Source organism: Moschus berezovskii, chromosome 17, assembly GCF_049115385.1.
Source record: "Moschus berezovskii isolate FMDL1 chromosome 17, NW_MosBer_1.0, whole genome shotgun sequence".
NCBI lineage: Eukaryota > Metazoa > Chordata > Mammalia > Artiodactyla > Moschidae > Moschus > Moschus berezovskii.
In genome coordinates, this window is record NC_142476.1 from 21180868 (window position 1) to 21241815 (window position 60948).

A 60948-nucleotide genomic window follows, 5' to 3' on the forward strand; every position below is an offset into this window, starting at 1 on the left:
CTTATGCTTCCTAAACCCATTTACACAGAAGTTCTTTCATGACTTCCCAGGATCTTACTTTGCTTCTCTTCCTGCCTCCGACTATTAGTTCCTCAAAAGCCAGGGCTGTATTTTCCAATTCTATGTCCCCTCCACTCCAACGCCAAGGGCCCCACCTGAGGCGCTTCATAAGTTGGACCGGAGTGAGACGCTGAAGCTTCGTGGCTCTGAGCGCAAGAGCCGCTGGCACGGCTGGAGGAAACTCCCACATGAGGAAACAGCCCCAAATCTGGTTCCCTGATCCTGCCGTCACTCCAAAGAACTCTTCACTTGCATAGGTATGCAGAGAACATGTATCTGCCTAAATCTTTCAGAAAAAGACCTACCCGCTACTGTCTAAGACCCAGCCATGTAAATCATGATGCAAATGAGGCAGTAGCCACAGGGGTGGGGGGTGGGTACTGGTTGCCAGGCTGCAGAGCCAATTGCATCTGCTCACACCCAGAGAGATCGAACCTGGCAGGAAAAAGCTCACCCCTGCCCTGATGACTCAGAGGGAAGCCATGCAGCAGTGGCAGCTCGAGGCAGCTCTTAGCTTCCCTGCCCATCCTCCTGCACCTCCACCCCCACACTGCACAGACCTGGGAGGTGAGGATAACAGAGAGAGCTGCTTCAGGCTGTCCTTGCAAGGCAGCAACAGTGACCATTCAGCCCTGCTCAGGAAACACATCCATGTAATCCTGAGGAATCCCTGAGCGTGCAGGGGCAATAGAAGGCTCCTGATGGGAACCCGGCTGAGGTTTGGGGTTCAGTTCAGTTCAGTCACTCAGTCGTGTCCGACTCTTTGCAACCCCATGAACCACAGCACGCCAGGCCTCCCTGTCCATCACCAACTCCCAGAGTTCACTCAAACTCATGTCCATCGAGTCGGTGATGCCATCCAACCATCTCATCCTCTGTCGTCCCCCTCTCCTCCTGCCCTCAATGTTTCCCAGCATCAGGGTCTTTTCCAATGAGTCAGCTCTTCGCATCAGGTGGCCAAAGTATTGGAGATTCAGCTTCAACATCAGGCCTTCCAATGAACACCCAGGACTGATCTCCTTTAGGATGCTTTGGGGAAAGCATCATTAACGGGGACCATGCATAGACTTTGTGACAACACCATGATAGGACCAGAGTTTACGTTTGTACAATGAGTAAACTAATTTCTAAGCAAACGAATCCAATTATTTGTTCATTTGTTCAATGCATATATAAGAACACACTCAAGGAGTGCTAGAAAATCCCCTAAAAATGGCCCTTGTTATCAACAGCAACAACAAAAAAAAATGGATAAGATAGTCAATCATAGGACCCTGGCCTGTGGGTGAGAATCAAGGATTTTCAAGCTATTTCGAAGTCCTCACACCCCTGTGCATCCCAGTGCTTCCCTCTTTATTGCAGCAGATTCACTGGACTCTTTTAAAACTCCTGTCACTCCACTCTGTGATAATACATATCCTTGGAAGGAATAAAAGCCCTGGTACTTTACAATATCTAAATAATTTATCTTTAATTCCCTTGTGGCTCAGATGGTAAAGAGTCTGCCTGCTATGAGGGAGACCTGGGTTCGATCCCTGGGTCAGGAAGATCCCCTGGAGGAGGAAATGGCAACCCACTCCAGTATTCTTGCCTGGAAAATCCCATGGATGGAAGAACCTGGTGGGCTACAGCCCATGGGGTCGCAAAGAGTCAGACACGCCTGAGCAATTTCACTTTCATCTTTAGTTCTGACTGCTCTCCCTACCTCATGAGACGACCCCAAAGAATGACTTCCTAAATAATTCACTTTGGCTTTGGAACGTACTAAGTCTTTGCCACTCAAAGTTCGGTCCACAGAGCACTGGAGTCACTCAAGAGCTTGTTGGAAATGCAGACTTTCAGCATCCATATCTCCTGGGTCAGGGTGTGCAGTTCAGCAAGATCCTCACGCCCTTCTGAAGCACATTAAAGTTCAAGAAGCACCATGTTGGGCATTGTCTTCATGGGCAGTGTCTCTCCTGGAGGAATGTCGCTTTGCTCCCAAGGATGCTAACAAGGGCTGATCCTCTCTGAGCAAGTGCCTTGTTCTGGGGGCAGCCAGCCCTGGGTTTAGTTGAGGGTGAGAGGAGCAGAGAGAACAACCTGAGGTCTGCAAGAAGGACCACATGGGGGTGTGTGCAGGTCATGACCTTGGCAGTTGGCCTCTAGTTCAGGAGGAGCAATGAGAGGGAAGAAGCCCAGAAAGCAGGCTCCCCCAGGAGAGCAGTAGCGGGGCCAGAGGCAGCCCCTGTCTTGATGCAGGCGGTAGGAAGGGGGAGATTAGCCCTTCAGGCTCAGCACAGTGACCCACTGCTGACAACTGCCCCGTCACGTCCAACTCTGTGCGACCCCGTGGACTGTAGCCCGCCAGGCTCCTCTGTCCGTGGAATTCTCCAGGCAAGACTACTGGAGTGGGTTGCCATTTCCTTCTCCGGGGGACCTTCCTGACCCAGGGATCAGAATTGGGTCTCTTGTGTCTGCTACATTGGCGGGTGGATTCTTTACCACTAGCGCCCCTTCTTCCCAACCTGCAGGGTAAGCGGGCTGGGGGCCAAGAAGGGTCAAAGGCAAGGAGCCAGGCTGCAGACTGGTGCCAGACCTAATCCAGAGGTCCTGGCCCGTCTTGTGCTGAGAATATGGGAGAAACAGGCTGTGATCTGTGGGCAAGGAAATAAAAGCTGGCCTCCTGGACCTCCAGCTGACAGATGGGAGGCAGAGGGGAGGATGGGAGATGGGAGATGGCCCTGGCTTAGCTGCAACTTCTGCACGGGGAAACTCGTGAATGTAGTTTTCTCTGGAAAAGTCCTGAGCCCACAGGAGGAGCGGAGGCAGCAGCCACACCACTTTACACCCTGAAGATAGCGTCTCGCACTTCTCTCCTCCTCAGCATCTCCCAGGCAGAGGTCAGACCCCAGGCTGCAAGATGGGCATCCTGAGCCCTTTGAGTTATCTGTTGAATCGAGTCTTTCTTGACCTTAGGGGTTGGAGGATGCCCTCACAAAGCCTTTCACCATCTCTTCTCTCTCCACCCTTCTATATTCTCAGTGTAGCTCAGAGGTTTCAATGGTCATGTCACCAGCTTTCAGCTAAATTTGTGGTAAATTTCACATACAGGCTAGCTCTTGCTTTGGAACATAGCATCTACTTTTACTTGGCAGCTGAGTCAAAACTTCAACATTATATCTTGTGGTATGCGAAATAGAAAAAAGAAAAAAGACTTGGGAAAACCCTAAGTGTTTATCAATACTGGTTCAGTACCATATAGAATGGACTTCCCAGTTGGCTCAGTGGAAAAATATCCACCTGCCAGCAGGAGGTGTGGGTTTGATCCCTGGGTCAGGAAGATCCCCTGGAGAAGGAAATGGCAACCCACTCCAGTATTCTCGCCTGGGAAATCCCAAGGACAGAGGAGCTACAGTCCATGGGGTCACAAAGAGTAAGACACAACTTAGTGACTAAACAGTAACTGGACAGAACACATGCAGGGGTTAAAAAGAATTTGACCTGTTTTGATGTGTGAACAGGAGATGGTATCCAAGCTGTATTCTGGGGAAAAGGAAGTTTCTCATATTGTCTTATTTATGTCCAAAAGGAGGGGGAAAGATGTTCATATCTATGTCTTTTTGTGCATAGAATATTTCTGAATGTACATGCTAGAAACTGGATGTCCACTGCCTCTAAGTAAGGGGCCTTACAGGCCAGAGTTGGGGGAAGACTTTGTACTTACTGTGTAGGGTGTTTCTCAATTTTTTTTGTAAGCGTATACTACATATTCAATTCCCAAAGGATTATAGAGTCATTTAAAATGGTGATTATGAAAATTAATGGAGCATTTTATGGGAAAATTTTATGATGTAATGTTAAGTGAAAAAAGCAAGATTCAAAGTCATTATGTACATTTTGATTTCAATCATGTTAAGGTAAGCAAATGAATAAAGAGTTGACAGACATGAACAACATTTAAGTTAGTTTTGTTATGGCTTCTGGGATTTTCCATACTTATAAAAATTAACTTTACTGAGGTATAGTTAATATATACAAGCATATCCAATTTAAATATACAGTTGGATGAATTTTGACAAATTTTTACACTCATGTAATCAAGTTACGGAATACTTCCCTCAGTCCCCAAAGTTTCCTTTTACTTCATCCTATTCAATCCTGGCCTGCAATCAAAACTGTCACTAGGAATTAGATTTGACTTTTCCAGAGTTTCATACAAACAGAATCATACAGTGGGTACTCTTTTTGTTTCCTAGCTTTTTTGGCTCAGGGTAATGTTTGTATCCATCTTCTTCTTTCTTAGTAAATCCTAGGGAAGCTAAAAGATTGTACCTCCCACCCTTCCTGGCAACTAGTTGTCAGTTCAGTTCAGTCACTTAGTCGTGTCCGACTCTTTGTGACCCCATGGACTGCAGCACACCAGTCTTCCCTGTCCATCACCAACTCCCTCAGCTTGCTCAAACTCATGTCCATTGAGTCGGTGATGCCATCCAACCATCTCATCCTCTGTTGTCCCCTTCTTTTACTGTCTTCAATCTTTCCCAGCATCAGGGTCTTTTCTAATGAGTCAGTTCTTTGCATCAGGTGGCCAAATCATTGGAGCTTCAGCTTCAGGATCAGTCCTTTCAATAAATATTCAGGACTTATTTCCCTTAGGATGGACTGGTTGGATCTCCTTGCAATCCAAGGGACTCTCAAGAGTTTCTCCAACACCACAGCTCAAAAGCATCAATTCTTCCATGCTCAGCTTTCTTTATGGTCCAACTCTCACATCCATACATGACTACTGGAAAAACCATAGCTTTGACTAGATGGACCTTTGTTGGCAAAGTAATGTCTCTGCTTTTTAATATGGTGTCTAGGTTTGTCATAGATTTTCTTCCAAGGAGCAAGCATCTTTTAATTTCATGGCTACAGTCCAGCTCTGCAGTGATTTTGGAGCTCAGGAAAATAGTCTGCCACTGTTTTGATTGTTTCCCCATTTTTTGCCATGAAGTGATGGGACTGGCTGCCATGATCTTAGTTTTCTGAATGTCGAGTTTTAAGTCAACTTTTTCACTCTTCTCTTTCACTGTCATCAAGAGGCTCTTTAGTTTTTCTTCGCTTTCTGCCATAAGGGTGGTGTCATCTGCATATCTGAGGTTATTGATATTTCTCCTGACAATCTTGATTCCAGCTTGTGCTTCTTCCAGCCCAGCATTTCTCATGATATACTCTGCACATAAGTTAAATAAGCAGTGTGACAATATATAGCCTTGACGTACTCCTTTCCCAATTTTGAACCAGTCTGTTGTTCCGTGTCTGGTTCTAAGTGTTACTTCTTGACCTGCATACAGATTTCTCAGGAGGCAGGTCAGGTGGCCTGGTATTCTCAACTCTTGAAGAATTTTCCACAGTTTGTTGTGATCCACATAGTCAAAGGCTTGGCATAGTCAATAAAGCGCAAGTAGATATTTTTCTGGAATTCTCTTGCTTTTTCTATGATCCAGTGAATGTTGGCAATTCGATCTCTGGTTCCTCTGCCTTTTCTAAATCCAGCTTGAACATAAGGAAGTTCTTGATTCATATACTGTTGAAGCTTAGCTTAGAGAATTTTGAGCATTACCTTGCTAGCATGTGAGATGAGTGCAGTTGTGCAGTAGTTTGAACATTCTTTGGCATTGAATTTCTTTGGGATTGGAATGAAAACTGACCTTTTCCAGTCCTGTGGCCACTGCTGAGGTTTCCAAATTTGCTGGCATATTGAGTGCAGCACTTTCACAGCATCATCTTTTAGGATTTGAAATAGCTCAACTGGAATCCATCACTTCCACTAGCTTTGTTCATAGTGATGCTTCCTAAGGCCCACTTGACTTCACATTCCAGGGTGTCTGGCTCTAGGTGAGTGATCACACCATCACAGTTATCTGGGTCATGAAGACCTTTTTCTACAGTTCTTCTGTGTATTGTTGCCACCTCTTCTTAATATCTTCTGCTTCTGTTAGGTCCATACCATTTCTGTCCTTTATTGTGCCCATCTTTGCATGAAATGTTCCCTTGGTATCTCTAATTTTCTTGAAGAAGTCTCTAGTCTTTCCCATTCTATTGTTTTCCTCTATTTCTTTGCATTGATCACTGAGGAAGGTTTTCTTATCTCTCCTTGCTATTCTTTGGAACTCTGCATTCAGATGGGTATATCTTTCCCTTTTCTCCTTTTCCTTTCACTTCTCTTCTTTTCTTAGCTCTTTGTAAGACCTTCTCAGACAACCGTTTTACCTTTCTGCATTTCTTTTTCTTGGGGATGGCTTTGATCACAACCTCCCATATAATGTCACAAACCTCCGTCCGTGGTTCTTCAGGCACTCTGCCTATCAGATCTAATCCCTTGAATCTATCTGTCACTTCCACTGTATAATTGAGGACTTCCCTCATGGCTTAGACGGTGAAGCATCTGCCTACAACGCGGGAGACCCGGAATGGATCCCTGGGTTGGGAAGATTCCCTGGAGAAGGAAATGGCAACCCATTCCAGTACTCTTGCCTGGAAAATCCCATGGACAGAGGAGCCTGGTAGGCTACAGCCCATAGGGTCACAAAGAGTCGGACATGACTGAGCGACTTCACTCATTTCACTGTACAATCATAAGGGGTTTGATTTAGGTCATACCTGAATGGTCTAGTGGTTTTCCCTACTTTCTTCAATTTAAGTCTGAATTTGGCAATAAGGAGTTCATGATCTGAGCCACAGTCAGCTCCCAGTCTTGTTTTTGCTAACTGTATGGAGCTTCTCCATCTTTGGCTACAAAGAACACAAGAGTCGACTCTACAGACATCAGCAGGTGGTCAATACTGAAATCAGATTGATTACATTCTTTGCAGCCAAAGATGGAGAAGCTCTATAAGTCAGCAACTAGCTGTGGTCATATGATAAAATGATGGCCAAAGAATCATAAGTGGAAGGGTCATGTGGGACTTCTGGAAGGCTTTGTAAAAGTGAGAGACAGACAACCTTTTTCTTTTCTTCCCCTTTCTCTTGATGATGGCCTGAAATATGGATATGATGAATGGTGCCCCAGCAGCTTTCTTGGAATATGAAGTGATGTTAAGAATAATCAAGAAAAGAAAATAAGCCTAGGTCTGATGACACAGTGGAAATGTCATACCATGCCAGCTTGACTCCCTTCCTCTCATGTTGCTTGTAAATGAAACACACGCACACACACACAAATATTTCTTGCCTGAAAGATCCCATGGACAGAGGAGCTTGGAGGGCTACAGTCCATAGGGTCACGAAAGTCAGATACAACTGAAGCAACTTAGCACGCAATCTTATTTAAGCACAAATATTTGGGCATTTTCTGTTTTTGTAGTTGAAACTAATGCTACTTACTCCATAAGCCTTCTAGCACTATCTGATGTTTTAAAATTGTGTGTGTTTGACTAAAAAATAAATTTTAATTTAAAAATAAGCTTTTATACCAAAGTCTGGCAAAAACTGTTCAAGAAAAACATCATAGACCAATATCTCCCATGAACATAGGAATAAAAATTCTTGACAAAACTTTGGCAAATTGAATTTGTAATTTACAAATCAGCAATTTGTAAAAAGAATAATGTACTATGACCAGATGGGGTTTATCCCAGGAATGAAAGGTCAACTTAGCATTCAAAAATCAAAATCAATCAGTGTAATTGACCACAATAACAGAATAAAGGATTAAAAACCAAATCACCAGCTCAATAGATGCAGAAGAAGCATTTGAAAAAAATCCAGTAATCCTTCACAATAAAGTGCCCAGTAATCTAAGAATAGAAGTGAATTTCTTAAACTTGACAAAGGGAAATTCTAAAATGAAACTACAGCTAACAACTTTCATGGTGAAAGACTGAATGATTTCCCCAATGAGAGAGAAAAATGAGAAGATAACTGTTCTTAACCCCCGTATTAAATACTACACTGAAGCACTAGGCATAAAGCAAGAAAGTGAAATTTTCCTTTCCACAGTTTGGAAAGAAAAAGTAAAACTTTCTTTATTTGCAGATAACATAATTATCTACATAGAAAATTCCAAGCAACCTTAAAAATAAGAATACCTACACTATAATTAGAACTAGTAAGTAAATTTAGCAAGATGAAAATATACAAGATCAATACACAAAAACCAATAAGCCAGAACAAACCCCTGGAAAATTATAATCTTACAAATCCCACTGACGTTAACATCAGCAAGCATCAAATATTTAGGGATAAATTTAATGAAAGATGTGTAAGATGTCTACAGTGAATTTTTACAATAGATTATATGAGCTGAGAGACATTTAAAATACTTATTAATAAATAAAAGCCTAGATAGATACATCACCTGCATGGATTGGAAGATTCAAGATTATCAAGATGTCAATTTTTCTTCTTCTTCCCGAATTGATCTATAAATTTAATGCAACCCTATTTTGAAAACAACTGTGGTTTCCACACACTGACAAGGTAATTCTAAATGTATATGAAAATTTAAAAATAATACAGTGAAACTAAATTTGAATAAAAGAAGATCTGTGCTATAACAGAGACACTTACAGGTTCTACAACAGCACAGAGGAGGGAAGAGCAGTTCTGATTATTCCCGCTCTGACAAGGCAACTCAGGGATGCCTTCCAAAGGAGGCACTGTTCGAACTGTGAGTTGAAAGATGGCTGAGGGCTTACCAGGTGGAGACATTCATGAAGGCCATCGACTTACTTAGGCTTTGTTGATCAAAAAGAACGAAAACTGTCCATGTGGAACTGTCTAGGAAAAGTCTCATGAAAATATTTGCTGAGACCCCAGATTCTGGACTTACAGGGCAGTTCTGCATCTGAGGTTCCTTTCCTGACCTTAGCAGGCAGAATCCCTAAATATTTAATGTAGTCTTCTGCCTATATCTTTTCTTGCCTTCTCCTACCATCTACTTCATTCTCTGTACTTTCAGATATGAGACTAGAAGGATAGGTTAGAAGCAGATGTTGAAAGACCCTGTTTGGACCCACAGGTTCATTCATATCTTTGTAGCCTCTGAAGACTTTTAAGCAGGAGAAAGAAATGATCGGAGAGATGTAGGGAGGCTAGAGACAGGCAGACCAGAGGAAAGTAATGTAAAGGTCAAAACCAACGGAACTCGATGAATGTGGGGACTGAGTAGTAGCAAAATATATTCTACCATGGTCAACAATTTTATATCCCTTTAGGGGACAGGGACAAAGAGGGTTAAATCATCTACATTTTGAAAAAACTTTCCAGTTGATCTTGACTGGGAACTACTGGTCCAAAGCGACGCCCATGGTGATACAGAAACATCCATGGTGATAGAAATGGATGGAAGACAGGGAGACCAACTGGACTCGGTGGAAGGAGTCCACTTAACTGTGCAGTCTCCAGCTCAGGAAGCTGAGTGGATGATGGTTTCACTTTCCAGGACTTGGGAAATGAGCAGCAGAGTATGTTTACATATGAGAGTGGAGAATGAGAGAATCTGAGAGAAGAATTACACCCACAGGGAGCTTAGGAACTCAGTCCCACTGTGTCCAGCAGGCAGAGAGCTGGAGATGGACTGACTCCTTTTAATTTTTCCTTCATGGGGCAGACCTTGCTGGCAAGAAACATGTTCTCTGGGCATTAGTTAGTCAGACAGACGCTGAGTCTTAAGGCTCTGAGCAAGTAAGTAACAAAGCAGTTTTCTCCAAGGTTTTGGTGATGGTGATGTTCCTTAGCACGGTGTTGTTTGTTGCTAACCAACTGGTCCTTGGTTTATTTTGTTTTTAAAAATCATGGGCCATTGGTGATTTTTTTTTAATATTTATTTTTTGACTGTGCTGCATCTTCACTGCTTTTCGAGGACTTCCTCTAGTTGCCATAAGCAGGGTGGGGGCCACTCTTCATTTGCAGTGCGTGGGCTTCCCATTTCTTTTTGCAGAGCACAGGCTCTAGGTGTGTGGGCTTCAGTAGTTGCAGTGTGAGGGGCTCAATAGTTGCGGCTCAAGGGCTCTAGAGCTCAGGCTCAGTAATTGCAGCACTTGAGCTTAGTTGCTCTGCGGTATGTGGAATCTTCCACGACCAGGGATTGAACCTGTGTCCCCTGCATTGGCCCACGGATTCTTATCCAGTGTGCCATCAGGAAAGTCCTGGCCCTTGGTCTAGAATGCTGGACCAAGTTTGATCAACATAGCAATCAGGTACCAAGATTCTACTCTATGGAAGAGCAGGATTAAGGGTACCGTAAGATGTTGAGGCACCCGAGGGATACAGACAATGGATACAGACACATCTAGGCCTGAACAGGCAGAAGGAAAGGATGGAACCCAGTGGAGGAGGGGGCTGTTGCTCCAGGGGTAGCTGTTGTCACAGAGGAACATGACACGGTCAGATCTGAGGTTCCAGATCAGGGAGGGACAGGCAAGAAACAGCCCAGCCCGCCCGGTCCGCCTTCCCGGCTCCAGTCTCCTACCGGTGCTTCCCATTGGCTGATGTAAGTTAGAAACCAGCCAGCAGGGCAGAAGGGCTGGAAGACGGAGGGGTCAGCTTCCTGGACACAGAGTGAAGCAGAGAAGGGGGAAAACGGCTCAGGGCGGCAAACGAGACAACAGCAGCACGACCACATCCTCCGACACGGCCTGTGCAGGGCAGTGCAGCTCAGTCGTCGCGTCCGACTCTCCGCGACCCTGTGAACCACAGCACGCCAGGCCTCCCTGTCCACCACCAACTCCCGGAGCTCACTCAGACTCATGTCCACAGAGTCGGTGATGCCATCCAGCCACCTCACTCTCTGTCGTCCCCTTCTCCTCCCGCCCCCAATCCCTCCAGGCATCAGAGTCTTTTCCAGTGAGTCAACTCGTCACATGAGGTGGCCAAAGTATTGGAGTTTCAGCTTTAGCAGCGTGAGTCAATTCTGTGAATGGCAGAAAAATGACACCCGAAATACGGTGATAGGATTCCCGACAGTCCTGGCCCTGCCGCCCACCACGCATCCCTAGCGGCACGTGGCTGGCCTCTGGGGCTTCAACTGCTTCAGCTGTCAAATGAGTAAGCTGGACCACGTGACCCTCAAAGCCCTCCAACACAGGGCCTCTTGATGAGGCTGTGAGTCGCCTGGCTCCGTCACCAGCACAGACTGGACTCTGCCCCACGGTCCCTGCCTCCCCGGCTCCACCCATTGCAGATACAACGCCTGGCCCCCCTGCAAAGGGCAGCCCAGGGGATCCTGGGGCCAGCTGGCCTCTGGGACTGCACTTGGCGCTCCTCTCTTCCAGTGAAACCCTGGGACGTGCAGAGTCGACCGGGGACTTTCTTTCACTGTGAGGAGGCACATTCAAAAAGAAAGCATAGTATTCATCCCCAGAGAGCAGCAGCTCCCCAGGCCTGTGCTGCAGCAGCTCCCGGCCTGGTGCCCCCCGCTCAGTTCCTGATAACTAAAGGTGAAACTTGAACAGCAAAAGGGAAGTCTCCCGTCTCCTGCTGGGTATCAAATCCTGTTTCTAGATAGTTTCAGTTCTTAAAGACACAGGATTCCATATTTTCTCACCAATAAGCTGGAAGGCAAAGAAACTTTGGTGACCACCAACCGCACTGCCTGGCCCTGGGGTGAGATGCAAGTACACCTCAAAGCCTTTCTGAAATCCTGGTTTGAAAGTGTGGTCCAGAGATTTCTGAAATGCATCATCATCTTTCTCCTTATTAATGCAAAGAATTAGACTGGCTAAGGGCACAGATTTGTTCAGTCTGCTCTGGGGCCCCGGAGTGCCTCTTGGGCGGCTTTCTCTCTCCTAGCTTTCTGCAGGCTGAGATGACTCAGACCAGGGCAGGCCATCGTCTCCTTGTGGAGGTGTGAAGGTGGTGCACTCCGGCTTCAGGGTCACGCCAAGAGTGGCCACAGGGAGAAGCCTGCTCCTTTGTTGTGCCCTCGAAGGTCTAGACAGCTGGAGAACAGCTTGCGGTGAAACGTGTTGGCTTGTACTCACCTTCAAAGCATTTGTTTGCAATGACAGGTTCAACCCTGTGTTCTTAGTTTCCTGGACTCTGTAGCTCACTAAAGAGGATAGAGGAGGAAAAAAAAGAACACAAAGAGGAAAATATGAATAGGAAAAATTGAAACAGGTGTAAGGGTTTGTTTTTTTGTATTTGGGTATAGCCGATTAACAAACAATGCTGTGATAGTTTCAGGTGAATGGCGAAGGCACTCAGCCATACATACACAGGTGTAAGGGTTTTTAAGCACAAAGGTATTTCAATACAAAATAAAATTTAAAAGGCAATGTGTCTGCTGAAAATGAAGGAAGGGAAGTATTTCCACAGAGATTCCGTTCATACACGAGAAGATTTCTCACGGAAGTCGGGCACCAAAATGGGTGGTTAGAAGGTGCTGCGGAATCTCTCACATCAGGATCCATTCATTTGCATATTCGACTATTTAAATGAGCTGTGACAAAGCACAGGGTGTATGCTGTGACTCAGTGTACCGTCAAGGGAAGCGCAGAATAAGAGCATTCAATCCAGTGCACTGGGGATCCAGAAGGCTTCCAGGAAAAATGGCCTTTATCCTGTCATGGAAAGGATGCTTTGGAACTGGAAGAATCAAAATGAGGAGGAGGAACAGCAAAATATGAGGACCTGATTCAGGGTAATGCAGCCCAAGACAGCAGAACCGGAGAAAGGGCCCCAGAGACTCTGCTCCTTGGAGGTGACACTAGCGGCAATATACTGTCTCTGGCCACACGGTGGTCACCTCCACACCAACAATACTAGGATCATTTGAACCTGCTTAAAAATAATTAAAAATATCATAGCTCTTTCTCGAATATAAAAGGAACATGTATTAAAATTTTTAGGCACATTTAATATAAATAATTAAAGATTAAATTAGATCATAAAGAATAATGATTATTAATCAACAGGGGAGCTGAGCAGTTATAACTAGTTCAGAAGAGAATGCAAAGGCTGGTCATATTTATGGATTTGGAATATTGAAATGATTATGAAAATTCAGGCAAACTGGTTTTTGGAGGGAGAGGACGAGAGGAAAATGATCATCTTTTGGTATAATTTCCATGTCTGTAGGTAAGAATTACTTTGCATTGCTTATGCTAAGTATGCTAAGTCACTTCAGTCGTGTCCGACTCTGTGCGACCCCATAAACAGCAGCCTACCAGTCTCCCCCATCCCTAGGATTCTCCAGGCAAGAACACTGGAGTGGGTTGCCATTTCCTTCTCCAATGCGTGAAAGTGAAGTCGCTCAGTCATGTCTGACTCGTAGCGACCCCATGGACTGCAGCCTACCAGGCTCCACCGTCCATGGGATTTTCTAGGCAAGAGTACTGGAGTGGCTTGCCATTGCCTTCTCCGTTGCATTGCTTAGTTAGCTACAATTTACAGAATTGTAAACTAGTTCAAAGACACTGAAAGACCCTAATTAGGTAACCTGAAGGGTGTTTTCTGGACAACTTGAAGGGACACCTCATTTTACTGCTCTTTGCTTTACTAGGTTTTGCAGATACTGTGTTTTTTACAAATTGAAGGGTTGTGGCAACCTTGCATCGGGCAAGTCTATAGGTGCCATTTTTCCAAACAAATTTGTTCACTCCATATCTCTGTGTCACATTTTGGTAGTAATTCTTGCAATATTTCAAAATTTCATTGTTATTATGTTTGTTATGGTGATCTGTGATTAGCGATCTTTGGTGTTACTATTGCAATTGTTTTGGCTCTCCATGAACTGTGCCCGTATAAAACAGCAAACTTCATCAGTAAATGTTTTATGTGTCCTGCTTCTCCACTGACAGGCCTTTCTCCCATCTCTGCCCCTTTCCTCATGCCTCCCCTATTCAACAATAATATTGAAATTAGGCCAATTAGTAACCTTACAATGGCCTCTAAGTGCTCAAGTGAAAGGAAGAATTACACATCTCTCACTTTAAATCAAAAGCTAGAAATGATTAAGCTTAGTGAGGACAGCATGTCAAAAGCCAGGATGGGCCAAAGCTAGACAATAAACAGTTAACCAATTTGCGGATGCAAAGGAAAAAGTTCACAAAGGAAATTAAAAGTGCTACTTCAGTGAATACACAAATTGACAAGAAAGCAAAGCAGCTTTATGCGGATATGGAGAAAGCTTTAGTGGTCTGGATAGAGGATCAAATCAGCTACAACATTTCCTTTCAGTTCCTTTCGTGTCCGACTCTTTGCGACCCCATGAATTGCAGTACGCCAGGCCTCCCTGTCCATCACCAACTTCCGGAATTCACTCAAACTCATGTCCATCGAGTCGGTGATGCCATCCAGCCATCTCATTCTCTGTCGTCCCCGTCTCCTCCTGCCCCCAATCCCTCCCAGCATCAGAGTCTTTTCCAATGAGTCAACTCTTCGCATGAGGTGGTCAAAGTATTGGAGTTTCAGCTTTAGCATCAGTCCTTCCAATGAATACCCAGGACTGATCTCCCCTAGGATGGACTGATTGGATCTCCTTGCAGTCCAAGAGACTCTCAAGAGTCTTTTCTAACACCACAGTTCAAAAGCATCAATTCTTCGGCGATCAGCTTTCTTCACAGTCCAACTCTCACATCCATACATGACCACTGGAAAAATCATAGCCTTGACTAGATGGACCTTGGTTAGCAAAGTAATGTCTCTGCTTTTTAATATGCTATCTAGGTTGGTCATAACTTTCCTTCCAAGGAGTAAGCGTCTTTTAATTTCATGGCTACAATCAGCATCTGCAGTGATTTTGGAGCCCCCAAAAATAAAGTCTGACTATTTCCACTGTTTCCCCTCTTTCCCCATCTATTTCCCATGAAGTGATAGGACCAACATTTCCTTTAGCCAAAGACTAATCCAGAACAAAGCCTTAACTCTCTCCAATTCTATGAAGGTGGAGAGAGGTAAAGAGGCTGCAGAAGGTTGGAAGCTAGTAGAAGCTGGTTCATGAGGTTTCAGAAAATAAGTTGTCTCCATGATATAAAAGTGTGAAATGAAGCAGCAATTGCTGATGTAGAAGCTGCAGCCAGTTATCCAGAAGTTTAGCTTAGGTAATTAATGAAAGTGGCTACTCACTAAACAACAGATTTTCAATGTAGATGAAACAGCCTTCTATTGGAAGAAGATGTCATCAAGGAATTTCATAGCTGGAGAGAAGTCAATATCTCGCTTCAAAACTTTAAAGCACAAGCTGCCTCTCTTTTAGGGGCTGATGCAACTGGTGACTTGACATTGAAGCCAATGTTCATTTACCATTCTGAAAGCCCTAGAGCTTTTAAGAATTATGCTAAAACTACTCTGCCTGTACTCTATAAATGGAACAACAAAGCCTAGATGACAGTGTATCTATTTACAATATGGTTTAGTGAATATTTTAAGCCTACTGTTGAGACCTACTGCTCAGAACAAAAGACTTTCAGAATTTAACTGCTCATTGACAATGCACCTGGTCACACAAGAGCTCTGATGGAGATGTATGAGATTAATGTTGTTTTCATGCCTGTTAACTTCAAGTCTTATCAGTAAGTAAGAAACACATTTCATGAGGCTGTAGATTCCATAAATAGTGATTCCTCTGATGGATCTGGGCAAAGTAAATTGAAAAACTTCTGGAAAGGGTTCCCCTTTCTAGATGCCATTAATATTCATGATTCATAGAAAGAGGTAAACATTAACAGGAGTTTGGAAGGGGTTGATTCCAGTCCTCATGGATGACTTTGAGCAGTTCAAGACTTCACCGGAAGAAGTAATTGCAGATGTGGTAGAAACAGCAAGAGAACTAGAATTAAAAGAGGAGCTTGAAGATGTGACTGAATCACTGCAATCTTATGATAAAACTTTAACAGATGAGGAGTTGCTTCTTCAGAAAAAAAAAAAAAATGGGTTCTTAAGATAGAATCTACTCGTGGTGAAGATGGTGTGAAGATTGCTAACATGATAACATAGGATTTATAATATTATATAAACTTAGCTGCTAAAGCAGTGATGAAACTGGTCAGGACCTTGCGGTGGGGTCTTCCCAGAGACAGACCCCACCCTTTCCTTGGGTCCCCTACCTATGGTAGACCTTCCCTGAGTTCCAAAGAACAAATTTAATCAGAGAAGTGAGAAAATACCAAAACAGGAAAGCAGTCAAACAAGACAAAAGAATAGTAGTTTAGCCATAAAACAAAGGGAAGGAACTTTAGTTCCTCCTCAAGGTTTACAGATCCTGTCCTGAGCCATACCCTTGAGTTGTTTTGCAGATCCTAAAACCTCCACCAAGTGGAAAAAGTTAACTGTATGCGGACCATCAGAATGTAGACCCCAGGCCACTTAGAACCAGAAGGCTGATAATTGAGATTCCAGAAACATCACCCTGTTCCCTCACCACCAAACCAATCGGAAGAGTGTACACAGATGGTCATGTACCCTGTCCGTCTCCATCATCTTGCCTTTAAAAACCCTTCCCTGTAAACCATTGAGGAGTTTAGTCTGTTGAGTATGATCTGCCCATCCTTCTTGCCTGGCCCTGCAATAAGCTCTGAACTTTCCTTCACCACAATCCAGTGTCAGTAGATTGACCTAACTGCATATAGAGTGAGCACCCCCAAGTTTGCTTCAGTAATAGTGGCAAGGATTAACTCCAATTTTGAAAGAAGTTCCACTGGGGGTAAAAATGCTACTGAAAAGCATTCTATGCCACAAAGAAATTGCCTGTGAGAGGAAGAGTCAATTGATTAGGCAAACTTCCTTGCTCTCTTATTTTAAGAAACCACCACAGCCAACTTCAGCAACTGTCACTCTGATCAGATCAGTCACCAGCCATCATCATCCACCAGTAGCAAAACACTCCACTGGCAAAAAGATGATGACTCATTGAAGGCTCAGATGATAACACTTTTTAGTAGTAAACTATTTTTTAATTGAGGTATGTACATTGGGTTTTAGATGTAATACTGCTGCATACTTTATTAATAGACTATAGTATAGTTACAGTAAACATAACTTTCATATGTGCTGGGAAACCAAATAATTCATGTGACTTGCATCATTGCTATAATCTTTTTAAGGCAGGGGTCTGGAACTGAACCCAGACAAGTTCCCAGGGATGCCTGTGTTCTTTCCCCCTGTGAAGTAAAGTGAAGTCATTCAGTTGTGTTGGACTCTTTGTGACCCCATGGATTGTAGCCCGCCAGGCTCCTCTGTCAATGGGATTTTCCAGGCCGGAATACTCGAGTGGGTTGCCACGCCCTCCTCCAGGGGATCTTTCCAACCCAGGGATCGAACCCAGGTCTCCTGCATTTCAACCGGATTCTTTACAAGCTGAGCCACAAGGAAAGCATCCTGTTAAATTTCTTTTTTTGTTTTTCCCTTTCTCTCTAGTTGAGGGTTATTGGTGATTTATGTATCCCACTTCTCTGTGCATAGGTGACAAGTTAAGTAATGCTAAATAAATGTTAAAGGCCTAAATAGTAAGGATTGCAGGACAAATAAAATACAATTGTATTTCAGTTTTTAAATAAAATTGAAGGTGACACTTGAGATTTGTTCTCTGCGTGTAGTTCTGCCCCCTCCCACATTCTCATCAACCAGCTTACTGTCCCTTTCAACAGTACTGTTAGCAGGCCTTTACAAAACAACTTCACTGTGGTTTATGGGAATCCCTAATTTACAACAGGCAGGCTGACCCAGATGATAAATTACAGGAACAAGAAAAGTAGCTTAGGTCCACACTCTTAAATGAGGAAATAACAATGAGAAATTCACATCACAAAGAGAGTAAGAGTAAGTTTTTTGGGGGGGAACTGGAATGAGGGTGAGGCCCTAATTGGGGTGAAGACTAGGAAAATCCATCCATCATTCATCCTCCATCCATTCTTCAAACAGGACTTTTTACTGCTAAGCAAATGTGCTGGTTACCATGTTAGGCAACTAGGGATATACGAATAAATAAAACACAATTCTTGTCCTGTAGTTGCTTACATTTTAAAGAGAGGTATTCCCTGTTCCAACAAGATGGAGAAAATCATTACATTTCCTCCAACTGACATGGGTCTGGAGGTAAGATTTCAGAACTCTATGCCAAGGTGGCCTCTAAGGTATTTAGGGGTTTGGGGGGATCCTTTCCTTGCTGGTCCTGCTCCCCACCCCCAACCCTGCCACACACACAGTGGGTACTTGACGGCTAACTGTTTGAACAATAGTTAATTCGTGCATGCTAAGTCACTTCAGTTGTGTCGACTCTTTGCCACCATCTGGACTGTAGCCCCGCAGGCTCTTCTGTCCATGCAGATTCTCCAGGCAAGGATACTGGAGTGGGTTACCATGCCCTCTTTCTGGGGATCTTCCCGACCCAGGGATCAAAACTATCTCCTGCGACTCCTGCATTGCAGGCAGATTCTTTACTGCTGAGCCACCAGGGAAGACTAAATTCATAATAGTAACTGCTGCTGCTGCTAAGTCACTTCAGTCGTGTCCGACTCTGTGTGACCCCATAGACAGAAGCCCACCAGGCTCCCCTGTCCCTGGGATTCTCCAGGCAAGAACACTGGAGTGGGTTGCCATTTCCTTCTCCAATGTGTGAAAGTGAAAAGTGAAAGTGATAGTAACTAGTTACTAATAATTCATTATTTTATTATTTTACAATAAAGTTTTATTGTTACTTCATAAATAAATGTATTGATAGACTATAATAATGAATTAATTCATTTTATTAATAAATGTATTTGTTCACTGCAATAATTAAGATGAATTAAAATAAGTAATTAATTACTAATAAAGTTTCATAATGATTAATACTTTGCAAATGTGCTGCAACCACTCAAGAACTGCTGTGGGGAATATTTGCCGGTTCTTTCCACCCTTTGGCCTCAGGATGCTGGCCACCACTGTTGGTTCTTGAACTCTCTTACTTTCTCAATTTCAAAAAGTCCTGCCTGGCAAACTGAGGGTTTGTCAGTTTGTCCCTTCTGTGGGTTTGTGACATTTTGAAAGGTACTTTCTGGCCTTGCTGCCAGCCTAGAGGAAAGATTGCAAAGAAGCTTGGTGAACTCGGGATGCTCGGGAAACCATCTGGCTTTCCAGACCCCAGCGCTGTCCAAGGAGTTTTTCTCTGGGCTGTGGAACCACATGGGGTGGATGCTGAACAGAGTGCCACCCAGTACAAGGTGACTTGAACTCAAACCAGTTCAAGAAGACCCTAGATTAATGCATAAGTAGATAAGCGTCTGGGCTTCCCAAGTGAAGCAGTGGTAAAGAATTTTCCTGCCAACGCAGGAGATGTAGGAGACGTGGGCTCGATCCCTGGGTTCAGAAGATCCCCTGGAGAAGGGAATGGCCACCCACTCCAGTATTCTCACCTGGAGAATTCCATGAACAGAAGAGCCTGGCAGGCTACATATAGTCCATGAGGTCACAAAGAGCTGGACACGACCGAGCAACTAAGCAAGCACAGAGGTAAGCAGCAGGGTTATTAAGGGAAGTCAGGGAAGTTCCAGGTACACCTCAGGCCTTCCAGGACAGGGTCATAGAAAGCAAACCCTGGACTCTCCCTTGCGCTTTCCCTTGAGGTCGTGGTTGGAATCCTGAGCTAGTGGCCTTTGGTCTGATCTGCAGTGACATTTCTGATCTTCTTAAGAACATCATACCAGAAAAGGTCATGCTAGAACACCCAGAAGAGCAGGTGAGCTGTCTCCAGGGACCGAATCTGCCCTGAACACAGCCCCAGACTGGGGCTCAAACTCGAGCACGCCACACCAAGGGTACCTACACCTGCTCACTGCAGACTTTCAGTGTGCGTCACGTTGACGGTGATGATGTCCGTGGCGACAGCAGTAACCACACGGATCTCCTTTGCCCCTGATATTTGGGGAGGAACAGTTTCATCAAGGTGGTCAGTTTCTAAATGGGCCATCCAGGAAATTTCCCTTGCCTCCAAGTAGAGCGAGGTTTCTGGAAGCTGGCCTTGACCAGTTCCACTCTCACGCCTCAAGACGTGTGGCACTGTTAGGGGCCTTCCAACAGCAGGTCCTCCTGGGGCTTTCAGCATAATTTCCCCAGGAACAGGGATGGTTTAGGTTCAGAGCCCAAGGACTCCCATCGCCCTCCCCCCTTCTTCCATCCTTCTATCCTTCTCCCCTTCCTCCTCTCCATTCTTCCTTCTTTATGCTGCCCTGGCTTTTGGAGAAAAGTCTTCCCACTGTGGCTCGGGTGACTCTGCCAGATTTCCTTCACATCCAGGAGGGAAGACGAGTCAGTGAGTTCCGGGGCTGTCCCTTTTCCTCCAGCTCCTGCTAGAGCAGAACCCACAGCGCTGGGGAGTACACCCAGACTGTGGGAACCCTAGCATTGATGGGAAAGAAGAGAGGGGCTTTTGGGTCTCTCACTTTCCTGTCCGTTAAGAGTCATCATTCTCAGCCGAGGTTTGAGGCCCAAAGTGGGGCCTGATTCAGTGATGGAAACCCCAGGTTTCAAGGCTGCGGTGGTGCAATACGGGGCAAGATTGCGGACAGGAAGTGGTGTGGCCGCATGGGTGAGAAGGAAGGACTTCCTCCCTGGCTGACACTTTCTATTCTGAAGGCGCCTTTCTCAGCCTGCTTCCCTTCCTTCCAGCCCGACAAAGAGCCACTCGCAGATTTAATTCACACGTGGGGCCCAGTGTCTGGCACACTGCTGCAGGGTGAACATAACCAATCAAATCCAGGCTCCAGAACAGGTCTACCTCCCCTGTCCCTCTTGGAGTAATTTATACAGATTTTCTACCTTTTCAGAGTAGGAGGTGGAGTGCTGAGACAGCCCCTAATGTTACTGGGATCTTGGCAGAGACGATCTTAGCAACCAGGTTGATGACTCTTTGGTTCTCAGAACGCTCGTCACATCTCCAGTTATCTTGGAGGGGACTTGGCCCCATCACCATTGACTCACTACCCTGGGCTACCCTAGTTTTGGTTCCCTAACTCCAAATTGACTGTTGACGTCAAACGTGGGGGGCCTAACTCTCCCTAAATGTGAGCTCAAACTCAGTGAGCACCCAGCTTAGGGAGGAAGCCCCAGAGTTCATCAGATAATCTGAATAAAGTTCTTAATAAGCAGATAAGGCAGCTGGCACATTGGAGCCAAGTGACTGGATCAGGGTAGTGGGGTATTCAGGAGACATAACCAAAGGGCTTGGAGAAGGAAACGGCAGCCCACTCCAGTGTTCTTGCCTGGAGAATCCCAGCGACGGCGGAGCCTGGTTGGCTGCCATCTATGGGGTCGCACAGAGTCGGACACGACTGAGGCGACTTGGCAGCAGTAGCAGCAGCAACCAAAGGACTTGGAGGAATCAAATATGATGTATAGGTTTCTGACCAGGTGAATGCTGGAGCCTTTAATAGACAGGTAGGTAAACACAGAGTGAGAAGCGTATTTGAAGAGAAGACGATGAGGCCAGGAGTCCAGCTTTGAACACGCTGAGGGGGAAACGCTTGTGAGAGGTCCTCTCAGAGACACGACAGGCAGCTGAGCACACAGGTCTGTCCAGCTTTGAACACGCTGAGGGGGAAACGCTTGTGAGAGGTCCTCTCAGAGACACGACAGGCAGCTGAGCACACAGGTCTGTCCTCCAGAGAGGCAGCTGGGCTGCGGGTACCGATGTGGGAGTTGTCAGTATAGGGACACATGGTGATCGAGGCTCCGAGAAGAGGAGACCCGTTTATACTGACAAGCAGCACAGAAGCTGGTGTCGCAGGCCATTAGGAAGTAAAGGAAGATAAAGCCTGGGACAAGCCCAATAGATTTGGCACAAAAGGAGCCTTCTGGGGCCCTTTAAGGGGGCAGTTTCAGCGCGGTTTGGGGAGCAAAAGCTGGGTCTTCTTATGGCAGAGACTGCAGATATTCACCTAAGCCTATTCCTCCAGCTCCCAAGAACGTGGCTGAATTTCATTTCCCAATCTCCTTTGCGGCTGAGTGAGGCCTGAGATCTGGCCCGTGGACTGTGGGTGGGAAAGGATGCCTTCTCACGTCCAGGATACAGCCCTTCCCCACTGTCCACCCTGGACCCTTCCTCCGAGGCTCCCAGTCAGGGGAGAGGACCTGGGGGACCCCAAAGCCTCGGGGGCACAGGGCATTTACATGGAAGGAGAATGGGCCTTGGGTTGTTACATGGAGCCAGGCTCCTCTGTCCGTGGGATTCTCCAGGCAAGAATACTGGAGTGGATTGCCATGCCCTCCTCCAGGGGATCTTCCTGACTCAGGGGTCAAACCCGCATCCCTTACGGCTAACCTGCATGGCAGGCGGGTTCTGAGAAGCCAGCAGGCGCAGGCCCTGTTACCTAACAGCGGACTTCTAGTACCTCTGACCAGGAAAATCTTGCCTCCATCAGCCTGTGTGACTCAGAAGATACAAGCCAGACTCCAGCAAGCAGGAGAAGAAAAAGAGGCTTGTGGGGAGCAACCAAATGGGATCCTGGTATGAAAGCAGCTATTTCTTCACCCCTGGAAGGGTTGCTTTCTATTTCTTTTCTTTTTTAACCAACTGCATTTACAGTTGGTTACATTTACACTTTCTTTTCTGTCCCTATTTCTTGTTCCCTTTATGTGGGCTGGCTCCACCTTCTACAGCTCCTTTGTTCCAGGAATAAAAAAGAGAATTGGGAGGGGATGGGACTTGCTCTCCCATTTTTCTTTACTCACTGGGGCCGCCTTTAAGTTGGCTTGCTTCTGATTTTTCTGAAAGAGTAGAGTTGACTGGGACCTTGGAAAGGAAATAGCCTCTCCTCTCCTCATCTACTCTATTATTTGTTTAAATAGGAGAAGTGCTGCACTCAATGTGTCAGCAAATTTGGAAAACTCAGCAGTGGTCACAGGACTGGAAAAGGTCAACTTTCATTCCAATCCCAAAGACGGGCAATGCCAAAGAATGTTCAAGCTACCATACAATTGCACTCATTTCACATACTAGCAAGATTATGCTCAAAATCCTTCAAGCTAGGCTTCAGTAGTAGGTGAACTAACTTCCAGATGTGCAAGCTGGATTTAGAAAAGGCAAAGGAAACAGAGATCATATAGCCAACATCCTTTGGATCATACAAAAAGCAAGGAATTCCAGAAAAATATCTACTTCTGCTTCATTGATTAAGCTAAAGCCTTTGACTGTGTGGATCACAAGAAATGTTGAAAATTCTTACAGAGATGGGAATACAAGACCACTTACCAGTCTCCTAAGAAACCTGTGTGCAGCGGCTGTGCTTTGCTGGAGCAACTGTGAAGAGATATACCACGACCAAGGTAAGTGAAACCCAAATAAGACGGTAGGTATTGACAGGGGGCATCAGAGGGCAGACACACTGAAATCATAATCACAGAAAACTTGTTGATCTGATCACATGGACGACAGCCGAACGTGGTCCACTGGAGAAGGGAATGGCAAACCACTTCAGTATACTTGCCTTGAGAACCCCATGAACAGTATCAAAAGGCAAAATGATAGGATACTGAATGAGGAATTCCCCAGGTCGGTAGGTGCCCAGTATGCTACTGGAGCTCAGTGGAGAAATAACTCCAGAAGGAATGAAGGGATGGAGCCAAAGCAAAACCAGTTGTGGAAGAGTTGACTCACTGGAAAAGACTCTGATGTTGGGAGGGATTGGGGGCGGGAGGAGACGGGGACGACAGAGAGTGAGATGGCTGGATGGCATCACTGACTCGATGGACATGAGTTTGAGTGAACTCCGGGAGTTGGTGATGGACAGGGAGGCCTGGCGTGCTGTGATTCATGGGGTCGCAAAGAGTCGGACATAACTGAGCGACTGAACTGAACTGAACTGAAGAAACCTGTATGCTGGTCAAGAAGCAACAGTTAGAACCAGACACAGAAGAACAGACTAATTCAAAACTGGGAAAGGAGTACATCAAGGCTGTATATTGTCACTTTGCTTATTTAACTTACATGCAGAGTACATCACGAGAAATACCAGGCTGGATGAATCACAAGCTAGAATTAAGATTGCTGGGAGAAATACCAACAACCTTAATATGCAGATGACACCACTCTAATGGTAGAAAGTGAAGAGGAACTAAGAGCCTCTTGATGAGAGTGAAAAAGCTGGCTTAAAACTCAACATTCAAAAATCTAAGACCATGGCATCTGGTCCCATAATAGAAGAGGGAAAAGTAGAAACAGTGACAGATTTTATCTTCTTGGGCTCCAAAATCACTGTGAACGGTGACTGCAGCCATGAAATTAAAAGATACTTGCTCCTTGGAAGGAAAGCTATGACAAACCTAGTCAGCATATTAAAAAGCAGAGACATCACTGCCCACAAAGGTCCGTATAGACCAAGCTATGGGTTTTCTAGAAGTCATGTACAGATGTGACAGTTGGTCCATAAAGAAGGCTGAGCGCCAAAGAATTGATGCTTTATTAAATTGTGGTGCTGGAGAAGACTCGAGAGTTCTCTGGACAGCAAAGAGATCAAACCAGTCAATACTACAGGAAATCAACCCTGAATAGTCATTGGAAGGACTGATACTGAAGCTGAAGCTCCAATACTTTGGTCACCTGATGCAAAGAGTTGACTAAATGAAAAAAATCTTGATGCTGGGAAAGACTGAGGGCAGGAGAAGGGGGTGACAGGATGAGATGGTTGGATGGCATCACCAACTCAACAGACCTGAGTTTGAGCAAACTCCTGGAGACAATGAAAGACGGGAAGCCTAGGGCACTGCAGTCCATGGGGTCGCAAAGAGTAGGACATGACTTAGCAACTGAACAACTCTCCCATTCAATAGTGATTCAGACTTGTATAAAGGAAACTTGCTGCCTGATCATATGAGTACTAACGGAATGGGAGGTGACCAAGGACTGTACAGAGGAAACAGTGTACAGTGTACAGACCCAGGAGAAAATCAGCCTGGAATAGAAAATCTTCCATGACACTCCAGCCTGGGTGGGGAGGCTGACCAGGGTGGAGGGCCACACAGAGCATATGACAAGCAAGAGTCAGGCCCAGCACACCTTTGTGCCATCCTACTGGGGGAGGGCAGGGAGTCCCGTCCCCGCCAGGTGCCTCCCCATCTAGCTTGGATACGTCCTTGAGGGTGATGACCAGGAGGGGAAACCAGACCCAGGAGCTGCAAAACCACCTGAGGGAACAGGAGACGACCTCTTCAGAAAGAGGAAAGGTACTGCGTCTCTAAATTCCAAGAACTTGGCCGAAAAGAGAGAAGACAGTGCCTTTTTTAAAAATATTTTTATTTATTTATTTGGCCGAGCTGGGTCTTAGCTGCAGCACGCAGGATCTTTCGTTGTGGCATGTGGGATCTAGTTCCCAGATCGGGGATGGAACCAGGGGCTCCCTGCATTGGGAGCTCAGAGTCTTAGCCACTGGACCACCAAGGAAGTCCCGACAACACCTTTATTATGCTCATGCTAGGGGAAATGATTCTGCAAGGCGAGGTACTAGCTGCCAAAGCGGAAGCACAGCAACTGTGGCCAGGCTCCGCTGGAGGCTCTGAGTCAGGCTCTCGCGGGAAGCGTCACGCTGAGCCTGGGCCACCGAGGACCCAGCCCAGAGCTCCAAAGAAGTGACCCAGGCACACGGATGTGGAGAGAAGCCTCCTTCTCCACACTGGGGTGAAAAACACCAACTCGTCGGGCTCCTCGCTGGGCCGAGGAGGGCCGCCTCTGGGCTTCACCGGGGCAGGCAGCCAGCCACGGGGTCCGGCCGCGGCAAAGGCACAAAGTTCAGGGGGCACAGCAGCAGTGGGCACACCTTCTCATGCTCCTTCAACGCCTCACTCAAGTGCTTCAGCTCCTCCGTCAGCTTCCCGATCTCTCTCCGCAGCACTGTGTTTTCTTGCTCAAGACACTCATACTCCTGGGAAGACAGGAAAGGCGCAAAATTGGCCCTGAAACCACGTGCCCTTCCTCCATCCTCCCACAGATCTAACTGTGGGCCATGAAGCTCACCTCCTTCCCTGGCAGTTTCTCCTTAACCGTGCCTGCCTCCACCCCTCGGATGTGTCTGTTCATCTGCTTCATGTCTCTCCCCTCCCACCAGGATGAAAGGTTCTACGAGCGCTCAATCTATGAGGGTTTTGTTTTTTTGAATCAGTGTGTGTGTGTGTGTGTGGTTCTATGAGCGCTCAATCTATGAGGGTTTTGTTTTTTTGAATCAGTGTGTGTGTGTGTGTGTGTGGTTCTATGAGCGCTCAATCTATGAGGGTTTTGTTTTTTTGAATCAGTGTGTGTGTGTGTGTGTGTGTGTCCTCACGCCCTCTCTTTGCAACCCCATGGACTGTAGCCGACCAGGCTCCTCTGTCCATGGGACTCTCCAGAGTTGCCATGCCCTCCCCCAAGGGATCTTCCAGACCCAGGGATTGAAACTCTGTCTCCTGTGTCTCCTGCACTGAGGTGAATTCTTTCCCTGCTGAGCCAGCAGGGAAGCCCTTCAGTTCAGTTCAGTTCAGTTCAGTTCAGTCGCTTAGTCGTGTCCGATTCTGCGACCCCATGAACCACAGCATGCCAGGCCTCCCTGTCCATCACCAACTCCCGGAGTTCACTCAAACTCATGTCCATCGAGTCGGTGATGCCATCCAGCCATCTCATTCTCTGTCGTCCCCGTCTCCTCCTACCCCCAATCCCTCCTAGCATCAGACTCTTTTCCAGTGAGTCAACTTGTCGCATGAGGTGGCCAAAGTACTGGAGTTTCAACTTTAGCATCAGTCCTTCCAATGAACACCCAGGACTGATCTCCCCTAGGATGGACTGATTGGATCTCCTTGCAGTCCAAGAGACTCTCAAGAGTCTTTTCTAACACCACAGTTCAAAAGCATCAATTCTTCGGTGATCAGCTTTCTTCACAGTTCAACTCTCACATCCATACATGACCACGGGAAAAACCATAGCCTTGACTAGATGGACCTTGGTTGGCAAAGTAACGTCTCTGCTTTTTAATATGCTATCTAGGCTGGTCATAACTTTCCTTCCAAGAAGTAAGTGTCTTTTAATTTCATGGCTGCTATCAGAATCCACAGTGATTTTGGAGCCCCCCAAAATAAAGTATGACACTGTTTCTACTGTTTCCCCATCTATTTCCCATGAAGTGATGGGACTAGATGCCATGATCTTCGTTTTCTGAATGTTGAGCTTCAAGCCAACCTTTTCACTCTCCTCTTCAAGAGGCCTTTGAGTTCCTCTTCACTTTCTGCCATAAGGGTGGTGTCATCTGCATATCTGAGGTTATTGATATTTCTCCCAGCAATCTTGATTCCAGCTTGTGCTTCTTCCAGCCCAGCGTTCCTCATGATGTACTCTGCATATAAGTTAAATAAGTAGGGTGACAATATACAGCCTTGACGTACTCCTTTTCCTATTTGGAACCAGTCTGTTGTTCCATGTCCAGTTCTGACTGTTGCTTCCTGACCTGCATACAGGTTTCTCAAGAGGCAGGTCAGGTGGTCTGGGATTCCCATCTCTTTCAGAATGTTCCACAGTTTATTGTGATCCACACAGTCAAAGGCTTTGGCATAGTCAATGAAGCAGAAATAGATGTTTTTCTGGAACTCTCTTGCTTTCTCGATGATCCAGCGGATGTTGGCAATTTGATCTCTGGTGCCTCTGCCTTTTCTAAAACCTTCTTGAACATCTGGAAGTTCACGATTCACATATTGTTGAAGCCTAGCTTGGAGAATTTTGAGCATGACTTTACTAGCGTGTGAGATGAGTGCTTACTGAGGTATAATTCATATAAAATGCACCGACTTTATGTGTTTAGTTCAATGAGTTTTGACAAGCATAAACAACTGGGTTGATCGAGACGTAGAACGTCTCCATCCATCTGAAAGTTCCTTGATCTTCTTGTAGCCACGCGTTCCAGGAAACAAACTCACTCAGAAGGACAATGCAGATAGTGGAGTGTAGTTCAGTATACCAGCAGGCCCAAGGCAGAGTCTTCTCTTAGCCAAGGACCCCGACCAGATTTTGGGAAAACCTTATTACCCTAAGTGTTCATGCCCAAACCCACCTCCCCAAATTCCTTGAAACTAGTCTGAACAAAGGAAAAGAAAGATACAAAGTTAACCCGTGATTCATACGCCTTAAGCCTAGGTAGTTAATAGTGGACAATTATCAATAGGCCTGTGGTCATACCCCCAATAAGCAGAACAGAATGTATGATTCTATTCAGTTACACACATAGTTAGAGTATTCTTTCAGGCAGTGGAGAGTCTAGGTACAAGCCCTGGGGCTCTTCCTTCTGGGGGCCTGGTTTTCCAATTGGTATGTCGTTTCCATAGATACTAGGCATCTAGCTCAAAGTCCACAGTCTGGCCCAAGATGGAGTCCTGCTTTCAAGACAGAGCCTGTTCTGTCTGTTTCCTCCTTCAATCTTCCTCTGCAGTCAGCCACCCCTGCCCCCTAGCTGCTGATCTGCTTCGGAAGGTGTCTGCTGGGTTCACTCTTCTAGCCCCAGCACCCGGAAAAGTGTCTGGAACAGAACACGTTTGTTGAAAGCTGAGGAAATGAGTGAAAAATACCTCTTGCCTTGGCTTTGCTTCAACACTCACCTGTTAAATTTCTACTATGTGAGAGTTTACAGAGGCTTAGAACTGGGGGTGTGTGGATCAGAGAGCCCTGAGCCCAACCCACCCAGTGTAGAAACCTTCCTTGTGTAATCCCATCTCCAACATCCGACTCTCTCCTTCTTCCAAGGACACTTCCTGCTTCCAAGCCGCTGTATTAGAAAGCTCCACTTCGTACTGATCTAAAATCCTTGTCCCCTTCGCACCCATGATCCGGGCTTGGTTCCACCTATGGAACCACAGAGTATGTGCGATACTTTCTCAACATCACTGTGCTTGAAATGGGAGGAGACAGCCCCATACCACTTCCCCTTAGGTGTTCTCTGAGCCCAACTGCCTCAGGTCCTCCAGGCTCCTTGGGTTTTAGGACTTCTGCTTCCTCTGCCCTCCTGGAGGCCATTCCCGACATACGTTCCATTTGCCAGGGGCTCTGAGCAAACGTTCCCCTAACGCAGTGCGTGAGTCTGGGGAGGGCCTGGCCATGCGGTGGGCAGCTGTCTAGAGGTAGTCTGCTCTGGGTGGGACCCACCTTCAAAGCCACCTGGCTCAAGAGATTCTCCCTGAGCTTGTAGAGAAGTGCAGGATTTGCCTGCATCTGCTGCATCTCCGTCCTTGCTTCAACGACCATTTTTTGATATTTTGGCTTAAGGGCGGGCTCTACATCCACTTCCACTGAATTTTACCCTGTTTCTTGGGCACCTTCCAACCCAGCAAAATCATTTTGAATGTTGATTATGTCAGCTCCTGAATTGGTGATACCACACAGCTCTAAGTTTTCCCCTCATTTGGTGAAGCAAGTCTTCTTTTTCTTCATCCAACTCATTAGTAAGTCCTACAATACTTGGCCACTTGCAGAGCCCGACCTTCTTAAGGCTGACAGTCTCATTTGCATCTTGTTGAGAAGCTGTTTTCAACCATTTCTAGGTTGATTCATATGATTAGGCTTTGTCGTACCGTGCATTTTCTGAGCTGGGGACCCAACCTTATTATCTTACCAGTAATGTTTAAGAAATATTACAGAAAAAGTCTGATCTTCTTAAAAGCATGAAGACACATGCAAATTCTCAGCTCTCCCTCTTTGCTAAAGCTGTTCTCCTCAACCGAGCTATCTTCCTTTCGAATGTGGGCCCAGCTCAAGTCCACCACCTCCAGGAAGCCTTCCCTGATCACAGCACCTAATGAAACCACATCTCTCATTATCTGTTCCCTTCAGTCTTGTATCACAGTTCAATCTTCCTTATAGTAAATACAGTCTCTCCCCAAAGATTAGACATGTACAGCAACCAGGGGCCTCTGCTACCTTCTCCTATAACCCTTCTGATGGGCCCCAGTGCCAACATCTACAACTCCTCAACACCAATGACTCCTCAACTCTTACCTTCTTTCCTCCCTGCCTCCCCTTTCCAGCACCTTCCTCCCACTCAGAACAAGGGCCCCAGCGGGGTTCCATGCAGAGGCCACTGAAGCTATCCCTCTGCCCCCTGTCTTCCAAGGCAGGCTCTCAGGGTGGTCTGGAATACTTTCCACAGCAGCAGGCCTCACCCACGTGCCTGCAGGCTGTCCGGGGGTCACTGTGCCTCCCCCAGGGGGCTGGCCACATGTGCCTGCAGCTCTCCCCCAGACCTACCACCCCCACCTCCCCACACTCTCGTCTGGCCTTTAACCAGCTCTAGACCTGGAGTCAGAAGTCAGTCTCCTAATGCAGCAAGAGGCCCTCCGTGGGCTGGAAGGGTCTGGATGGGAGGAGGGCATGGGGGTCTAGGAACCACGGGGAGCCTGCCCACGGCAGAGGGCTGAGAGAGACTATAACTCCGGGTAGCTTGTACATGCATGTGTGCAAGCATGCGCACGCGCGCGCGCGCACACACACACACACACACTCCATCCTGCAACTGGAAATGCTCTTCACTCCAAGTAAAATATGGTCCCATCCCTGGTGGCTCAGATGGTAAAGAATCCACCTGCAATGTGGGAGACCTGGGTTCAATCCCTGGGAGGGGAAGATCCCCTGGAGGAGGACATGGTAACCCGCTCCAGTATTCTTGCCTGGAGAGTCCTCATGGACAAAGAAGCCTGGTGGGCTACAGTCCACGGGGTCGCAAAGAGTCGGATGCGACTTAGCAACTAACTAAGCACAGCGCAGTGAGCTAAGATTTTAACTGGATTCCAAAGAACAGACTCCTTCCTGTGGCAGAATATTCCAAATGCCTTTGTGTGGTTACTGAACTGTGTGGCAAGATGCTCATGAGTGTCTGAGCTTTCCCTCTGGAAGCCACGAGGGGCCATGTTGCCTAAGTCCTCTGCTCGCCCCAAACTCCCGCTCAGAAAGGCCACAGAGTGGGCGCCCAGCAGGTCCCCTGGCTGCCTTCTCCCTGGGGACTTTCTCTTCTGAGATTTCAGTTTTATTCATAAATCTGAAGAGGGGGCTTTTTATCGAGCTGAGGAAATAAAAAGAGAAGTCAAAATCTTCTTCAGGCAAGACCAGTTTCACAAAATTAAAAAAGGGGAGCGGGGAAGAGGAGGTGAGAACAGTGAGTGCGTGCAGAGGGAATGGGGAAGACCCTCTGCAGCCAGGGAAGAACGACCTGGACTTACTATGTGTGTAAGACAAGCCAAGAGCGCTAGACCCTTTGTCATTTCCAAAGAGACGATCAGTCTAACTCCGATCTTGCTGACTCCTGAGGTCTCCTGCCCTGGGAGGGTTTGAGGTCACCAGGCTGCCGTCTCTGGGTATTTGTAGGACAATCGCAGAGCAGAGACGAGAATGGGAGGTGGCGAAATCCCTGCAAATCCCAGTTCTGCCTCAGAAATTAAGCTGTCTCGGGCAGTGATTCCCAGCTGGGGCAACCTTGGCAGTCCCCAGGGGACATTGGGAGCTGCGGGAGACAGTCTGGGTGGTGACAGCTGCAAAGCGGGCACCACTGCCTCTAGGGGGTCAAGGGTGGAGCACAGATGCTGCTCGATGTCCTAGGGTACACAGGACACACCCCCGCCCCCGCAGTGAGGAGATAGCTGACCCCAAATGGCAATAGTATTGTGCTTGAGAAAGCCTGGTCTGAGCACCTAAGAGAGGCTGACTAAGGCTGAGGTGCTGTCTGGGTGGGGAGAGATTTGGAGTCTAAGATGCCTTTGACACAAAGACTGGTATGTGGGAACCAGGGGCAGAGATGATAACTAAGGCGGGAAGGGAATGAGGGGAAGGGAAAGGCCATCACGAGGACACAGAACCCCTTTCACAAGCAAGGCAACCGAGGCTCGGAGGCACAGCGACTCTTCCGAGGTCACACACGCTTGGGACCTGATCCCTGACCCCAAGATCAGCCTCAGCTCTCACGCAATGATAGCAAGTCTGCTTTTGCTTGGCAGTACCTGGGCCCAAATTCCCCCCATGGTGGTTACCAGCAGGAAAGGACTACTCGAACTCAGGATTTTGCAGTAAGTCTCTTCCCAAGCCTTAAGCTCATACGCTTCCCAGCAGAAAAATTGTGTCACCAGCCCAGGGCGGTACCAATTAGTGTCATCATCACTTTCTAAACCCAGTGAGGACCGACGTGAAGCATTCTCTTAGAACATGCAATATCTGAAAACACCAGGGCAACAGACACCGCAATCATATTGCCCAAGACAGTTGTCAGTTTGTCACATTTAGGGCTCTCAAGGATGGCATCACTGCCTTCCTTTTCTGACTCAAAATCCTTTCTCAGTCTTACATCTCTGGGTGCCTGGCTTGAACCAGTGTGACCCACTTCTGACACACTCGCAACTGGCCTTAGAGACCCGGACCGTCTTCTTGGGTTCTCATCTGTGAATGTGGACCGAGGTCGTGTGCCTAGTGTTCAGAGATGAATACGGGCTCAAAATCCCCAAGAGAAGGGTAAGTGCTTTGACTGGATGACTTGAAAAGCCACAGTGAACAGCAAGGCACACAGATACATACTAGGAACCGCTTCTCATCACTGCAGTGTGGCTTCCAGAAACACCTGCCCGCAGGGGAACTCAGAGAGCCCTAAAGAGTGAGCCTGGCCTCTCCCTGGCTCTGCCTGCCCAGGCGCCCCTCCCAACCTGCCCTGGGCGGGTCCTACCCTGACGGGATCGCTCCCCCATCTTTGGGGCTGGAGAGCTGGGGAAGGAGGAGGGCACCTGAGAGACTTGTAACAGCCGGGACTAGAGGAGACTTTTCTGGATGCTGGAGGGAAGAGAGGCTCAGTAACTAAGTGGGCAGGACAGGACGGTGGGAATTTTTCAACACACCCTGCTCTAATATTCCCCTTCACAGTGCTCAGGAAAGGCAAACAAAGAGCTCGCGTTATTTGGAGATATTTAGCAATGGCAGCCCAGCAGATGGGATAGAGGAATTTATGGGATAAAGGCTTTACTCAAGGGGACTTCCCTGGCAGTCTACTGCCTAAGACTCCATGCTTCCACTGCAGAGCAGTGTGGGTTAAATTCCTGATCCAGGAATTTAAAATCCCACAGGTTGCAGGGTTTTTTTGGCATGGCCAAAAAAAAAGGCTTTACTTTACTCTTACGATGGGTGGGGTTCTCTCCTCAGGGAATAGCAGGGCAGTTGTGGCTGTCAGGTGGTGGTTTTCTAGGCCCCTCAATGTCTCCCAATGAGCTGGCCTCATTCCGAGCCTGAGGAGGAGATTTCCAATCACTTCTTACTTCTCCCAACCTAGACGTGGCCTGGGAGCCCCAGGGAGCCCAAGGGGCTTTCAGCTGTGGCCCACAGCAGCGTGCAAGGTCCCCTGCCCACAATCCACTGCAGCGCAGTCAAATTATTCATCCCCACACGTCTGAATCAGACATCTCACTCTCAACATGCAGATGTTCTTCAAAGTTTGAAAACTAGTCACCAAGGCGGCTACTGCCACCAGCGACCAGTGACACTCGTGTGTAGCTAGTGACAGTAGAGGGATCTGGGTGGTATGGATGGAACCTCTGTCCTGGCCTCCTTGACACTGTGTTTCCCAATAAAACTGGCCGTGGTGCATGATCCTGATCCATCCTGGCAGCTCCCCAGAGAAAGAGGGGAGGCCGTGGTCTTCTGTGGAGGGCCTGGGTTTCAGAACAATTGGCCCCGTTTCTGGAAAGGGCAGCTGGCATGGTTATGTCTATGGATAGCAGAACAAGCTAAAAACGCTATGAAGGGTCCTCCACCCACTGTTCTAAGAGGGATTAGGCAGGAGAAAATGTGATGAACCACCCTTAAGTTTCCCAGACGTCAAGTTCATTTGGTTATCAAATCCCACAATGACAGAAATTGAGAGAGACCCATCTCTTTTTCTGACGCTGTAGTAAAGTATTCATGTTACCTTCCATGGTACACAGAATAAGCTCCCCCTGCCACACACACACATCAAAGATGTTTACATCCAATTTCTGGAACCTGTGGCTGTGCTACCTGGTGTGGCAAAAGGGACTTTGCAAATGTAATTTAAGTTGAGAATCTTAAAATAGAGAGATTACCCTGGATTATGCAGATGGAGCCCACCGTCACATGAGATTTTAAGGGAAAGAGGAGTCAGAGAAGGAGATGTAACAATGGAAACAGCGGCAGAGTGATGCCAGATGAGAAAGACTCAACTGGCCAGTGCCGGCTTTAAAAGTAGAAGGGGACCACAAGCCAAGGAGTACAGAAGCCTCTAGAAGCTGGAAAAGGCAAGAAATGACCCCCCTGCAGAGCCTCCAGAAGGAATGAAGCCTTGTCAACCCTTTGATTTTAGCCCGCTGAGGTCATATGCCTGACCTCCAAAACTGTGAGATAACATACATCTGTGTTGTTTTAAACCACAAAAAATTTGTCATAATTTGTTACAGCAGCTGAAGGAAACGAATATACTTTCCTTCAGACTCTTACTGGGGCTTCCTTGATAGCTCAGTTGGTAAAGAATCCACCTGCAGTGCAGGAGACCCTGGTTCGATTTCTGGGTCAGGAAGATCCACTGGAGAAGGGATAGGCTACCCACTCCAGTATTCATGGGTTTCCCTGTGGCTCAGCTGGTAAAGAATCTGCCTGCAATGCGGGAGACCTGGGTTCAATCCTGGGTTGGGAAGATCCCCTGGAGAAGGGAAAGGCTACCCACTCCACTATTCTGGCCTAGAGAATTCCAAGGACTATATAGTCCATGGGGCCGCAAAGAGTCGGACACAACCGAGCAATTTTCACTTCAGTTTCACTTTAAGACTCTTCTGCCTCCCCAGGGCAGGAATGAGATCTGGTTCCTCTCCTTGTGGCCCAGTGGTAGTGCCTTGCTGGCTGTGGTTCTTAATTAATATTTCTTGAGGGATTTCCCTGGGGGTCCAGTGGCTAAACTCCGTGCTCTCAATACAGGGGGCCAGGGTTCCATCCCTGGTCAGGGAACTAGATCCAGTATGCTGCAACTAAGAGTTGGCATGCTGCAATGAAGATCGAAGATTCCAAGCGCTCCACCTAAGATCTGGTGTATCCAAATAAATAGATAAAAATAAAAATTTAAAAATATATATCTGTTGAATGAATCTACTTGACCTGGTTCCACGAAAGATCTTATCCAAGTCATTTAGCCACCTCTGCACACATAATCACAGGTCTTAAAACCGAGTATCCTCTGGTGTATTTTGATATTAATATACCCATCTCCAACTAGAAGCTCTTCGAGAGGAAGGGCCCAGCTGTCAGGCTGGCACATGTGCTCTGAACATAGGGCCGTGCACTGACTGAGCCACGAAGGCCCTCTGGGGGTTGTTTGGTAACATGAACTAGAACCAGGCCTGCTTCAGGACCAAGGGAAGGGAAGAAAGGAGGCAAAGGACATCCCAATTGCTCTGAGGAATTTTACAGAACAATCCAGTCTGGGACAGGCTTTCCCTGACCCTGATCTGAAGGTCCTAGTCTCTTTCTACAACCCAGACTTCCTACTTTCCAGAAAGAATCTAACATTTATAATGTCTGGCCCTCCGTGAATGTACATCAGTGGGTCTCCTCTCCCTGGAGGCTGTGCCTTCTAAATCTGTTCTCTGCTCACTGTGAAGGGGTTTTTAGAGATAGTCATTTCCCCCTCATGACACCCCTCAGTCTCCAATGCTGTCAACACCCTCAGACTGGCTGTGCTGAGACAATCTACAGCCAGAAAGAGTGGCAGGAGAGTGCTGAACCAAAACCCTTAATGATCACATCAATCCCGTGTGAAGATGAGCACAGAGCTGCCATCGATTCCTTGGACAGATCCTGGGATGCCTTCTAACCACTTCCTGACATGGAGTGGTTCCCACATCCTGGCTGCGAGATTATGTGGGGTCATACACAGGGATCGCAGGGAAGGAAAGAGTCTAGCATCATCCTCAGGTTCCTGATTGGGGTGATGGGTCGACGGCTCATTAGCTTCATATTACAATTTGAAGACAGTTGAGAAGAGGAAGTCTCAGGATGAACAAACCCACTATTATGGCCAGGCTGCCACCAAGGAGCCTGTGGGGACCCATTTGGAGGCCTCAAAGCAGACCCTGGAGATGTGGGGTTAGGGCCAGGACAGAGGTCTTGCTGCAGTGATCACTGCCTAACGGTAAGTGATGCTGGGAACTGACAGATCAACAGATTAAATCTTCCAGGTGAGAGGAAAAAAGGGTAGAGTCTGAAAGCATGGTCAGCACCAACATTTGAGAAAACAGACAAGTAGAAAGGTGAACAAAGAAACAGAAAAAAGTGGTTAAGAAGGTCAGGAGAAATAGGAAGCTAAAGACTTTCAGGGGGACTTCCCTGGGGGTCCACTGGCTAAGACTGCACACTTCCAATGCAGGGGTCCTGGGTTCAATCCCTGGTCAGGGAACTAGATTCCACATGCTTCAACCATAAGATCCTGCACACTGCAATGAAGACTGAAAAACCTGAGTTCTGCAGCTGAGACCTGGCACAGCCAAAGGAAGAAATAACAATAAGGACTCTTTTAAAAGTTATAAAAAATAAAGAAGCTAAAGACCCTGACAGAATGTTTCAAGAAGCTGAGGGTTAGTGGTGTCAGAGGTCCCAGCAAGGTCAAGGATCAGGGGACGAGAATGAGGTCCCTGGATCGGGCAGTGTCAGGACAGAAGTGGACTCAGTGGAGCAGCTTCTGTAGAAAATTTGCATGTCTGTGTATGTGTCTGTGTACGTGTGTGTGTGTGTGTGTTTGGGGAGCAGAAAGGACATCACAGTGGCCTGGGAAATAAATGGGAACTGGGGACACTGAAACAGCAGGTCTCCTTTTAAGAAGCAGGGAGGGACTTCCCTGGTGGTCTCGTGGTCCATGCTCCCAATGCAGGGGGCCCAGGTTCCACCCCTGGTCAGGGAACTAGATCCCACATGCCATAACAATAGATCCTGTCTGCCAAATAAATGCAATGATTTTTTTTTTAAAGAAGCAGGTAAATAAAGGAGGGAAAGAAAAGAAACGGGGCACTAGCTTGAAAGGGAGTCAGGATCAAAAGGAAGTTTCCTTGCTTTAAAATTAAAAGACAATTGTGAGATACAAGCAGAGAGGGAGCAATGAAGACACCGGAGGGGGAGGACTCGGAACACTGGGCTGGAGGGAGGCAGCGGGATAAGACGTCCCTGCAGGGGCAGCGGCCCACTCCCAGCCGCGGCCCTCGTGGCTCAGCCCCACACACCCGCTCACCTCGTGGAGTTTGTCAGCCTTCTGGGTCTGCTTCTTCCGACTCCTCTGAGCAGCGACTCGGTTTTTCTCCCTCCTCCGGACCTTCCTGTCGTCATCCTCAGGGCTCTGGGGGAAAGGACTTGGTCAGGTGGGATGCTCGCCGCCCCTCCTCTGCCCGCTCTCTTCATCCAGCCCTGCTCTGAAGCGTCGCCGTGTTCCTCGCAGTCACAGCAGTGCTTGCTGCTCCATCAGCGGGGAAAGAGTGGCCCCGCGTCAAGGGAGCACTAGCCATGCTACAGCCACGCTACGGCCATGCTACCCCGCCCCCGCCACCCCCGAGACCTGTGTGGAGGGACTGCCATCTAAAAGATGAGGAATAAGAAACTCCGAGAGGTTGAGGAACTTGCTCCAGGTATCACAGCTAGTGGGGGGCCGAACGGGAAGTGGAACTCAGGTCTGCAGGACTCCAAACCAACGTTCTCAAACCTTTCCCCCACCACCCCCCGGGGCGTGTGCCTGGAAGAGGTGTGGTGTTGGTGTGCATCTGCAGACGGGAAAGGCAGAAGGCGGCTGCTATCTGGGACTTGCCGTGGGCCAGGCCTTCTGCCACCACATACAAACAGGTACTTTTGACACTGTGTGCAAATTACTGATTACGCTGATTACTGATTGCAGTCATGCAACTCTCCCAACACACCAAGTGGTCCTAAAGGCCACAGACAGCTCATCCCTTTGAACAATGCTTGACTAACATTTTGTTTCACAAGTCAGAGCAATTTGAATCAGAAAGCAAATTGATGATGTGTCTTGAAAGCTCTTAGCTATATATGAGATTTAACCAAACTTAATCAAGTCCGTCAAGAGTTATCCTGAAAAGGCAGGCAGAAAAACACATCTACAGTGGTAAAAATACTTCTCCAGTTATAGAAAACAGAGGAGGGGTACAGTATTTGCTTCCCAGAGACCTATGAGAAGATTCCATAGAAATACTACCTTTAAAGAGTTTAGAGATCAAGAAATCAGTGGGATACAAACATGGGAAAGCTACTCAGTTATCACTATTAATGGAAAGCAAATATTGATAACCTGAAATAACGGATGTTTTCAGATATCATTTTATCTAGTCTAATATTCCAAAAAGAAAGATACATATCTCCCCAAGTTACACTGAGTAGAGAATTTTCTGCATATGCAAGAATATAAAGCTATGAAAGGAAAAGAAAAAAGAATGTGACACAGAGAAGTGGCCTAAGACAGTGTTTAAGGGACCAGACACAAGATGTTACGATGTAGTCTTTAAGAGGCAAAGAAGTCTTGGTGGAGGTAACCAGAGCACAACAGGGAGTCTGACAAACAGAACTTTAGCTTTAGAAACAGGTTCTTGGTTTTGTCTCTCACTAGCAATATGGCTTTGGGTAAATGACTTACACTCTGATTTTTTGATTTTCTCATCTGTTGTACGTGCGATTCATTCATTCTTTCAGTAAGTATTAACTGAGTACCTGCCATGTGCCAGGCACGGTCCTGGGCACTAGAGACGCATGCCCTGGGCAAGTGGTCAGTAATCTCTGCCATGATCATCCTAAGAGCCCAGCGCTTGGAGCTGTATAAGATAAAACTAGATTTTATTCCAAAGCGCCACATGGTGTGTCTTCAATAACCTCTGATAAGACTGATATTTTCTGTGGAGTCCCTTATAGCACTCATCACCAAATCATGCCTCTCTGGTCATCACTGGAGATTCACAAGGCACAAGTGAGGAGCATGCATCCTGCCCTGTAAAAGTGGGCACTCCAAACTGGATTTATCATCTACCACATGGTCAGACCTGACAAACAGCAGAAACATTTAATCAAGGCGGAAAGAGAGCAGCAAAATGTTGAGATATTCATATATTACTAATCATATCTCAATTAGTCCTCATAAAAATCACAAGAAGTTGATATTATACTGATTTATACACGTGGAGAAACTGAAGCTCAAAGAGGCGAAGCAGATTGCCCAAGGCTATGCAGCCTGTGTGTGGCAACTCTGAGGCCCAGACTCAGCTGTGTGACTCTCGAGCGTCACCCAATGACATTCTGTGCCAGGCATCTAACTGAGAAGCAGGGCATAACCCTGAAAAGACTCGGTCCTCACGTAGTTCAGCGAGAAGTTCTCGGTCTGCAGTCCCTGCCGGCAACCTTGTGTGTTTCCCCGAGTACGCGGCTGTAAACACTGCAGTGGACAGCGCAGAGGACCCGGCGCCCGCCGAGGGCTCTCCACCCGCCCTGAGTTGGAGTCTGCCCACCTCGGGCCCCCACCCTGGGCCATTCGGAAGGCCGCCGGAGGAGAGTACACGCTGAGAGTGCCTGGGCACGAGCCGCCCCTCGGAGCGGAATTTCCCCTCTCCACACCTTGGCCCCAGCTCGGCGCGGCGGGGAAGGACCACGCGCTTCGGCGATGGGGCGGCAGCCGCCGGCGGCGCACGGATGGCGACACCCAGGGCGGCCCGGACCCCACGTGCCGGGCAGCGTGGACAGTGCCCAGCCCTACCAGGCGTCGGCGCCCTCTGACCTCTGCTCCTCCCAGCCTCAGGAGCCCAGTCCCATCCGGGACGCCCTGGGCACCTGGCGTGCGCCCGGGGCGGCCGGGCAGAGGCGCACAGCCGGTCCCCGCGCCGTTCGCGTCCGGCTCCTGCGTTGCCCTCCACCCTGCTCCCAGCAGTCCTCAGCCGGGAGCCCCAGCACTCACTCCTCGCGCCCACCGCTCCCCCCAACCCGGGCATCCCCCCGAGCCTCTATCTAGCTCGCTACCTGTGGCCGCGCCGGGTTCCCGGGCGCCGAGACGCTTCTTTGCAGGACGCTGCCGGCCGCCGGGAGCCCTTGCGACATGCCGGGCGCTGCTCCGGCCCAGCCCGGCCCGCCGCGCAGCCTCGCGGACGAGCGGCCGCGCGGCCCGGCGCGCCCAGCACGCGGGGCGCTGCCTACCGGCTCCCTCGGGCCGCACGCATCCCCGCGCCCCCGCACCTGCGGGCGGCCGCTCGGCCCCGCCCCCGGGCTTCCCGCTCCCCCGGCTGCGCCGCGCGGCGCCCGGGTTTCCCCACCCCCCGGGCCGGCGCGCCGTCCTTCCCGTCCCCGAGCGCGCCCCGCCCCGCCCTGTCCCACCCCCGCGCCGCTTCCTCCTCTCCCCGCCCTCTCGCCGCACCCCGGGGTCCCGAATCCCACCCCTGCCGCCGCTTTCCGCAGGGGGCCCCGCTTCTTCGTGGAAGTCACGTGGTGGCTCCGAAACCCAGAAGGGCGCGCGAAGCCCCCCCACCAGCCAGGCTGCGGTCGAGGAGGCGCGGCGCAGCCCTGGGGGGCGTCTCTCGGCCGCTCTCGGAGAACTCGGGCTGAGAAACTCCAGTGGGCGGCTTGGGGGGTGGGGGTCGGTGTTTTTTTTCCCGGTCCCGTCGCGGCATCTTCCTGCGCATCCGCCCGCCCGGGCGCAGGGGTCACAGTCTCGGGGGACTTTCTCTGCGCTGCGGGCGGTCACGCGGGCGCCACGCTCCCTCCCTCCGGGGCCCCAGCGGGGAGACGCAGGCCTGTGCACCCCGAGACCCACGGGGCACCCCGGGGCCTTTCTGAGGAGAGCACCTTCTCTCTCCTCTTTTCGCCAGTCCCGCGGGGCAGTGGGAGGGAACCAGGCGGGGCGGCCCCGGAGGGTGAATTCCCTCGGGGAGGGTGCCGAGGAAGAGATTGTCCTGGAGATTTCGCAGTGGCTGGGCTTCCCCGGAGCCTGGTTGGCACGGGGGACGTCCCTGGTACACAGGTTCGGGGATCTGGAGCCTGCGCGCTAACGTGAAATGGACCAGATGCTTTTTCTCTGCCATGGTTCAAGTGCTCTGCCCACAAGGTTAAGATGCGGGACTTCGTGCCAGACGGAGGCCGAGGCTTGCTCCCTCCACCTGCCCGCCAGTTAAAAGATGCAAGGTCAAGCGATGTTGTACGTGATCCCAGCAAAGAGAGGAAAAGAAAAAAAAGTGGTTATGGGTTTGTGGTCTGCATATAGTGAGCACCGGGAAGGAAAGATAACCGCGAGCCTGGGCCGGCGGGTGGGAACCAGAATTAGGAGGTCAGACCTGCCTTCCGAGTGTGGTCGCTTAAGCTTTCAGGCTCCAGGTTCGTGGGCAGCCGTGGGGATGAAGGCGGGGTGTGGGGGAGTGAGGGGTCGGGGGTAGAGGGGCGGGCACCTGTGATTCCCAGTCTAGTGCACGTGGCTCTCCGCGCCAGGTTTAAGACCCTTGCAAAAGTTTTGAGATGCAGCCGTCTAGAGGGCAGGGAAGCAAGTGGTGATTCTTGTCTGTGTGTGCAGGGGCTTGGACCAGCTGAGGGGAGGGTGGAGGGGCACGCGGGCCGCGGGAGGACAGAGGCTGGGCGCCCCCCACGATTAAGGCTGCACAGCGGCGGCGCCCTGCCTCCTGGATTTCTCTCCTCATCTCCTTCAGCAGATGTCGTGCTTGCCCTGGGGCTATTACTCTGCTTCTCATTCTGGTACACACAATGTGCGTAGAACCGCCTCCAGACACGAATGATCAATGTGTGTATTGTTGTAGGTCAACTGAGAGGGGCTCCTTCTTGGAAAACTCTGCACGACTCCGATAAAGACAGGGAAGTCTCCGGGTCAAATGGTCCTTAATGTTTAGAAACACTTTCAATCTCCCAGTGTTGTTTTTGACAGAAGAACAAGGTGAAAACGCAAGGACATTTAGGTTCACTCCCACACTTCATTCTAGATATTGCTCCTTTTCTGGTCTCCCTGAACCACATCACATTCTAAATCCTCTGGGCCCTACCTTCCTCCTTGTCCCCCCAGGAAGCCTGGAACCCTGCCCCAGTACACAAGAACTCTTCACACAAGCATAGACCTACTGTTTCAGTTACTCAGGGCTTTCCTCAAATATATTAAAAGAGTCCTGGTTAACTAGTGAGAACTTACAGAACAATTTGACCTACATCAGTTTAGTTCAGTTCAGTCGCTCAGTCGTGTCCCACTCTTTGTGACCCCATGAATCACAGCACGCCAGGCCTCCCTTTCCATCACCAACTCCCGAAGTTCACTCAAACTCGTGTCCATCGAGTCGGTGATGCCATCCAGCCATCTCATTCTCTGTCGTCCCTATCTCCTCCCATCCCCAATCCCTCCCAGCATCAGACTCTTTTCCAGTGAGTCAACTCGTCACATGAGGTGGCCAAAGTATTGGAGTTTCAGCTTTAGCATCAGTCCTTCCAATGAACACCCAGGATTGATCTCCTTTAGAATGGACTGGTTGGATCTCCTTGCAGTCCAAGGGATTCTCAAGAGTCTTCTCCAGCATGTCATACATCAAAAGGAATGAATGAAATAATGATAGAAAATAAGATTAGGAAGATAAAGCAGAATTAAATCCTTTATCAAAGCCCTGGGGATAAGACAAAGTGGAGAGAATTTTCTAAGATGAAGGTGATAGGAAAAACCACATTGACAAGATCTGAACAGTGTAACAGTGTTAAATTGCCTCAGGTGACAGTATAACTAGACATTGTAAACCAGCAGATGGGGAAAAATATTCACAGTAAATCTGACAGTGTTAAAATCTTCATTATATATACAGCCCATGAAAAAGAAGAAGAAAAATATTGAGACAACCTCCTAAAGGTAAATATCAAGTGACACAAACTGGTATTCTCCAACAGAGAAAACAATCAAGGAAAATAGATACAGGAAAACTACATGTTAAAGCAATATGACTTTTAAGCTTTTAATATTTAAAGTATTAATTTAATATCAAAAGAAAAATTTGTGAAAGTGTGGTGAAATTGGTGCTCTCATATTGCACCAGTATCATTATAAATTGGCAGAAAGCATTGGAAAGCAGTTCTATTGTAATTTTCAAGAATCATGCAAGACATCACTTTTGACTTAGTTTCCCTAGGAAACTTCTAGAAAATCATTCAAGAAGATTATCGAAAATATTAAAGAGAAAAATACTATATTAACTAAAAATTCATAATAATATTGTAAGAGTGAAAAATTGTAAACAACATAAATGTCCCATTACAGGCGAACAGCTAAATGAAGTATGCTTTAACCATGGGATAGAATGTTATGCATCTTTAAAATTACAAGCATGTAGACACGGCAACTCACTCCAGTGTTCTTGCCTGGAGAATCCCAGGGACGGGGGATCCTGGTGGGCTGCCGTCTATGGGGTCACACAGAGTCGGACACGACTGAAGTGACTTAGCAGCAGCAGCAGCAGCAGACAAATTTGCCACATGGAAGATTTATTTGATATGAGGCAAAGTGAGGGGGAAAACTCAGGATACAAAAGGTATAACAGTAACGTATATAAAAATATGTGCATGACACTACTGTACTGTACACTTAGAAATGGCTAAGGTGGTAAATTTTATGTTGTACTTTTTTTTACCACAATGAAAAAGTGTATGCAGATGAGAAAAATTAGAAGGGAATATACGAAAGTTCTAGCTTTTCTATTGTGGTGGTAGGATTATAAATACTTTCACCTGTCTTTTTTAAACATTTTGGAAAATGTTTTATTACATTAACAACTTAAAATGTTTTATATTTACAGGCGATATTATCTCTCCTAGTCCTGAGTTCATTTGTTACACCAGAGTGTCAACACCTCTCTGATCAAGTGGGATGCTCCAATGACAGCCTGCATTTTTTGCTTTTCTGTGCTATTTTCTAGTTCATTTTATTTGAACTCAGAAGGAGAAATAAAATGAAAAGGAAGAAAAGATAAACAGGAACAGACATTTCAAGTGTCTGCTTTGCTTCTTCCTCCTTTTCTTTTTATTTGTATTTTTTCCTTTGAACTGGGAAGATTATATGATTTGGCAATTTCTTATTACTACCACAGTGACTCTGGATTGCATTTTTGGGGACAAATGGAGGAGGTGCAAGAGGTTTATAGCTCAGTGATCAAATCCTCTGGTGATTCACTTCACAAGAAAACATTTCATTATAAAAACAAAGTTGCTCAAATGCTAGAAAATCCTGCCACTGTGTCACCTTTGCTCTTCTCTTTTAGGGAAACTGGACTTCCAGTAACTACTTTCACTGCTCTTTCTCAGAAGGTGGTCCTGTGGGCTGCTGGTGGGGCTAGAGAAAGGTCCATTAAAGGCAGAGACCCCTGTGTTTACCAGAAATCGGTCATGTTCCAGGAAATGGGCACAACCATGGACTCAACAAAGATCCACACCTCATGGAGCTCAGTTCTTGAGTGGGGAGAGAGACGGAAAGCAAAACATCTATTTAGATGGTGATACAGCCTCTGGAGAAACATAAAGTGGGGGCAAGAAATAGGGACTGGTGAAGGGAGGTCAGGATTCCCAGGTGGCTCAGTGGTAAAGAACCCGCCTGCCAATGCAGGAGACACAGGAGATGTGGGTTCGATCCCTGGGTCAGGAAGATCCCCGGAGGAGGAAATGGCAACCCACTCAAGTGGGAAAATCGCATGGACAGAGGAGTCTGGCAGCCACAGTCCATGGGGTTGCAGAGTCAGACACAACTGAGTGACTGAACATGCACCCATGCACGCACGAAGGTAGGTCAAGCAAGGTTTTTCTGAAGGAGATGGGACGAGTTGTCCAGACTGCATTAACAGCAAGTTTCAGGGCCTCATGGGACTATGCCAGGTCATTCCAGAAACTGTAGGAGACCGGAGTGGACTGAGAAAGGGCTGGATACCACGAGGTGAGGTCAGAAAGGCAAAGTGCCAGGTCATGCAGGGCCGCTTGGACTGTTGGCTTTTATGGAAGTAAAATGGGAAAACATTGGAATCTTTTGAGCAGAGGTGTGACTTGATCTGACCGTCAGTTTTTACAGGATCACGCTGGCCACTGCATTAAGAACAGAGTGAAACAGGCAAGGAAGACAGAAAGAGTTTATGGCAACGAACCAGGAGAGTGGGGGTGAGGGTCTGGAAGTTGTTGAGAGTGGAGGAGCCTGAGGCCAATTTGCCAGGAAGTCAATGGGCGTCAGCTCCAAGGCCCCTCACTTGGACCAGAATGGGCCCTGGCAATGTGTTCCTATGGTGACAGGGCATAATACAATTTGCACAACTGGGATGTTTCAGCCACAGACGCTTCAGACCACTGTCTCTTTTCCACCCCCAACTTCCGCTCAGTCCCTTCGAGTCTGGTGGTGTTGAGTGGCTGTGGGCATTTGGGGGAAGGTTTAATCAGAGATATATTTATATACTGGGATACAGGGTTGTGGTTTGCAGTCTTTTCTGTCAAGTCCGATGACTGCTACCTGTATGGCTTCCAGGAACATTCCTGCTGCCCTCTGTGCTAACTCACCTGACAAGGTAGGTTGTCCTGGGACGTGAATATTCCTGCACTGCCAGATGCCACACTTATGTCAGTGGTGGAAGAGAAACAAGGTTGAAATGCACAGCCCCAGAAGCTAATCTCTGAAAATTCTTAGATTGTCACACGTGTATTGTTCTAGTCAAAATAGGATTCTCTCCTCCCAGGGATGAAATCGACCATACAGCTTATACAATAATAAATGTACCATAAGGGATTTTTTTTCTTTGTTAGTGGGAGTGATTTATTTGATGAAGCTTGATTATGACACTTTAACTGCTATTTGGAAATATGTTCTGGAACATTTGCAATAAAAGAGAATACAGACTTCTGATTTTTTCATATAGGGAAGACAACATTCTCTCTTCAAATTCATATATGTGTAGGATAAGGAGTTAGATGAAATAGGCGAAGGGAATAAGAGGTGCAAACTTCCAATTATAAAGTTGGTAAGTCACAGGGAGGTAATTTACAGCATGAGAAACATGTACAATAATACTCTAGTAACTTTGTGTCATATCAGATGGTCACTAGACTTATGACAATCATTCTATAATGTATTTAAGTGGCAAATCACTATGTTGTACATCAAAACACACAATATTGTACATCAACTATATTTTACTTACAATAAATAAAAAATTTGAAAATCAATTATGTATTAAAGAACTGAGAGAAAATTCCCTGGTGGTCCAATGGGTTAGGACTCTGTGCTTTCACTGCAGGAGCCCTGGGTTTGATCCCTGGTTGGGGAAAGATGATCCCTCAAGCTTCATGGCACTGCCCAAAAAAAAGAACTGAGAGAAAAAGACACAAAAAGTTAGGGAAATGTAAAAGATAAGATAAGCAATTAAAATCAATAGAAAATTTTTGACAAAAAAAAGCAAATTATAGCAACACATTTCAGCTTATAATGAAGCAGTAATTCATTTAGAGGAAAATACAGTGTCAAGTGGAATCAATGAACAAGCTCTTGGATTGTCTGATGACCCACTAATGAGGCAGAGTACATTATATAAACACAATGGAAAAACATTTACAATCCTTGCTGCTCTGATCTGAAATATTGACATTGATAAGGAAACCATACCAGTACAATGAGGACACTGGTAACAAATTGGTTGATGAAGGTCATCAGTTCTAAGAATGTTTAAGATGAATCACTGGAAAATAAAACGGGAAATGTCTTAAAATATTACAACTCACACATTGAAAAATTTACAGGTTTTTTCAAATCTGACATTATGTCATTACCAGTAATTTGCTGAGAGGCTGAAAGAAATTACCTAAATATTTTTAATCAAATTTTTTTCCTTTATATGGAAAAAAAAAGAATTATCCTTCTGATCTCTCTATAGAAAGTGAAATTACAGAAGCATTGTCTTATGAAAAGGAGAAACAGCCTCACAGATAATGAGGTTTCTGGTATATATATATATATATGTATATGTATAATACATCCTACTGGTTCTTTTCTCTGGAGAACACTGACATACACATATGTTGCTTTTCCACATGTTTAAATGCAAGTTTATACTGATATACATATGTATGTGTATACATGAAGTCATACTCTAACCTTCCTTTTCACTTGAAAAAAGTGAAAGTGAAAGTCACTCAGTCTTGTCTGGGTGTTTGTGACCCCATAGAATAGTTCAGGGATTCTCCAGGCCAGAATACTGGAGTGGGTAGCAATTCCCATCTCCAGGGGATCTTCCCAATCCAGGGATCAAACCCAGGTTTCCCACATGGCAGGTGGATTCTTTACCAGCTGGGCCACCGGGGAAACCCAAGAATCCTGGAGTGGGTATCCTATCCCTTCTCCAGTGGATCTTCCCGACCCAGGAGTCAAATTGGGGCCTCCTGCATTGCAGGAAGACTCATTGCCATCTGAGCCACCAGGGAAGCCCATCTCTTACTCTGTTTTCAGTCTTTTTGCAAAAAAAGAAAAATCTATTACTCTGTTGTTTTCCTTTTTTCCATATGTGTAAACAACATTTTATAAATATCATTGTATTAGTCAACTCTGGTTGCCATAACAAAATAACAGTCTGGGTGGCTTGAACAACAAAAATGCATTTCCCACAATTCTAAAGGCTGAAAAGTCCAAGATCAAGATACTAGCCAGCTATGTTTCCTGTAAAGATTCTTCTTGGCTTATAAAGGCTGTCTTCTCACTGTGCCCTCACATGGCAGGAAGAGAGAGAGGAAAAGACCTGTCTCTATCCTCTTCTTCTTTTAAGGCCACAGTCCATTGGACACAGGGCCCCACCCTTATCACCTCACTTAAACTATTACCTTATAAAGATCCCATCTCCAGTTACAGTCACACTGGGGTTCACATATGAATTTAGGGAGGACATATAATAAAGCTTATAGCAATCATGGTATAAACATATTTTTGCATTTATCTGATTATGGCCTTAAAGTTTAATTCCTAGGAAAAGAATTGCTAATCAAAAGGAAATAACATATTTTCAAGGTATTTGACTCATATTACAAGATGGCCTTGCAATTTGATAGTCTTGCCAGCAGTGTATGAATATCCTACTAGTTAATTAGGTAACTGAGAGCTTCCAGATGTACAAGCTGGATTTAGAATAGGCAGAGGAACCAGAGATCAAATCACCAAGATCCGTTGGATCATACAAAAAGCAAGGGAAATCCAGAAAAACACCTACTTCTGCTTCATTGACTGTGCTAAAGCCTCTGACTGTGTGGATCATGACAAACTGTGGAAAATTCTTAAAGAGATGGGAATATCAGACCACCTTACCTGTCTACTGAGAAACCTGTATGCAGGTCTAGAAGCAATGGTTAGAACTAAACATGGAACAACTGACTGGTTCAAAATTGGGAAAGGAGTATGTCAAGGTATTGGCACTTTGCTTATTAACTTCTATGCAGAGTACATCCTGAGAAATGCCAGGCTGGATGAATCACAAGCTGAAATCAAGATATCCAGGAGAAATATCAATAATCTCAGATATACAGATGATACCACTCTAATGACAGAAAGTAGAGAGGAACTAAAGAGTCTCTTGATGAGGGTGAAAGAGGAGACTGAAAGAGCAGGCTTAAAATTCAACATTCAAACAACTAAGATCATGGCATCTGGTCCCATGACTTCACAGCAATAGGAGAAAAGTGGAAACAGTGACAGATTTTATCTTCTTGGGCTCTAAAATCACTGTGGACAGGGACTGCAGCCACGAAATTAAAAGACAGTTGCTCCTTGGAAGAAAAGCTATGACAAAACTGACAGCTTATTAAAAAGCATAGACATTACTTTGCCGACAAAGGTCCATATAGTCCAAGCTATGGTGTTTCCAGTAGTCATGTACAGATGTGAGAGTTGATCCACAAGGAAGGCTGAGCACTGAAGAATTGATGCTTTCCAACTCTGGTGCTGGAGAAGACTCTTGAGTGCCCCTTGGACTGCAGGAGATAAAGCCAGTCCATCCTAAAGGAAATCAGTCCCGAATATTCATTGGAAGGACTGATGCTGAAGCTGAAGCTCCAATACTTCGGCCACCTGATACAAAGAGGTGACTCAATTGAAGAACAACAACAAAAAGTGTTGTTTTTAGCAACTTTCCTTCTGTTGCTCCTTCTATATCCACTCCTCAGAACTGCCTCCCTGGTGCCCAGGATTCCTCGAGGGGCAGGCTATGCAGGCTACAGGCCAATGCTCTGCAGCCTGATTAAAAACCCATCACCACATTTTCTTCACCCAATCTTCCCACCCTTCAGGTTTATCTCTCCTTGAGCTCTCAGACCAGAAAAACAAAGTCAAACCCGAGGGTTCATATTACCTCTATTAAAGACACTTGCATTTTATTAATAAAATGAAAAAGTACTGAAGATGCATTTGCACCGAGGACAAATACCACATGGTGACATTTTAGGCTCTATGGCCCTAAAAGTTGGGAAGAGATTTGGGGAGAATCCTTAATCTCATTATGCTAGCTTGTTATCTTCTTGTTTCCGCAAGTAGAATTGGCCCTGCCAAAGCAAAGAGGAAGAAAGAAAAAGGCCAAAGGCGAAAACAGGATGGGGGGAAGGAGACAGAAAAAGAAAAGAAGCTACTCGTGGTGGGATGCCAGTGTTTGGCCCAGATGTCAAAGAAGGTTCTGGAATGGAGGCTGGAGACTTCAAGGGGCTGGTTTATATCCTTGCTCTGTCTCCCTGTGTGTGTAGCCAGCCGCCTTGGTCTGTCTCTCATCTCCGCAGCCCTGCTGCCTCTGGTCACGGCGGCCCTGAGCTCCACCCTCCGTCCCTGGCCCAGCTCCTGTCATTCTCATTCATGTCCAGTTTGTCTTTCTGCACCAAGACCTCCCTCCTGGGCCTCACAAGATCCACACTAAGTCTATCGTCCACCTAAGCGTGCTCCTCCCTGTCCTGGCCCACAGTCTGGTGCCAATAGCTGCCCAGCCGCCCAGCAGAAATCACTGGACATCTTCCACCCGACCAATCAGGGCTGATCCTTGGCTCCCCTTTGTCACCAGGGTGAAGCACAGCAATCCCACTTGGCCTCACAGGGCTCTCTCCACCTCTCCAACCTCGATCCACCTCACCCCTTTATGTACACGCAGTAGCATGCCTGGGGTCCTCCGAGATGTGTCCACTCTCTGCGGCTCCTGTCCTTCTGCTCCGCTCTTCCTTTCTCCATACATCCCCTTCCTGCCCCTAAATCAGCTGACCTGTTGGACATCGACTCCTTTTTCCAAAAGTAGCTTAATCATCTCTTCCTCCATGAAGACTTTCCTTAACGATCAGAATTAACCACAGGACTTCCCTGGTGGTCCAGTGGTTAAGAACCCACCAGCCAACGCAGGGGACACGGTTTGATTCCTGGTCCAGGGCAATTCCACATGCCGAAGGGCCCCGAGTACTGAGCTCACTGTCTCTAAAGCCCTGTGCTCTGCAACAAGAGAAAGCACTGCAATGAGAAGCCCACATCCAGCAATGAAGAGTAGCCCCCACTTGCCAAACTAGAGAAAGTATGCGAGCAGCAGCAAAGACACAGCGCAGCCAAAAAAACCAAGAATTAACTACACATCTCCAGTACTCAACTTCTTTAGGAAGCTTGTTAAAAAATATTCATTTATATAAGAAATACATGAATGAACTCTCTTTTTAAAAAGAAGGGATTCAACTATTATAGATAAGTGAAAAGTGATCATCGCCTCCAGTTCCACCAGCAGTTTGATGTGTGTTTCCAGTTCTTGTTTAGTTGCTAAGTCATGTCTGACTTTTTGCGACCTCATGGACTGCAGGACACCAGGCTTCCCTGTCCTTCACTATCTCCTGGAGTTTGCTCAAATGCATGTCCATTGAGTCAGTGATGCTATCTAACCGTCTCATCCTCTGTTGTCCACTTCTCTTCCCGCCTTCAATCTTTCCCAGCATCAGGGTCTTCTCCAATGAGTCAGCTCTTCACATTAGGTGGCCAAAGTATTGGAGCATCAACTTCAGCAGCAGTCCTTCCAAGGGACATTCTTATTCAGATATTAGTGCCCTACTGCCTCCCCTACTAGATTAAAAGCCCCACGAGGGCACAAGCAATGTCTCCTGTGCCCCTCTGCCTTCCTCCCCGACGCAGTGCCTCGTAGGGATAACGAGCACCAGAAACGAGGGCACTGAGGCACAGAAAGCTTCAGAAATTTGCCCAGACGACCAAGAAAAAGATGGCAGAGTTAGCATTCAAACTCAGGCAGAGCATGCACTTACTAAATCTTTAACTGATTAATGCATAAAGAACGTTTGCACTGCGCATCTAGCATTTGGATTAGAAGAGTTGCCCCCAAAGAAGGTCCAGCACAGACCATCAAGGCAGACGTGAGTGTGCTTACTGACTTTCAGAAGCATCATGTTAGCATACGTCACAGAAAAGTTAAGTAACTGATTTTTCTTTTATTTTCCCCCTCCACTTCTGTTTCCCACAGAAAGACATCTAGTAGAACGTTTTAACAGGTTGTAAAACACTAGTATCTAAGGAAACCCCAAATTATGGCATACCATAGGAATTATAATAGCCTAGTATCTGAAGAGATAGCTCATTGTTCCCTTTAAAACAATGAATAAGACATTCATGACTCACTTAAAAAAAATAATTTCACTCATTTCCTATAGAACTGACCACTTTCCACAACTAATTTGTAATTTCCTTGAAGACATCTCCAGCTTCTTGTTGTGCCTAGCACGCATTGGTCACATAGCCGCTGAATGAATAAACTATGAATGACTTTCCACCAGCAAGCAGTACAGTTCATTAGAAAGAGGATAATACTTTTGGTATTTCCCCAAACTCTCAAAATGGGTGTCTGTGGCTGTTTCTAGGAATCTCTTTTCCCTCTTAACAACTGCCCTTGCTGTTGACTTGTTTATGGCAGAAAGAGCCTCTGGTATGTGTAAGAAAGCTGCCTAAAGTCTGCTTCTCGTAAGGAACTGAGCTCGTTTGTTATTTCCCCCTAGTAGACCTCAGGTACAACCTTGGATCAACCTTGATTCTCGGTACCTTTTACTCTGTCATCATTGGTTCATGAATAGACTTCTTTTAAGTATTTGTCACATAGTTATATATTAATAATACAGTGCACTAAGTCTCTTCAGTCTTGTCCAACTCTTGTGACCCCATGGACTGCAGCCCACCAGGCTTCTCTCTCCCCGAGATTCTCCAGGCAAGAATACTGGAGTGGGTTGCCATGCCGTCCTCCAGGGAATCTTTCAGACTCAGGGATCGAACTTGAGTCTCCTGCAGCTCTTGCACTGCAGGCAGAATCTTTACCACTGAGCCATCAGAGAAGACCCCAATAAAATAGCAAACACCTCTAAACCCATCATCTAAGCCAAAAACCGAAGCACTGACAATCCCTTTCATTTACTGTCAACTTCACCCCCATTCCATCCACCTCCCTACCTTAAATATCATGTTTTATCATTTTGTTGCTTTTATTTTGTTAAACTTTAAAATTTTGAGATATTTGTTCAGTTCAGTTCAGTTCCCTTTTTTTGGCCATGTCATGCAGCAGGAAGGATCTTAATTCCCCAGCCAAGCACAGTGTCTTAACCACTGAACCACCAAGGAAGTCTGAGATTCCATGTGCCCTTTACCCAGTTTCTCCTAGTCTTGTAAAACTATAGTAAAATATTGCAAGCAGATATTGACGCTGCTACAATCAAGATACAGAACATTTCTATCACCACAAGGATCACCCATACCTTTTGGTATAGAAATCTCTATAACTTTTTCATTTCAAGAGTTTTATATAAACGTAGTCAGGCAGTATATAATCTTTTGAGATTCACTTTTTTTCACTCAGCATAATTCTCTGGAGATTCATCAAGTTGTTACCTGGATCAGTAATAGTCCATTTTTGCAGTTGTTGGGCTGAGTACCATTTTATGTATTTTTATGTATTTTATATTTAGTAGTTATTTTATGGTACCACAGTTTATTTAACCACTAACACATTGACAGGTATCTGAGTTGCTTCCAGTTCTTGGATATGACAAATAAAGCTGCCACAAACATTTGTATACAGGATTTTGTGTGAACATAAATCTTTACTCTTCAGGGAAAATGCCCAAGAGTGCAACAGCTGGGTCATACCGCAGTTGAATGTCTACTTTTTAAAGAAATTAATGAAGTGTTTTCCAGAACAGCTGAACCATTTTAAATTCCCGCCAGTAATGTATGAATGATATTATTTCTCAGCATGTTCTCCAGCACATGTTGTTGTAACTAATCTTCATTTTATCTGTTCTGATAAATGTGTAATGATATCTCACTGTGGTTTTTAATTTGTGCTTCCCTAATCATGGGGTCGCAGAGAGTCGGACACGACTGAGCAACTGAACTGAACTGAACTGAATGGCTAATGATGTTGAATATCTTTTCATGTATTTATTTGCCATCCCTATATGTTCTTCAGTAAATTCTCTCTTTACATCTTTTGTCCATTTTATAATTGGGTTGTTGGTTTGCTATTGATGTTTGAGAGCTCTACATATATACTAGATACTAGTCCTTATTCAGATACGTGGTTTCCAACTATTTCTCCCACTCTGAATCTTGTCTTTTCATTTTTTAACAAGTTCTTTTGCAGAATATAATTGTCAATTTTTATGAAGGCAAATTTATTAATTTTTCTTTTTTGTGGATCACACACTATTGGTATTGAGTCTAAGAACTCTTTGTCCCTAGATCCTAAAGATTCTCTCTTATTTTTTTCCTAAATGTTGCATGGTTTTATGTTTTATATCTAAGTGTATGATCCATGTTAATTTTTCTGTTAGGTGAAGTCTTAGGTTGATGTTCATTTTTTCTTTTTAATCTGTAGATGTTCAATTGCTCCAGCACCATTGTTGGAAAAACAATCTTTCTTCCACATGTTGCTCTTGCATCACTATCAGAAATCAGCTGGCCAAGGGGCTTCCCTGGTGGTCCAGTGGTTAAGAATCTGCCTTGCAATGCGGGGGACACAGCTGTGATCCCTGGTCAGGGAACTAAGATCCCGCATACCTTAGAGCAACTGTAACTAGAGAATCTGTGTTCCTTGTTCAAGATACCACATGATGCAACAAAGATCACACTTGCTGCAACTAAGACCCAATGTGGCCAAATAAATAAATAAATAAATATAATGCTGAAAAACTTAAAAAATCAGTAGGCTGTATTTGTATGAGTCTATTTCTGGGTTCTCTGTTCTACTTACATATGTATCTATTCCTCTGCCAATACCACCGTCTTGATTACTATCACTATATGTCAATAATATATCTTGAAATTTGATAAATTGATTCCTCCTACTTTCTTCTTATTTTTCAAGATTATTTTAGCTATTCTAGTTTCTTTGTCATCCCATACAAATTTTAGAACTATCTTGTATATATCCACCAAAAAATCTTGCTGGAATCTTGACAGGAATTGCATTATACCTATATATAAATTGGGGGAGAATTGATATCTTTACTAGGTTGAGTCTTCCAATCCATGAGAACAGTATGTCTCTCCATTTATTTATATTTTCTATTTCTTTCATAATCATTTTATAACTTTTAGCTACAAGTTCTCTATGTGTTTTGTTAGATTAACACGTATTTCTCTTTTTTTCTTTGAGTGGTTATAAATGGTATTATATTTTTAACTTCAGTGTCCATGTATTTATTTGCTCTTTCTAGATTTATCTTGTATCCTATTAACTTGCTGAACTTACCTATTAGTTTAGGAATTTTTTGTAGATTCTTTGGGATTTTCTATGTAAACAATCATGTCACCTCCAATAACTGTAGTTTCATTTCTTCCTTTCTGATCTGCTTTTTTTTTTTCTTATCTTATTGCACTGACAAGAATTTCCAGCACTAAGTTAATAAAAGCTGTGAAAGAAAACCTTCTTGCCTTGTTCCAGATCCTAGAGGGTAAAGTTTTTGGTATTTCATCATGTTAATTGTAATGTTAGCCGTAGCATTTTTTTATGTAGATATTCTTTATCAAATTGAGGAAGTCCCCCTAGGCTGGGAAGATCCCCTGGAGGAGGACATGGCAACTCACTCCAGTATTCTTGCCTGGAGAATCCCATGGACAGGGGAGCCTGGAGGGGCATAGTCCATAGGGTCCCAAAGAGATGGACACGACTGAAGCAACTTAGGATGCATGCATGCATGCATGCCCTTTATTCCTAAGTTTTCTGGGAGTTTTTATCATGAATTGTTGAATTTTGTCAAGCACTTTTTCTGCATCAAATGATATAATCATGAGATTTTTCTTTTCAGTCTATTAAAATGGTGGATTACACCAATTGATCTTCAAGTACTGAAACTACCTTGTCTCTCTGGAACAAATTCTATCTAGTCATGGTGTATAATTCATTTTTATGTATTGCTGATTTCTACTTGCTAATATTTTGTTTTTTTCTGTATTCATGGAGGATATTGGTCTGTATTTTTCTTTATTTTGTACGGACTTTGTCTGGTTTTGGTATTAGTATTACTAGCTTCATAAGATAAAATGGAAAATGTTCCCCTTTTCTATTTTCTTGAAGAGAGTGTATAGAATCAGTATTAATTTTGCTTTAATTCTGGGCATTTATCAGAAGAAAACCATAATTCAAAAAGATCCATGTACCTCAATGTTCATTGCAGCACTGTTTCCAACAGTGATGACATGGAAGCAACCCAAATGTCCATCAACAGAAGAATGGATAAAGAAAATGTGGTACAGGAAATTCCCTGGTGGCCCAGAGGCTAGGACTCCATGCTTTCACTGCTGATGGCCCGAATTCAACTCCTGGTTAGGTAACTAAAATCCTGCAAGCTGCTCAGCATGGCAAAAAAGAAAAAAAGAGTGTGGTACATATATATATAATGGAATGCTGCTGCTGCTCCTGCTGCTAAGTCACTTCAGTCGTGTCCGACTCTGTGCGACCCCATAGACGGCAGCCTACCAGGCTCCCCTGTCCCTGGGATTCTCCAGGCAAGAACACTGGAGTGGGTTGCCATTACTCAGCCATAAAAAAGAGTGAAACCACGCGATGGACAGACTTAGAGATGATCATACTAAGCGAAGTAAGTCAGAGACAAATGTCGTATGATATCGTTTATATGTGGAATCTAAAAAACTGATACAAAAGAGAAACAGACCCACAAACCTAGAAAAAACTTACTATTACCAAAGGAGAAATGTGGGGGGACGAATAAACTAGGAATTTGGTAGTAACATATGCACACTCTTATATAGAAAACAGATAACCAACAAGGACCTACTATAAGCATAGGGAACTATACTGAATATTTTGTAATGACCTATATGGGAAAAGGGCTTCTCTGGTGGTAAAAAAAATCTGCCTACAGTGCAGGAGATGCAGTTAGATATGGGTTTGACCCCTGGGTTGGGAAGAGCCCCTGGAGAAGGAAATGGCAACTCACTCCAGTATTTTTGGTGGGAAATCCCATTGACAGAGGAGTGTGGCAGGCTACAGCCCATAGGGTTACAATGAGGCAGGCATGACTGAGCACCTAAGTACAACACAGCACATGTGGGAGGAGAATCTTAAAAACAGAACATATGTGTGTAGAAAGCCTACTATATGCATGGAAAAAGAATGCATATGTATGTAACTGGTCACTTTACTGTACCCCTGAAACTAATACAACATTGTATATCAACTATATTTCAACAAAACATAAATTTTAAAAATTGTTTTAAAAATTTTTCTAAAATTCTGTCTTAAATGTTTAATATAATTCTCTGGTGAAACCATCCATATGTGGAGGTTCCTTTTCATAAGTTTTAAAATTATGAAGCCAATTCCTTCAATAGTTATAAGACTATTAAAATTATCTCTTGCTTATTGAGTTGTGGTAATTCATATTTTTTGAGGAATGAGTCTATTTCACCCAAGTTGTCAAATCTTTGTGTATGTTATTGTTCAAGATATTCCTTTATTATTCTTTTGAGCCTGGAGGTTCTCAGGTAAAGTTCCCTGTCTCATTTCTGACACTGGTCATTTGTATTTTCTTTTTTTTCTTCTTGGTCAGTCTTGCTAGAGATTTGTCAATTTTGTTAATCTTTCCAAAGAATCATCTTTCTGTTTTTGTGGTTTTCTCTGTCATTTTTGTTTTTAACTTTTCCCTTCTCTCTGCTTGATTGGACTTATTTTTGCTCTTTTCTAGGTTCTTTAGTTGAAAGTTTGACACATTTAGTGCTTAAATTTCCCTCTTGGCATTACTTTAGTTATTTCAAGCAAATTTTGATATATTTTCATTTCCATTTAGTTCAAGGAATTTTTAAAATTTTCCTTGCAATTTCCTATTTGACTCATGAATTATTTAGAATAGTGTTTACTCCAAGTGGTTGAAGATTTTCCTGTTATCTTTCTGCTATTGCTTTCTAGTTTGATTCCAATGTAGTCAGAGAATATACTCTCTATAGTTAAAATTCTCTTTAATTTTCAGAGGTTTGTTTTATGAACCAGGATATAGTCTAACCTGGTATATGTTTCATGGACACTTGAAATGAATGTGCATTTTGCAGCTGTTGGGTAGGGTGTTCTATAAATACTGCTTTGACCATGTTCATTGAGTTCTATATACTCGTTGTTTTTTGTTTAGTTGTTCTATCAGTCATCAGATACCTAAATCTTTGCCTGTCTAGGAGGTGGGAAATGCTGTTGTATTGTGATCTTGATCTGCATTTCCCTGAGTTATAGTAAGACTGAGGATCAAATTAAATATTTTCCTTCCTCGCAAATTGTACCCTTTAAAACATGTTGAGACTTCACCGATTATTCAAACCTATTGCTTTTTCCACTCATTTCTGTTTTTTTGTTTTTGTTTTCACACATGAAGTGAACCCTGCCGATGCTTCTGAATAGAGCAGCCAGGAATATGTTTCTGGATAGATCTCCTTGTATATCTCCATCCAGCAGAGTGCCACAAGCAATTATACACATACTTAGGTCAAAAACCTCTAATACCTCCCCACTGTCGGACAAATACCATCCTAAATCTTAACCCAACGTTTAAACGGCATACTTCATGGCACACTTCTGATGTAACAAACCCAGCTGTGTCAGTGGCTCAGTATTATCATAGTGTGTCCCAGCTAAGACGGTCCCGCCGGCACATCTCATCTGCGCCCATGCCATTCCTTCTGCCTAGAATGTACTTTGTCAACCAAATCCTACTTACATTTAAAACGTGGCTCAGGGACTTTCCTGGTGGTCCAATGGTTAAGAGTCCGCCTGCCAATGCAAGGGATATGGGTTCGATCCCTGGTCCAAGAAGATCCCACATGCTGTGGGGCAACTAAGCCCACAAGCCTAGAGCTGGTGCTCTGCAACAAGCAAAGTCACTGCAATGAGCAACCTGCATACCTGAACTAGAGAAAACCCAGGCACAGCAAAGACCCAGCACAGCCATAAATAAATAAATAAAAGGTAGCTCAAATACATCCTCTGTGGAGAGGATATATTTCATTCCAACTGGAAGTGATGGCCCTCTTCCATCGTGCTCTAACATGTGTCGGAGGATGGGTGGCTTCGTATCAAAGTGCACACATCTGGGAAACGAGCGGATGGGCTCTTATTAGTGATTCAGACCAGGACTATCTTACTGTTTCTTTATACCTGTGTCTTGGCTATAAAGAAAGCTGAACGCCAAAGAATTGATGTTTTTGAACTGTGGTGTTGGAGAAGACTCTTGAGAGTCCCTTGGACTGCAAGGAGATCCAACCAGTCCATCCTAAAGGAGATCAGTCCTGGGTGTTCATTGGAAGGACTGATGTTCAAGCTGAAACTCCAATACTTTGGCCACCTGATGCAAAGAACTGACTCATTTGGAAAGACCCCAATGCTGGGAAAGATTGAGGGCAGGAGGAGAAGGGGATGACAGAGGATGAGATGGTTGGATGGTATCACCAACTCGATGGACATGGATTTGGGTGAACTCTGGGAGTTGGTGATGGACAGGGAGGCCTGGCGTGCTGCAGTTCATGGGGTCACAAAGAGTCGGACACGACTGAGCGACTGAACTGAACTGAACTTGGCTTGTAGGCAATGTGCCTCTCCTTTATTAACATTCTAGCTCACATAGTGAACATTTGTTAAAATTCCATCTTGAACGACCAAATTCACAAAAAGTGATGCATTAGAAAAACTTCCAGTTCATTGAGCAGAAATATCCCCTACACAACAGACTGGAAGGATGAATTTTTCAGAATACTGATGAACTCGTGAGGCACAGTGATTTCTGCATCAAGGACATATGAAATATTCTCACAGTAGCAAAATGGCTGAGAAGTGTATTTTTAAAATTCTGGTGCATTTTCTTTTTTTTCAAAATTTATTTATTTATTTATTTTGCATTTCAATAGTTTAATACGAACAATCAGAACTAATTAACAGTATAACAATATTTTACAACTGAAATAATTAAAATAATCTGGTGCATTTTCTTACGCATGGAAATGGACAACTCTCCACTAAGTTTCGAACATTTATTTCTTACACCTTATACAATGCTGTATTTCAATTATACTTCAAGAAAACTGGAAGGGAAAAAACCTTTCACTTTTTCAGGTGGAAGTTTCAGGAGACTGTATAATACAAAAGAACTTTAAAAAATATCTAGCTACTATACTATGCTATTTTTTTTTGGTAATTAATTTATTTTTTATTGGAGGCAAATTATTTTACAATATTATATTGGTTGGTTTTGCCATTGACATGAATTCACCCCGGGTTTACATAAGTTCCCCCTCCTGAACCCCCCTCCCTATACTATGTTATTTTTAAAGTAGGAAGTTCCAGGCAAGTTTCAGACACTTACCTACATAAAAGTAACTGTGAAGCTTTATATTTCCTGTGTGTACAATTTCACACACCAAGCAATTCCAGTTTTTATTAAAAATTGAGCTATAAATATTTAAGTCACAGAAGATCAGAATTTTAATAAAATTTTAATAAAAATTCTTATTACAAAAATGAAACAATTATCATAGAAAATTAGAAAATAACAATGGCAATACTCACTGATAATAACAAACTATTATATATTTAATTAATAACAAATTAAAATAATTTATTGTAATCAATTTGTCCATAATCCCTTTACTCAGTAAGAACTGCTGATAGCATTGAAAGACCTTGGCAAGATTGTTCTCGATCCTTTCTGGTTCCTGTTTAGGCAAAGTATACCTGATAGATTTCTTTTTTTTTTAATGAAGAGTCTCTACCCACCCTCAGTGTTCTAGGACCTAATTCCGCCGATGGTCAGCAGTTCTTCATGTTTATTTTCGGTTCCACATGCTGCCCTTCAAACTCATTTCCTCTTGTTCTCTCCCCAGCAGAGGCAGAGACGTGCTGGCAAGTCTCCCCTGCCTGAGAATCTTCCACAGAACTAAACAAACCACTGCACCCTTGACCTGCTCTTCTCTGGAGTGAATCATAAGGCTGTTTCTCTTTGGCATTGAGTCTCTTTTCCAGTTATTTTATTTATACCTCAAAGAGTTGAGGTCTCCCAGGAACTTTCAAAGAGGCTATTTTTCCTGACAACTGGTTGACCTGCTTATACTCCTTCCTGAGAGCACATGGCTAGATCAGATGACCTTTGGGCCTTCCTCTCACTTCTGACTTTGTGTGCCTTCTCATGGAGCCTGGCTTAGGATTCTACATATGGCAAATATTTACTGGCTGTCAGACAGCATTACTGGTTGTCTGACTCAAGAATGTGGTTGCTAATAAGAGCCACAAATGGCAAAGGCAGTTCTAGGAATTGGCTGGTTACTCGGGGTGGTAGATGGAGCAGGAAAACTAATGCAGGCTTCCTGCCCAGTACCCGGTCACTTCCCCCCACATTCATCATGAAAGGAAGGGTCACAAAGAACAGGCCTGAGGGACCCCACTTTGCCCCTCACTGTGTGTTCCTGGCAGGAG

At 45.6% G+C, this 60948-nt stretch overlaps 1 protein-coding gene and 1 long non-coding RNA gene across 2 annotated transcripts; both read right to left on the minus strand.

The window, feature by feature from the left end:
- Positions 1-8250: 8250 nt before the first annotated feature.
- LOC129551259 (uncharacterized) lies at positions 8251-23222 on the minus strand. Its single transcript, XR_008685034.2, has 3 exons — positions 23192-23222; positions 12009-12076; positions 8251-10939 (listed from the first exon to the last, which is right to left on the minus strand). It is a non-coding gene; the product is annotated as an uncharacterized LOC129551259 (long non-coding RNA).
- A 1992-nt stretch (positions 23223-25214) lies between these two features.
- BATF3 (basic leucine zipper ATF-like transcription factor 3) lies at positions 25215-40248 on the minus strand. Its single transcript, XM_055419050.2, has 3 exons — positions 39968-40248; positions 37194-37298; positions 25215-25856 (listed from the first exon to the last, which is right to left on the minus strand). The coding sequence occupies exons 1-3, from the start codon at positions 40043-40045 to the stop codon at positions 25671-25673; spliced, it is 369 nt and encodes a 122-aa protein (XP_055275025.1). The 5' UTR covers positions 40046-40248; the 3' UTR covers positions 25215-25670.
- Between the last annotated feature and the right edge of the window lie 20700 nt (positions 40249-60948).

What these genes read in the sequence shown, in the direction of transcription:
- BATF3 (XM_055419050.2), bottom strand. Translation starts at nt 40,045, where the DNA reads ATGTCGCAAGGGCTCCCGGCGGCCGGCAGCGTCCTGCAAAGAAGCGTC. An exon ending in GGAACCCGGCGCGGCCACAG is followed by an intron (nt 37,299 to 39,967) that starts GTAGCGAGCTAG and finishes CCTTTCCCCCAG; the next exon opens with AGCCCTGAGGATGACGACAG. An exon ending in AGGCTGACAAACTCCACGAG is followed by an intron (nt 25,857 to 37,193) that starts GTGAGCGGGTGT and finishes CTGTCTTCCCAG; the next exon opens with GAGTATGAGTGTCTTGAGCA.